At 45.6% G+C, this 71252-nt stretch overlaps 2 protein-coding genes across 3 annotated transcripts; both read right to left on the bottom strand.

Moving 5' to 3' along the window:
• Positions 1 to 30719: 30719 nt before the first annotated feature.
• On the bottom strand, positions 30720 to 35018 carry NKX3-1 (NK3 homeobox 1). Its single transcript, XM_045774100.2, has 2 exons — positions 34711 to 35018; positions 30720 to 33578 (listed from the first exon to the last, which is right to left on the bottom strand). The coding sequence occupies exons 1-2, from the start codon at positions 34985 to 34987 to the stop codon at positions 33160 to 33162; spliced, it is 696 nt and encodes a 231-aa protein (XP_045630056.2). The 5' UTR covers positions 34988 to 35018; the 3' UTR covers positions 30720 to 33159.
• A 27623-nt stretch (positions 35019 to 62641) lies between these two features.
• On the bottom strand, positions 62642 to 66479 carry NKX2-6 (NK2 homeobox 6). 2 transcript variants are annotated; one of them, XM_045774044.2, is made up of 2 exons: positions 66197 to 66479; positions 62642 to 63267 (listed from the first exon to the last, which is right to left on the bottom strand). In XM_045774044.2, the coding sequence occupies exons 1-2, from the start codon at positions 66477 to 66479 to the stop codon at positions 62642 to 62644; spliced, it is 909 nt and encodes a 302-aa protein (XP_045630000.1). The 2 variants fall into 2 exon arrangements, with proteins under 2 accessions (XP_045630000.1, XP_087722493.1); XM_087866367.1 differs by having other exon boundaries at positions 62642 to 63249.
• Between the last annotated feature and the right edge of the window lie 4773 nt (positions 66480 to 71252).

Below are 71252 nucleotides of genomic sequence, written 5' to 3'. Positions count from 1 at the left end.
CTCCACGGGGACAGGAGCTCCTTTGTTCAGAACTTCACCCTGCCCATCTCTTCATCTGGCTGTTGATTTGTGTCCTTTAATAATATCCTTTATAATAAATAGGTAATCTGGTGAGTAACCTGGTTTCCTGAGTCCTATGAGCTGCTCCAGCAACTGAAGCAAACCTAAGGAGGGGCAGTGGAGAGCTTCATGTCTGATGTACAGCCCATTGATCAGAAGCACAGGTAACAATCTAGACTTGTGATTGGCATCTGAAGCGGAGGGCCATCTTGTGGGACTGAGCCCTCCACCTGTGGAATCTGATGCTATCTCCGGAAAGATAGTAGTGTCAGAATTGAGTTGATTGCGAAACACCCAGCTGGTATTGGAGAATTGCTTGTGGAGAATCATACTGAGAAATACCCCCATACACTGGAACTCATGGCTAGAATCTTGGTAGCCTTTTCGGATGGGCTTCTTTCATTTAGAAATATGCATTTAGGTTTCTCTATGTTTTTTCATGGCTTGATAACTCATTTCTTTTAAGCACTGAATAATATTCCATTGTCTGGATATACCAGTTTATCCATTTACCTATTGAAGGACAACTTGGTTGCTTCCAAGTTTTGGCAATTATGAATAAAGCTGCTATAATCACCATTTTTAAAGATGGTTCTGGAAAGGAGTCTTTGCGATATGCAGACAGGAAACTGGAACGGAGAACGCGCTGACGAGCCTGGATCTGTCCATCGGTATGAATCACAGTCGATCATGTGTCCTTGTTTCTGCCCCAGGAGTGTAATGAGAAAGGTGAGTAGAAACCTCGTGCCGATGCAGCAGAGTGAAAAAAGCAGTTCAAACCCCATGTGACCCTTCACTGAACATGTACAGCATAAATACACGCCACACCAATTAATGTGTGCACTTCCCACTTCCAGAAAAGCCCTCCAATGTTGGATGAATTGTTTCATGTTCGGAAACCACTTTTGAGAATCCCCACACTGTGGTCAACAGGCATGGGCTTTTGACGAACAGGGATGTTTGATAAGACTCATCATCTAGTCAACTTACCAGTGCTTTTGAAGGGGATAGCAGTAGAACTGGTCTTCAGAAAGAAACAGTAGAGTCTTGCTCAGACTTGTCTTGGCACGGAACGCCAGGATGGGAGAGGGGTAGCCTTAGCACGGAAGAAAGGGCCCCTCTTGTGCCTGGAGCCCAGCTTCCACTCAGCTCTGCCATGGCCAGAGGGGTAACTCGGGGAGTCCCCCAGTCACTGAGGCCCCAGCCATGCCACCTGTCAAAAGAAGTAGGGGGTGGTTCTGTATTTTCCAAAGGCTTTCCCCTCAGTTGGGATGACTAGAGCGAGTCATAAAAGCTGAACTGATTTTGACCCCAATAGGACATCAGCCAAGTCTGCTGTAGAAAGCCTCTTAAAAGAGAGCAAATTCATCGTGCGATACGGGCATGGCTTCTTGAACACCTGTACTTCAGCATGTTAGAAAAAAGTCAAGAAGATGACGATGATTTACACACGTCTATCTTTCATTGGCATATTTCCTGCCCCCTATGTAACCTGGCTTGCAGTTATAGGAGAGAGGTGGGGCTTCCTTCAGATGATTGGCCTGTTTGGTAGGACTTCCAGGGGCCACAGACAGTCCCATTCTCATTCTGTCTTATTGGAGATGAAACACTCAGAGGGAGGTGCATCCCTAAAGAAATAATAAGAGTATTTTCTGTGCAGTTTATGGGATCAAATTCACAGTTTGGCCAATATTCAATGTAATCTCTCTGCTTGGGCTTGGCTTCATTCTACTTAAAGTCCTCCTTTCCTGTGTTCCTCTGAAATGGGGCTTCTATGTACAATGGCTTCTGTTTTCAATGCCCCAGGGCTGACGTACGAATAAGATACTCCATCTCAGTGTGTTCACCTGGAGAGAGGTTTTATTAGGTAAACACAACAGTAAGTCACCTTTTCATCAGAATACATACAAGGACGTTTGACCTTTTGTCATTTCTCCTCTTTTGCCAATGGAAACGATCCACTCACCTCCCTGAATTCTTCCTCATGTGGGTTCATAGGAGGCAAGATGTTCTGAGCCGGAGGCGAGGAGGCGGGGTGGAGATGGGTCATTTGCTTACAAGGAAAACTCGTGAGTAGAGGCTTCTGGTTTTAACTTCGCTGGCTGGAGCAGGTAGCACTTCTCAGACTGTAAAACTGGGTAAATTTACAGACATGCTCCTCAGGGGATGAAAAACCAAATCAGTGCCTCAGGCCTGATTCGGAGAGGTGGCCACTGAAGTGAGAAAGTCATCATCAGGGGGAAAAAAAAAAAGAAAAGATCTCAGACTCCGATGTAAGTAATGAACTTGTAAGCACCTGAATACGTCAGAGGTAATGTTGATCGTCCTCTCAGGCTGTGTGTTTTGATTATTTATCCCTTTTCAGCTTCTCTGGAAGCTCATTTGACATGTTACCCTTAAGTAAACATATTGTGGAGGTGAAGAATCAGATAGCAACATGACGTAATTGCTTCTGACCCTTGAAACCTCTGGGGCAGCTTGGGCCCTGGGGACATGGGACTAGGTGGAATGGGGAAAAGGGGAAAGAAGGTATCCCTGCTCTTCCTCCCTGCCCATGGAGATAGGAGAGCGACGGGAAAAATGGAGTCTCTTCCGAAGGTAGTTTCTGACACAGACGTCTTGTATTAAGACGTCTTGTGGCTGATTATGTTTCGGAAGTGCTCTGAGAGTCAAAAGAACAGTGGTCTGAGAGAAAAAGTGGCAGGGAACAATGGGCATGAGAGGAACTATATTCACTTCCAGGGTCCTTGTCCCCTCCAGACCCAGCCAGCTGGCTGCCCATCAGGCTGACTTTGCAGTCTGGGGTACGAAGAATGTTTTGTGTATGGAACTGAACTCAGAGCCTGAACACAATTTCTTACGAAGGTGAAAGAACTCCAAAGAACACCCATAATTTCTAATAGCCGAGCCCTCCGGCAGATAAATTTTGTTACCAGTTTACCTTGTTTGTTTTCTCACTAAATGTCGCCTCTCCTTTGTTGCAAAAGTGTATACACGTGCAATCCTTGCTTCCTTGTAGCCTGCAAAGGAATGGTGTTATTGGGAGGAGATTATTGTTTCGACGTGGGGGTCAGCAGACTTTCTCTGGAAAGGTCCGGACAGTAAATATTTCAGGCTTTGTGGGCCATGTGGTGTCCTGCAACTACTTAACTCATTCAACTTGTAGTGAAAAAGCAATGAGGCTGGCTGTGTTCCAATAAAACGTGATTATTTGAACTTTACACCAGGTTTGTATGTAATGAAGTTATATTCTTTTGCTATTTTTAGCCATTTAAAATTTAAAAAACCTGGGTGGTGCAGTTGGTTGAGCGTCCAGCTCTTGGTTTCAGCTCAGGTCATGATCTTGGGGTCAAGGGATTGAGCCCCAGGTAGGGTTCTGTGCTTAGCATGGTGTCTGATTGAGATTCTTTTTCTCCCTCTCCCTCTGCCCCTCGCCCCTCAAATAAATAAATCAATCTTAAAAAGGTAGAAGAACCATTCTTAGCCAAAAGACCTTACACATACAGCTGGTGGTCTGGATTTGCCATGGTCCGTAGCTTGTTGACTCCTGCTCTAGGGTAATGGAAATATATATATATATATATATACACACACATTTTTTTGGTTTCAAGTTTTTATTGAAATTCCAGTTACTTAACATACAGTGTAGTTTCAGGTATAGAATATAGTGATTCGTCACTTATACACAACACCCAGTGCTCATCACGGTCAGTACCCTCCTCAATCCCCATCACCCATTTAGCCCATCCCCACCTCACCTCTAACAACACTGTTTGTTCTCTATAATTAAGAGTTAATAGTTGAGTCTGTTTTATTGTTTGTCTCTTTCGTTTCCTCCTCTATGTTCATTTGCTTTGTTTCTTAAATTCCACATATGAGTGGAATCATATGGTATTTGTCTTTCTCTGACTGACTTATTTCACTTAGCATAATACACTCTAGCTCCATCCACATTATTGCAAATGGCAAGATTTCATTCTTTTTTATGACAGAGTAATATTCCTATATGTATATATAAATACTACAACTTCTTTATTCATCAGTTGATGGATATGGACATTCAGTCTTTCTTCATAATTTGGCTATTGTTGATAATGCTGGTATAAACATAAGGGTTCATATACCCATCTGGGTGCAAAAATCCTAGTACTTGTCAGTTTTTGCCATTCAAACTGGTGTAAAGTGATATCTCAATGTGGTTTTGATTTGAATTTTCCTGATGGCTAATGACGTGTGTCTGTTAGCTATTCATATAGCAGAGAACGACAATTATCATATGGTTTCACCTATTTGTGGAACATAAGGAATAGCAGGGAGATCATTAGGAGAAGGAAGGGAAAAATGAAGGGGGGAAACTGAGGGGGAGGTGAACTATGAGAGAATATGGACTCTGGGAAACAAACTGAGGGTTTTAGAGGGGAGGGGGGCAAGGACATGGGCTAGCCCGGTGATGGGTATTAAAGAGGGCACTTATTGCATGGAGCACTGGGTGTTATATGCAAAAAATGAATCATGGAACAATACATCAAAAACTGATGATGTACTGTATGGTGACTAACAACATAATAAAAAAAATTAAGAGTACACTTGCAATAAGGAAAAAAATCCTAGTACTTTTGTATTCTTTGGGTAAATACCTAGTAGTGCAATTACTGGGTCATAGAGCAGTTCTATTTTTAACTTTTTGGGCAACCTCTGTATTGTTTTCCAGAGTGGCTGCATTCCCACCAACAGTGTAAGAGGGTTCCCCTTTCTCTGCATCCCCACCAACATCTGTTGTTTCCTGTGTTGTTGATTTTAGCCATTCTGACAGGTATGAGGTGGTATCTCATTGTGGTTTTGATTTGTATTTCCCTGACGCTAAGGGATGTTGAGCATCTTTTCATGTGTCTGTTAGCCATCTGTATAGCTTCTTTGGAAAAATGTGTATTCATGTCTTCTGACCATTTTTTAAACTGGGTTATTTGTTTTTTGGGTTTTGATAAGTTCTTTGTAGATTTTGGATTTTGACCCTTTATCAGATATGTCATTGGCAAATGTCTCCTCCCATTCTGTAGGTTGTCTTTTAGTCTTGTTGATTGTTTCCTTCACTGTGCAGAAGCTTTTTATCTTGATGAAGTCCTAATAGTTCAGTTTTGCTTTCATTTCCCTTGCCTCTGGAGACGTGTCTAGTAAGAAGTTGCTGCGGCCAGTGTCAGAGGTTGCTGCCTGTGTTCTCCTCTAGGATTTTGATGGATTCTTGTCTCACATTTAGGTCTTTTATCCGTTTTGAATTTATTTTTGCGTATGGTGTGAGAAAGTGATCCAGTTTCATTCTTCTGTATGTTGATGTCCAGTTTTTCTGTCACCATTTGTTGAAGGGATTGTCTTTTTTCCATTGGATATTCTTTCCTGCTTTGTTGAGGATTCATTGACCATATAATTGTGGGTCTACTTCTGTGTTTTCAATTCTGTTCCATTGATCTACGTGTCTGTTTTTGTACCAGTACTGTACTATCTCGATTACTACAGCTTTGTAATATAACTTGAGGTCTGGAATTGTGATGCCTCCCACTTTGCTTTGCTTTTTTCGGGATTGCTTTGGCTATTTGGGGTCTTTTGTGGTTTCATACAAATTTTAAGATTGTTTGTTCTAGCTCTGTGGAAAATGCTGGTGATATTTTTATAGGGATTACATTAAATGTGTAGAATGCTTTGGGTAGTATAGACATTTTAACAATACTTTTCTTCCAATCCATGGAAAGTAATTATTTTTGAGTAGGAAAAACACTTTAAAAGTCAACTGCATTGAAGTATACTTTATATATAATAAAATATACCCAGGAAACATTTTTATAGACTAATTTTCAGAGCAGTTTTAAGTTCACAACAAAACTGTGTAGAAAGTACAGACATTTCTCAAATATCTTTGTCCTCACACTGCACAGCCCCTGCCACTCTCAGCATCCCCCACCAGAGGGGCACATTTGTTACAGTTGACAAACCTACACTGACACATCATAATCCCCCAAAGTCCATTGTTCATGTTCGAGTTTCTCTTAGTGTTATATTCTGTGGGTTTGGGCAAATATATAATGCCATGTATCCATCATGATAGTATCATACAGAGTTGTTTCACTTCCCAAAAACCCTCTGTGCTCTGCCTGTTCTTCACGCCCTCCCCTTAAATGTACCCATTTTAAAGGTACAGTTCAATAAGTATTGACAATTAATAAGCTCATATAACCATGGCCACAAAGAAGATATTCCATCATCCTGTAAAATTACCTTGTGTCTCCTCAGTCAGCCCCACCCCCACCCCTAACCTCAGACAAGATATGGTCTAACTTTTGGCACTTAATAGATTAGACATCTCTTTTCTAGAACTCGATATAAACAGAAATATGTAGCATGTACTCTTGTGTCTCACTTCTTTTGCTCAGCTTGATGTTTTCAAGGCTCATCCATGTTGTCTTCTGAATCAACAGTAGTTGTTTCCTTTTTAATGCTGAATACACTTCCACTGGACGTATATACTGCATTTCTTTACCCATTGACCTAGTGATGGACTTCTGGGTTCTTCCTCTTTTTTCCCCCTATTATGAATAAAGCTGCTATGAACTTTTATATACCTTGAGATAATACCTGAGATGGAAATTGCTACATCATATACTAAGTGTACATTTGACTTGATAAGAAACTGCTGAATTTTCCAAAGTGCTTGTACCATTTGATATTTCCACCAGCGCTGTGTGAGTTGTGGTTGCTCTGCGTCCTCACAAGCACTACGGGGGATGTGGTCATATCTTATTGCGGTTTGACTCCACATTTCTCTATGACTAGTAACGTTGTGTATCTTTCCTTGAGTTTCTTTCTTTCTTTTTTTTTTTTTAAAGATTTTATTTATTTATTTGACAGAAAGAGAGAGAGAGAGCACAAGCAGGGGGAGCAGGAAGCAGAGGGAGAGGGAGAAGCAGATTTCCTGCCGAGCAAGAAGCCCAATGTGGGGCTTGATCCAGGACCCTGGGATCATGACCTGAGCCAAAGGCAGGTGCTTAACTGACTGAGCCACCCAGGCTCCCCTTGTTTATTAGTTCTAATAGTTTTTAGTGGATTCTTTAGAGTTTAATACATAAGATAATAACATCACAAGTATAGATAGTTGTACTTCTTCTTTTCCAATCTGGATGGCTTTTATTTCTTTTTCTTATCTAATTGCCCTGTATGGAACCCACAGTGCACTGTTGAATAGCAGTGGTGAGAACAGATATCCTCGTCTTTTTCCTGATCTTAGGGGGAAAGGTCCAGTCTTTCATGATTAAGTATGGTCCTAGCCATGTGTTTTTTTAATGCCCTTTTTTAGGTTGAGGAAGTTTCCTGCTATTCCTAGCTGTTCTGTGTTCTTATCATAAAAAGATGTTGAGGGGTGCCTGGGTGGCTCAGTCGGTTAGGCATCCAACTCTTGGTTTTGGCTGGGGTCATGGTCTCATGGGTGATGAGATCCGTGTGGGCTCTGTTCTCAGTGGGGAGTCTGCTTGAGGATTCTCTCCCTCTGCTCCTCCCCCCAACTCTCTCTCTCTCTCTCAAAATAAATAAATCTTAAAAAAAAGTGTTGAGTGGCACCTGGGTGGCTCAGTTGGTTAAGTGTTTGGCTCTTGATTTCAGCTCAGGTCATGATCTCAGGGTTGTGAGATCAAACCCCATGTGGAGTCTGCCCTGGGCATGGAGCCTGCTTGGGATCCTGTCTCTCCCCCCCCCACCCCTTCCCCCACTCTTTCTCAAAAATAAATAAATAAATAAATAAATAAATAAATAAATAAATATAAAAACAAGGTGTTGAATTTTTTCAAATGCCTTTCCTGCGTCTATTAAGACCATCATGTGATTTTTGTTTTTCACTCTGAAATTTTTAGTAAATTTCTGTTATTAATTGCAAGGGCATCTACATGCTCAGGAAACATTATTTCTTCAGTGTGCAGACTGGCTCATTCGCAATGGGATTCTTGGTTAATTTAAAATCATGATATAAGCCCCAAGTTTTTGTAACTCGAAGTTCAGAACCATTGGTCTAACAACTGGCTGTCTACCTGGTAATGTAGAGTACTCACTGTTTCACTTTGTGAAATGGGTTCTATGGCCGTTTACATAGCATCACAGAATCCTAGAGTTGGAAGTGACTTAATTGTTGAAGTTAGTCTGGTCTTCTGTCCCATGCAGGAACCTCCTCCATGGTATCCCAACAGGTGGTCATCAGCTTGGAACCCATTCTTGGGAATTAAAACAGACCTTCTGTAAAAGGTGCTGGGCCACTCTATTATAAACTTTCAGTACTATTTTTCACAAAGACACAGTCTTGGTTCTCTATATTTAGTTACTGGCTAGACTGAGTCAGGACCCAGAGTTTCAGTCCTGGCCTCAAACTTGACTTACTGTGTAATCCTAGCCAAATTCCAGCTCCACTGAGCCTCAGTTTCCCCCCTCTGTTAAATGGCAATAATAATAATAATGATAGTAATAACATCTTATTTTAATATGTTAATTCTATCTGTCCTAGCTTCTTCACAGATATTGGGGTGCTCAAAAACAATTTATATGAAGACAATTAAAAAACATAAAATTATCTTATACCATTCCAATTATTAATAGCAGACTGCCTTGGTGTTATTTGGAGTTCAAGGAACAGGAGTTAATGCCAAACAGAGTAGGCACTCACTATTTATATTAGTTCCAGAAAAGCAGAGCTTAGGGATTTAGTTTCTGTTGGCATGCATGAAAAGTTCAGGAGATACTAGGGTTGAAGTTGAAACCTGACTGAGCCAAATGAGCAGGTGTTAGCTGCAGCATTGAAGGAAAAGAGAAGAGTGGTATGGAACAGAGCCCCCACCTCTGTTCCAGGGCAGAGCTCATCTCTGAAATTCATATTATGCAGCCCCCACTCTCAGTATGTGTTAATATCCTTACAAAGAAACCAGCTCCCTAAAACACTCACATTGGCAACATTACTTTGGTTGCCACATATAAAGTCTTGAAGGAAGATTATAAATAACAATCTGACACTAACAGAGAGTGGTTTTGAAGACTAGCTTTGTAGTTCCTTACCTTAGAGATTATTTGGGTGCTGACCTTCCCAAGAAGCCTCCCAGAGCGAGAGGTTTGGGTTTCTCCTGTTCTTGTAGATTTGAGAGCTTCAGTGTTGACATTTGCTCTGAAGGAAAAGTGAGAGTTTTTGAAATACTTCTATTTCCGCAAACAAGGCTATAAACCTCTGGGACCTTTGTTTCTCCAATTGTCTTTTCCCTTCTATTCAAAAGAATCCCAAATCTAAGGACCCATATACTCCCATCCCATTCAGACCTTAGGCATTTCTCTGAGGAGCCATGGAAATATGTAAGCTCAAATCTTCCAGGAAGATCAAAATCATTGTTAGAATTCACTTGGTTTCCTCTTCCAGGTACCAGGTTTTGTGGCAATAGCAGTGGAAGGCAGATTTGAACAGCTGAGAACCACTCTTGCTTTCCAGAGCTCCAGACAGTTTTATGGCAGCTGCTTCTTGTCTGGCAAATTACTCTCTTGGGGAGAAGAGGGCAGCAGAGAGCCCTTCTTCTTGAGAGGCCCTGGTTTGAAAATAGCAAGACAGTAACAGTTGCTGGACTGGTCCTATCAGCTGGAACCCTTGCTCCCCTGAGGGGCTGAGGTTAGCAGTTTTGTTTGTTACTCTGTTGCTGTCCAGCTAGCTGGAGAACAGTCCAGTATTATAAGGACCCTGGCACGTGGGAGCTGAGAGCTCTTCATGGGCACTGTAATTAAAAGGGAGCACAAGTGTGTTGAAAGCCGAACACATCCCTACCAGGGTCCTTTGCCAGGGATGAGAGATTGCATTGTCTGCACTTTGCTACTTTGCTCTGATGGGAGAATTGGCAGTCTCTGGGTCAATAGTGGGTGTGGAACCTTGCAAATGTAACATTTCTGGGAGCCCAAGGCTCCTAGGTTCTATTTCTGGGTTGTCTTGATTTAGAGACCAGATTGGAGATGATTGCTTGGTTTTCTTTTCCAAACATTCAGGGTCCCATAAAGATTCTTCGAAGAGTGCATATATTCAAAATGGTTCCAGAATCTCCTGGCACTGCCTGGATAGCTCGGCTGGTTGGAAGCATTCATTTAGAAAGGGAAAGTGTGGATCCTTTACCTTGTGAGCCAGTTAGCTTTGCTCTGTTTCATGGCCTTGGGCTGCACATCTAGCTCCGACCTGGTAAAATGTGGTGGCTAAATGAATGCAAATTAAATGCCTAACATAGCACGCAACTTACAGTAGGTATTTAATGCATGTTTGGTCAATGAATGAACATAGATCCATCAGAGAATCATAGAATGCTAATGATAAGAAATGACTGTAGAGACCACCTGTTGCATCCCTTTAAAATATTATTTGTCAAAGACAAACACAATGCAGAGTCTCGTTTGATGATTTACATGTTGGACTTGTCAGTCGGAGGGCAGGGATTGCTCCTTCTTGGTCTTGTCCTCCTCCGCTCCCGGTGCCTGGCCCGGCAGCTAACTGGAGTTATAGGGGTGGTGCGCAACGACCTTCCTCCCTGAATGGCCCTTCCCAACGGTTCCCCTGCGCAGCCGCTGCACTGGGTACAAAGGCTATCAAGATTACAGGGTACTGAGTAGAGAAACCTATAATCTAAGAAAGAATTCACCCACAACGGTCCCTCCTCCCCGGGGAATAGAGCTCCCAGCCAGCAATGTGGCCGTTTTGGAGCTCAGAGGAGGCCTGGCCCATGGGGCTAGGGCTTGAGAAGGTCCCTGCCCGTGAGCGTCCTGGGGCCACCAGGGTGACATGAGAGCATTGATCTTTCCAAGGTGTTAGTTACCAGAGGGCAGAACTGAAGATCAACTTTTCTGATTTTGTTTAGGCCCCAGACTGAGGCACGGTAAGTGATGCGTAGCCGAATGGCTCTCCTTTGGGTGAGTTGTGGAGGAAAGGCCATCTGATTTCATCGTCGACTTTATAGGACCATACAAACTAAGCAAAGAATGTTTCCAGGTAAAGCTCCTCTGCACTGCTCTCACGAGTAGGTAAAAACACTTGGCTATCTAGACTCCGGGACACAGAGAGCAAACTGTCTCTTTGGAAAGGGGACAGAATCTCAGTGGCACAGTCTGGGGTCGGAGTGGAAAACTTGGTGGCTCTAATACAGTAGAAAAAGAGGCAAGTTCTAGAAGGCTGGGGACTGAGGACACTGTCTTATGGAAGGGCCGGACCGACTCTAATCCGACCGGCTGAGGTGAGAGTCTACCCGCTTAGCAGGTGGGCTCAGGAAGCCCCCAGCCAGGGCAGCGCGTCCTCGCTGTGCTCCTGCCTTTACGGCAGCCCTTTTAGGAATTCCAGTCACTGCGTGTGCGTGTGCGTGTGCGTGTGCGCGCACGTGATCTTGATTTCTTGGAAGTATTTGTGGGTTTGCAGGTATGATGCATATCTTTCCACATTGGTATGATAGAAAAAATGTGAGCCTCACTCCTGGAGCAGCTGGATATCGTTGTGGCAGAGGCCACCCCGCTCTGGATTCGAGACCTAGCGGAGTTGAGGAGAGGCGCGTTATCCAGGAGGCCACAGAAGAGGCCAGCCTCTGCACTCTGCACTCTGGACCTGGGCTCTATCAGCTTTTGCTCACAGATTTCTCTCTGCTTTAATGACCTCCTTCTGCCTCCTGCCTTATTTCGGTTCCCATCCCTACGCTGCTGTGAAGACTGCGGAAGAGAGCCTCTAACCTCTACTGCTCCTTGCGGCACAAAGCAAGTAAGTACCCAGCTTTGTCATTAGAGTGCGTGAGTTCACGTCCTGGCTCTGTTGTTATCTGTATGACTTGAGAAATTGCTTAAGCTCTCGAGTCTCAGCTTCCTTCTGTGCAAAACAGAAATAATTATCATGGCAATAATAGCACCTCGTCAGGAGGGTATCGTGAGCATTAAATAGGACCATACATGTGAACTATTATTAAGCACATAATGAGCATTTTATAAAGGTTACTTTTTATTACCAATTATGTGAAACCCAGGCCAGACAGACTGATATTTCATGTGTGATGTCTTGTCCTTCAAAGAGTATAATTTCCTTGATGCTGAGGATTCTGGCATTCATTCATTCAATAAATGTTTGGTGTGTTTCATACTGTGTATTTTTAAATAGACTTTAATTTTTGAAACAGTGTTATATTTTGGAAAAATGGAGAAGACAGTCGAGCTCCTATATACCCCACTTTCCTATTATCAACAATCAGTGAACCAACATTGATGCATCATTACCTGAAGTCTATATATTTTTTCAGATTGCCATAGTACTTACCTAATGTCTTTTTTCTGTTTCAGATCCATCCAGGATAATACATTACATTTAGTCCTCATGTCTCCTTAGACTCCTCTTCACCGTGAGTTTCTCAGACTTTCCCTGTTTTTGTTGACCTTGCCAGTTTGGAGGGTAACTGATCAGGTATACTGTAGGATGCCCTTCTAGGGAAATTTGTCTGATGTTTTTCTCATGAGATAGGGATGATGGGTTTTAGGGAAGTGGCAAAAGTACCATTTTCTTCATGTCACCTCCAGGGTACCTACTGTCAACATGACTTAGGGCTGTTGATGTTGACCTAGATCGTGTGCACCGAGTAGTATCCGTCACATTTCTCCAGTGCAGAGTAACCCCCTGCCCCCTTTCCAGACTGCACTTTTTTTGGGAAAGAAGTCATTATTCACAGCTCATACTTAAGGAGTAGGAGTATCTGCATGGAATTCTTCTGCACTGGAAATTTCTTTCTTTCTTTCTTTCTTTCTTTCTTTCTTTCTTTCTTTCTTTCTTTCTTCTTTCTTTCTCTTTCTTTCTTTCTCTTTCTTCCTTCCTTCCTTCCTTCCTTCCTTCCTTCCTTCCTTCCTTCCTTCCTTCCTTCCTTCCTTCCTTCCTTTCTTCCTCTTTCAGATTTTATTTATTTGTCAGAGAGAAAGGGAGAGAGAGAAAGGCAGGCAGAGGGAGAAGCAGGCTTCCCCAATGAGCAAGGAGCCTGATGCGGGACTCGATCCCAGGATCCTGGGCTCATGACCTGAGCCGAAGGCAGACACTTAACCGACTAAGCCACCCAGGTGTCCCCCCAGTTTATTTATTTATTCAGTCATTTACTGTTATTGGTATGAACTCCTGTATATTTATTTCATACTTGGGTCACTAATATGCTAACATTATTGGTCCAGCTTTGGCCATTGGGAGCTCTTTCAGTTGGATCCCGTGTCCTTTTGAGGTACCCCCATCATCGTGGGGGGTTTTCCTTTTGTTTTAGTGCCTCTTTACTTTCTGGCACTACGGAATGCTCCAGGCTCATCTCGTATCTTTCCTGCTCCTGTCCTAGAATTAGCCATTTCTCCAAGGGGCCCTGGTTTCTTTTGATTGGAAGATGGCATTAGAGACCAAGATCTGGATGCTGGGTGTGCTTGTTGCTACTGCAGTGTCAATTTTTTCAGGCCCTCTCAGCTGACATAGCGGGGAAAAAAAAAAGGAAGTGTGTATACTAACCCATGCATACCTAGAAATATCTCCATGTATACCCTTGTGTATGTACAGGAAGCTAAACATGGATCTTACTGATGTTTCCAACTCCAGTGAATTAGCACATGAAACACTTCAGCCTCTTCCTTGTGCTTCTCTCTGTCTGTGGGGAATTCTTAACTTCAGCAGTGAGAAACCTGGCTCCCACCGCCTGCCTCTCACTTACTTAACTGTTCGGTTCTAGCACACGTGTGTGGCGGCACCAGAAGTTTTGAACTGTGACCCCATGGAAGCAACTTTATCAATAAGAATGTAGTGTCTATGTGCAGTTCATTTACCTTTAGTATTTTTAAATGTAGTTTTTCAACATCTTTTTTGTGGTAAAATACACATAAAATATTTACCACTGTCATAATTTTTAAGCATTCAGTTCAGTGGTATTAAGTATATTCATACTGTTGGGCAACTGTCACTACTATCCGTCTCCATAACGCTTGTCATCTTGTAAAACTGAAACTCTATACCCTTAAACAATAACTCCCCATTCCTCCCTCCTGCAGACCCCGGAAACCACCATTCTACTTTCTGTTTTTACGATTTTAACTATGCTGGTACCTCATAGAAGCAGAATCATACAGCATTTGTCTTTTTGTGACTGGCTTATTTCACTCTGCATCATGTCCTCAAGGTTCATCTATCCTGTAGCATGTGCCAGAACTTCCTGCCTTTTAAAGGAATATTCCATTGTAGGTATACACTACATTTTGCTTATTCATTCATCAGTTGCTGGACACTTGTGTTGCTTCCACATTTTAGCTACTGTGAATAGTGCTGTTATGAAGATGGGTGTACAAATATCTCTCCAAGACCCCATTTTTAATTCTTTTTGACATATACCCATATACTTGCTGGATCATATGGTAATTCTATTTTTAATTTTTTGAAGAAATCCCATACTATTTTCCACAAAGGCTGTATACTTTACATCGACACTGCACAGAGGTTCTAATTTCTCCATATCCTCACCAACACTTGTTAATCTCTGTTTTGTTTTTGTTTTTGATAGTAGCCATTCTAATGCACAGTACTCATTGTGGTTTTGATTTATATTTCCATAATAATTAGTGATGTTGAACATCTTTTCATGTGCTTGCTGGCCATTTGCATATCTTATTGGAAAAAATGTCTATTCAAGTCCTTTGCCCATTTTTTAACCGGGTTGTTCGATTTTTTTTGTTGTTGAGTTTTAAGAGATTTTTAAAGATTTTTTTTTAAAGATTTTATTTATTTATTCGACAGAGATAGAAACAGCCAGCGAGAGAGGGAACACAAGCAGGGGGAGTGGGACAGAAAGAAGCAGGCTCATAGCGGAGGAGCCTGATGTGGGGCTCGATCCCACAACGCCGGGATCACGCCCTGAGCCGAAGGCAGACGCCTAACCGCTGTGCCACCCAGGCGCCCCCAAGAGATTTTTTTTTTTTTTTAATTTATGTGACAGAGAGACAGCCAGAGAGAGGGAACACAGCAGGGGGAGTGGGAGAGGAAGAAGCAGGCTCACAGCGGAGGAGCCCGATGTGGGACTCGATCCCGGTACGCCAGGATCACGCCCTGAGCCAAAGGCAGACGCTTTAACGACTGCGCTACCCAGGCGCCCCCCCCAAGAGATTTTTAAAAACTTATTCTAGATAGGTCATTTACAAATATTTTCTTCCATTCTGTGGATTTCCTTTTTACTCTGTTCGTAGTATTCTTTGATGCACTGATTTTCATGAAGTTGAATTTGTCTATTTTTTTCTTTTGTTGCCCAATCTTAAAGTGTTAATTTGCAAGAAACCATTGCAAAATCCAATGTCATGAAGATTTTGACTTATGTTTTCTTCTTAGAGTTTTATAGTTTTAGCTCTTCTTTAGGTCTTCGATCCATATTGAGTTGATTTTTGTACTTGGTTTTAGGTAAGGGCCAGCTTCATTATTTTGCATATGGATATTTCATTCTCCCAGCACCATTTGTTGCAAAGACTGCCCTTTCCCTGTTGAATAGTATTAGAACCCCTGTCAAAAATAATATGACCTTATATGTAAGGGTTCATTTCTGAGCTCTCTATTGTATTCCATTGCTTTGTGTGTCTGTCTTTATGACAGTACCACATTGCTTTGCTTACTGTAATTTTGTAGTAAATTTTGAAATCAGGAAGTGTGTGTCCTCCAACTTTGTTATTCTTCTTCAAGATTGCTTCGGTTATAGGTCCCTTGAGATTCCATAGGAATTTTGGGATTAATATTTTTATTTTTGAAGAAATCTTTGTTTGGATTTTGATTGGCATTGTGCTGAATATCTGGGTCATTTTGGGTAGTAGCAAATACATTTTAACAATATGAAGTCTTCTAGTCCATGAACATGAGTTGTCTTTCCATTTATTTATGTCTGCTTTAATTTCTTTCAACGTTTTGTCATTTTCATTGTAGAAGAATTTCCTTCCTTGATTAAGTTAATTCCTAAGTATTTTATTCTCTTTGATACTATTGTAAATTGATCATTTTCTTGATTCCTTTTTCAGGTTGTTTATTGTTAGTGTATAGAAATGTAATTCTTTTTTGTGTGTTGGTTTTATATCCTGCTACTTTGCTGAATTCATTTATTAGTTCTAACAAGTTGTGTGTGTGTGTGTGTGTGTGTGTGTGTGTGTGTGTAATCTTTAGGGTTTTCTACATATAAGAGTTTTCTACACATCTGTGAAAAGAGATAATTTTACTTCTTCCTTTTCAGTTTAGAGGCTTTCCCCCCCTTTTTCTTGCTTAATTGCTCTAGCTCAGATTTCCACTACTGTGTTGAATACAATTGGCAAAAGCAGGCATCCTTGTCTTGTTCCTGATATTAGAGGAAAAGCTTTCAGTCTTTTTCCACTGAATATAATGTTCACTGTGAATTTTTCATATATGGCTTTTATTACGTTGAGATTGCTCTTCTATTCCTAGCTTTTTGAGTGTTTGAATCATGAAAGGGTATTGAATTTTGTCAAATGCTTTTTCTGCGTTAATTGAGATGGTCATGTGTGTTTTTTTTCCCCTTCACTCTGTAACAATTGGTTGATTTTTGTATGTTGTATGGTTCTTGGATTCTAGGAGTAAATCCTACTTGGTCATGATATATAATCCTTTTAATATGCTGCTGAATTCAGGTGGCTGATATTTTGTGAGGGTTTTTGCATCAGGGTTCATGAGGGATATTAGTCTGTAATTTTCTTTCCTTATGGTGTCTTTGGCTTTGATGTCAATACAATAATAGCCCCATAGAATGATGTTAGGAAGTGTCTCTCCTCTTTAGTTTTTGGGGAAATTTTGAGAAGGGTTAGTATTAATCCATACTGAAATGTTTGGTAAAATTCACCAGTGAAGCCATCAGGTCCACAGCTTTCTTTGTCAGGAGATTTTTGTTTACTGATTCAATCTCCTTGCTAGTTATAGGTCTGTTCAGATTTTCTGTTTCTTCATGATTTATCTTGGTAAGTTTTGTGTTTCTATGTATTAGTTCATCTAGGTTATCTGATTTGTTAGTGTACAATTGCTTATAGTACTTGTGATCCTTTTCCTTTCTTTTTTTTTTTAAGATTTTATTTATTTGAGACAGAGAGAGTGAGTGAGAGAGAGAGTGAGCAGTAGAGGGGCAGAGGGAGAGGGAGAAGCAGGCTCCTGGCTGAGCAGGGAGCCTGATGGGGGCTCGATCCCAGGACCCTGGGATCATGACCTGAGCCGAAGGCAGACGCTTAACTGACTGAGCCACTCAGGTGCCCCTCCTTTTTATTTCTGTAGAATCAGTAGTGGTGTTCCTATTTTCATTTGTGACTTTAATAATTTAAGTTTCCTCTCTTTCTGGTCAATTCAGGTACAGGTTTGTCAATTTTCTTGATCTTTTTGAGGAACCAACTTTTGATTTCATTGATTTTTTTCAATTGTTTTTCTGTTCTTTTCTTATTTATTTCTGTTCTGATCTTTACTATTTCCTTTCTTCTGCTAACTTTGAGTTTAGTTTGTCTTCTTTCTCTAGTTCTTTAAGGTTGTTGATTTGAGATCTTTACATTAAAAATGTAGGCATTTATAGCTACAGTTTCCCACTTAGCACCACTTTCACTGCATCCTATGAGTTTTGTTATGTTCTGTCTTGTTTTCGTTTGTCTCTAAAGACTTGCTCATTTCTCTTGTGATCCACTGGTTGTTCAAGAGTGTGTTATTTAATTTCCAAAAATTTGTAAATTTTTCATGTTTTTTGTTTTTATTTCCAATTTCATCCAGTTGTGGTCGGAGAATATACTTTGTGTCCTATCTATCTTTTAAGATCTGTTGGGAGGCACCTGGATGGGTCTGTTGGTTGAGCCTCTGACTTTTGTTTTCTGCTCAGGGCATGATCTCAGGTGCATGGGACTGAGCCCTGCATTTGGCTCTGTACTCAGCATGGAGCCTGCTTCTCTCCCTCTCTCTCTGCCCCTCCCCCTGCTTGCAGTCTCTGTCTCTCTGTCTCTAAAATAAAGAAATCTTAAAAAAAAATGTGTTGAGACTTAATTTGTGATCTACACATGGCCTATTCTGGAGAATGTCTCATGTGCATTTGAGAAGACTGTGTATTCTGTTGTTCTTGGATGGATTGTTCTGTATATGTCTGTTAAATCTAGTTGGTTTATTGTATTGAGTCTTCTATTTCCTTACTTATCTTCTGAGTTGTTCCATCCATTATTGAGTAGGGAGTATCAAAATCTCTTACTGTAGTACTGCATATTTCTCCCTTCAATACTGTCCATTTTTGTTTCATATATATGTCATTAGTGTGTAAATGTTTATAATTGTTATACCTTCTCTTCTTGCTCTATTGAAACTTTTATTAATATATAATGTCCTTTGTCTCTTGTTTGCTTTTTGGATTTATTGTGTATTTTGTCTGATACCAGTTTAGCCACCCTCCTATCTTTTGGTTACTATTTGCATGGAATATCTTCACTTTCAATCCATTTGTGCCTTTGGATATAAAGTGAATTTCTTATAGAGAGCATATATTTGGATCGTGTCTTTTAATCCATTCTGCCAATCTCTGCTTTTGATTGGAGAATTTAATCATTTGATTTAAAATAATTACTGATGGAGAGGGACTTACTATTGTCATTTTCCTATTTCTTTTCTATATACCTTGTAGCTATATGCCTTACTTCTTTTGAGTTTAGTTGATTTTTTTGTGTGTGTGGGTAGTGAAATAATGATTCCCTTATTTCCTTTTGTGTATATTCTACAAATATTTTTTTGCGGTTTACCAAGGGAATTACATTTAATAACCTGAAGTTATAACATTCTAATTTGAATTTGTACCAGCTTAACTTCAATAACATACAAAAACTCTGGTCCTTTACCACTTTGTCCGCACCCTGTCTTTAACATCATGGTCTCCGCTCATTTCCAAGCTACTTAGGTCAGCACCCTCTCCACGCCTCCTCCTTTGGTGAGTTGTTTCATACATCTGTAATACAGTTAGAGTCTCTCACCACTGTCTGCATTCCTTCCTGGGCTCCCCTGACCTCCTGAGTAATTTTTTTAACCTACACACATTAAGGATCTCTCTTTGTAATGTGAAGTTCTATGGGTTTTGATAAATCCCTGTCATAATCCACCAGTATAGTATCATGTGGAACTCTGCCTGCCCTAAAAATTCCCTATACTCCACCTATTCATTCTTCTTTCTTTCCTTTGATTCCCTGGAAACTACTGAACTTTTTACTATTTCTATAATTTTGTCTTTTCCAGAATGTCATATATTTGGCATCATACAATGTGTAGTCTTTTCCTACTGGTCTCTTTCACTTAGCAATGTGTATTTAAATTTCTCTCGTATCTTTTTTTGTGGCTTGAGAGCTTATTTCTTTTTATCATTAAATAATATTCCATTGTATAGTATGAGTATTCTACAGTTTACTTATTCACCTGCTGAAGGACAACTTGGTTACTTCCACTTCATGACAATTATGAATCAAGCTGCTATAAACATTCATGTGCAGGTTTTTTGTGAGCATACATTTTCAAATCAAGTGGGTAAATACCAAGGAATGCAGTTGCTGGATCATATAGTAAGACTATGTTTACCTTTATAAGAAATTACCATACTGTTTCCCAAAGTAACTGTACCATTCTGCATTGCCACAAAGAGTGAATGAGAGTTCCTACCTACTGTTTCAAATCTTTGTCAGCGTGTGGTATTGTCTGTTTTTTTTTATTTTAGCAATTCCAGTAGGTATGTAGTGGTATCTCATTTTAATTTGCAATTCCTTAATGACAAATTATGTTTACATCTTTTTATATGTTTATTTGCCATCTGTATATCTTTGGTGAGGTGCCTGTTCAAATAATTTGTCTGTATTTAAATTGTGTCGTTATTGTTAAGTTTTAAGGATTCGTTGTGTATTTTGGGTGCAAGTCCATTATCAAATATATGATTGCAAATATTTTCTCCAAGTCTATAGCTTGTCTTTTCATTCTCTTAACCATATTTTTCACAGAGCACACATTTTTAAATAAAATCTAACTAATACATTTTTTCTGTTATGGGTCATTCTTTTGGTCTTGTATCTAAAATCTTATCTCAAATCCAAGGTCAAATGGATTTTCTCCTATGCTTTCTTTCAGAAGTTTTACAGTATTGCAATTTATATTTAGATCTATGATCAATTTTGAGTTAAGTTTTTTGCAAAGTGTAAGGTCTGTGACTAGATTCCTTTCTTTTATTTTATTTTATCTTATCTGCATATGAACATCTAATCGTTGCAGTATCACTTGTTGAAAAGACTGTTCTCTCTCCACTGACTTTCCTTCGCTGCTCCTTCATCACAGATCAGCTGACTATGTTTGTGTATGTCTAGTTCTATGATGTCTGTACTGTCCCACTGATCTAGGTCTCTATTCTTTTGCCAGTGCCACACTGTTTTGATTATTTGCAGATTTACGGTAAGTCTTGCGGTCAGATAGTGTCAGTTCTTCCACTTTGTTTTTGTTCAGTATTGTGTTGGCTACTCTGGGTCTTTGGCCTTCATATTATATTTCAAATTTTTTGACTAATAAGGTCTAGCTCAGAGCCTTATATATTCAGAGGTTCTAAATTAATTGTTCATGGTTTGTCTACCACTGGGTACAGCTAAAGCCATTTTAAGACTGCTTGAAAAGATTCTACTTTTAAGTTGTCTTAAGTTTTCTATGTGAAACTTTTCTAACATTGTGAATTGTGTATGTAATGTAAATGGATAGTTATCATTATTAGGCACCGCAATTCTTCTTAGGGAAAAACACGCCATTAAAATAAAAACACATGAAGGCATGAGACAAGGCAACACAACCTGTGGCAATATGCCCTGGCTGAAACAAGGAGAAGACTCTCTCTGTTTCCAAGAGGGAGGATCCAGAGAGAGGGAAGGAAAGAGAAAGAGAGGAGGAATTAACAGATGAAATGAGGTTGCTGTCCACATTTGATAATGCAACCAGTAGAAATTCCACAATTTAAGATTAAGGATTTCTGATGTTTAATTGGAAAATCTTCATGTTGCTGTGGAATAACACTCACTTCTGGTCCCTCAGCACTTCAACTAATTCTCAGTGCCGCCTACCAAACTACCATGCTTCGTGTGAAAGTTGTGTTTTGTTTTAGGAATTCAAAAAAGAACTTAAATTTCATTTCTGTAGTGAATAGACATAGCACCTGTGGAAACTGAGAATGAAATGAACCCACTAGGAATTAGCAGCCATCTTGCTGAAGGTTTGGATTTTGACAGGGCATGAATGGGAGTTTGAGCTCAGCTTATCTGGCTCTCAAGGGGCCAGGAGATCCCAGCTATGCTAACATCTGCATTACACATATTCCAGGAAGGATTCCTTTATAGTTCTCAAATGACCCTAGCAGCATTGTTTTCTTTGATTCTATCAACAGTCATGTGAAACAAATCCTTTTTCTTTTCTTTTCTTTCTTCTTTCTTTCTTTCTTTCTTTCTTTCTTTCTTTCTTTCTTTCTTTTTTTGGTTTGTGTGAATTTAACACAACCTACATTGGGCTGGACGTTGTGACATATTACTGGGAATCTGCTTGAATGACATCTTATATGCAGAGTTAATTTTGATAGTTTAATTTATTCATGGGAAGGTTCTGATAGCTTCAAAAATGGAAGAGAAATCATTAAATATAGACTGATCTTAAAGACCACTGTACAGATGAGGACATTGAAGTAAAGGGAAGTGAATAACTTTCCTAAGGGCACACAGCCTTTGAGCAGTAGATTCATTCATTGGGTCATTTCAAAGAAGTCTTGTGTTCCTTACTAGCAGAGTTACTACCATGGGCCACCTCCCCTTCAGTACTCAGAGATCTACCTTGGCCATGCAAGAGAACTTGCCCAGCTCTTTTCTCTCTTTTTCAAAAGAAATGAAAAGAAGTGAGAGGGGAAGTCTACATGGCCATAAAACACTGAACTTCAGCTTTCTCAGAGGTTCTCTCTCTTGTCCAGATTTTGGGAGACTTTTGTGAATGAGGCACTGGCAAGGAGCAAGGTGGCTAGGTAGGCTTTTTCCCACCCCCTTCTTCTCCCAGGACTAGGGATAGTCAACTGGAAACCAATCAATATAAGTTTCCTTTTTGTTTTCTGTATAAATAGTTGGCTTATCTGAAATGACCTTTTCCAAGAGCTAATAGCCATAAATTTTTGCAGCTGGACATGTTTAGAAATGCCTCTTAGCTATTTTTGTTGATTTATTTTCTTTGTCTGTATTTGTGCAGTCCAGCTTTGGGCATGGAAGAAAGCAGCCCTGGTCACTAGTCCTCCACCTCTAATGATATAAGCCCAGGGACCATAATTCCTATCCTGTGGGAAAGACCCCATATGGAATGGAATCCCGTGGAGTTATAGCTCAGTCCAGGAGAAATTACTACATCTTGGAGAATCATCTTCAGTTCTTTTCGTGGTAACCTTGAAATTTTGTGCATTTTCTCCAGCCTGTTTTGAAATCTGTGTAAATCTATCTATCTATATCTATCATCTATCTATCTATCTATCTATCTATCTATCTATCTATCTATCATCTATCTATCTGTCATCTATCATCATTCCAATGTCCAGTAATATGGTGGTTATATACTATGGAGTAGTAACTCACTGGTGTATTAAAAGGCCACAAAAATGCAAATGCAAATACTATTTGCTATGTAGCTTCATGGAAAAGCATATTTGAAATATATAGGGGCACCTGAGTGGCTTAGTTGGTTGAGCATCTGCCTTCAGTTCAAGTCATGTTCCTGGGGACCTGGGATGGAGCCCCAAGGCCAGCTCCCTGCTCAGCAGGGAGTCTGCTTCTTCCTCTCCCTCTGCCCCTCCCCCCACACATGTGCACACGCTTGCTCTCTCTCAAATAAATAAAAATCTTTAAAAAATAAAAAAAGAAATATGTTAAGTGAACATTGCATATATTTAATTACAGTATGCAAATTTTATGCATACATTTGATCAGTGTTTAGATGTAGTCTCACAAAAAGGAAAGTCAACTGACAATTCTTGATGACCTAATGTCTGCTGAATTTATCTCACTTAATCCCAGAACAACCTTGTAAATGAGGCGTTATCACCCCCATTTAAAGATGAAGAATCTGAGTCTCACCAATATCAAATAACTTGCCTAAGGTCATAGAGCTAATATAAGAATACAACCAGGGTTAGAGGTCAGTCCTAAGGCTAAAATACGTGCTATGTTTATTATACCATGCTGCCTATAGAGAAATCTAAGCAATTATTGATTTAAGTAAAGGGCTTAGGGTTATGACATTTTGGGTTAAAAATTAAAATTAAAATAAATATGGAGATGTTTTTGCTTCTCTCCGTATTCACTGGATTACTGATGTCTGAGTTTCAGGGAAGGAAACATGAAAGGTATAATAGAAAGAACTCATCACTCCTCTGTCCTTTGGCTTCTAGTACTAGTTACCTAGTTACCTTTCTCTGAACATCCACTTCCCAGGCAACAATATACATGTTCTGAGGTCTAAAATCAGAAGCTTTCCATGAAAAGAATGCAATGGTTTAAGTCCTGGGTGTAGGACAGAGCAATAAAGCAATCAGTATGGGCAGGGCTAAACTTAGATGAAATTTAGAAATAGAAACTTATTTTTTTCTCTTCAAGCTTCCAACATTCTTTCTTATGCTTCCCCCTCTCTTTTTCAGTGTCACAAGTTCTTTTCATTGAAATTAATAAACTTATTCAGCTGTGGGGATAAAGAGTTCATTAAGTTTAATTCATTAGTTTTCTCACGAAGATTCATATTTTATTTTGGGGGGGTGAAGGGCAGAGGGAGGGGGAGAGAGGAACTTAAGCAGACTCCACTCCCAGCATGGAGCCTGATGTGGGGCTCGATCTCATGACCCTGAGATTGTAACCTGACCCGAAATCAAGAGTCAGACGCTTAACCAACTGAGCTCCCCAGATGTCCCAGAAAGATTCATATTTTAGCTGGAGATGGGTTCTTGAGATTCAAGAATGAATCTCGGAGGGTGGAATTTCAGATATCAATTGCTAGCATCAGTCAATAGATTTCCATTGCCTCTGAAATCGCACAGTTGTTTGTTTCCCTTGAGATGGGACCTGTAGAACTGATTTGAAGAGGACTCATTTTCTCCATCTAATAAAGGAGTAGCTGAAACTCAGAAGAGCTGGGAGATTGGCCCTCTCCTCACAATTAGTAGGTGGTAGACCGTCTAGAACCCCATACTTCCTCCTAGAATTGCAGAAGCAGAGGCCTGGCAAGGATCTTAGGGTTGCATCACTCACTCCCATCTTCCTTATGACCTCCTTGCCGAACAGTTGTCATCTCCCCAGTGACAGACAATCCACGTCAGCCCAGCAATTTTTCAGAAATTGCTGATCTGAGCTCTATGTCACTTTGACGGTTCCACCTAGGACAATACAGAAGTCTAATCGTTCTCTCCTCTTCTCTGACCATCCTAGCCCTGACTTCCCTCTTCTGGTTTAAATACTCTCAGATTCCTCAACTCCTCTTCATGTGACATTTGAAATCCTTCCAGCATCTCAGTTTTGCTTTTCTGAACTGGCTACAGTTTACCTCAAAGTAGCAGGCTCAGAAGCAAACCCAGTACTCTGGGTGAAGTCTGGACTTATTCATTCGTTCACCCACTTGGCAGACATATCCTTGATCAGTGTCAAACTTCTCTCAGCTCAGTGCAGAGTAGGGAGGTATGCTTAGCTCCATTGCCCTGGACACAGAATATTTTTGGTTGCCACCCAAGATCAAATTCGTTCTGGCTTTTAGGGGCTTATGGTCAGCTAGGTTTCTCAAGTCCTTGCCCATGGCCTCCTGTTGTAGCATGTGCCTCATTCTCCACCAAGCTGCTCCTCTGTGTGGGAAGCTGGCCATATTTGTGTGGAAACCCATCCTGCTACTCCGGGGTGTGTGCCTACACAAGCTTTTATAAAACCTACTTGGGTTATAATGAGAACACCCTTTCTCAGATCTGGGTCCAGGTTTGCTCCTTCGTGATGCCAAAGTTGACATGCTCCCAGTCTGTCTCTGCAGTAAAACCTCATCTCTAGGACATGGAGCCATCTCTCCACTCTGGGGTCAATCAGGAGCCAATGAGAGGGGTGGGGAGCTCACACGTGCAGGATGATGCTTCTACAGGCCGTGGAAAACTACCCGTCCAATGCCTCCCTGCTGCTTCCCACTCTTTGCCATTCCCTCCCCCTGCGCCTTTGTTCCTCACATGCCGTTAAACTGGCTCAGAAGGAAAAAAGGCAACAGCTCAGCAACAGAGCACACACTTTAAGTCAAGGTCTACAAGGCGTTTCTAGAGTTGGGATTCTGGAAATATGAGGCTGCAGCACTTTGACAGCTGTACCACTGGCTCACGCATGCCATCACCCTTGCCCGCTCCCGTTCCCTTCTCTATCTGAAGGGCTCCTCCCAGTGGGATTTCTTGATGCATTTTAAACATTGACAATAGGTCTCACTTACCTATTAATAAGGTAAGGAAAATTTAAACCCGGAGAAATCACTTTCGTGGGTCACACTGAGGAGCCTGGGACCCTCGCCATAAGCCTCCATCACCCGTTTACCCTGTCGACTTGCACATTTAATGTAGGAGCGACAAAAGGAAAGTCTGCCGCCTCCGTGTGTCACCTCGTTCATTCCACTCAGAAGTCTCTCCTGCTGCCATCTGCATTATGTTGGGTCTTGTTGCAGGAAGCTGTGGTCCTTGCAACTACTCTCTGCTATAGCCAAGTAAGTGCCTCTCCTTTGCCCATGGCAATCCTCAGTACCCACTCCACACCTCACTGTGCAAGGCACAGAACCTGCCCGTATGAGCCTTTGGTGAGTCAGATCTTCCTTGAAGGGGGAAAAATGTCATCAAGGATCTAAGTATAAACAAGCTTTTGGCGTGGAGTGAGGGACCGATGCCAAACTTTTCCATGAGACAGTGACATCTCTTTCCCATCCCCCCAAGTTCATGTTCTGAATATTCCTTGCATTCTTCTCCATAAAAGAACTTAGCAGAGTGAAGGCATTTCCAAACTCCCATTTTCAGATGTTGTTTAGGTCAAGTTTAAGCTTTCCTGGCTGGGAGCTGGAGTTCTGACGTCAGCTCTGCATTTATGGCATGCAAAGTCAAAAGCCGTGTTGTCACAAGTCATTTTCCCTCCCTCACCCTTGAACCATCCTCCACCTTATCTATCTCTGCACACACACTTAAAAAAAAAAAAAAGCTTAATATTACCAATCTGGCAGAAGGAAGTGTAAATGTTATGTCAGTGTTAAGACACTACTTAATCCTGATGGATGGGTTGTCAGGGAAGCGTGACGCTAATTGACAGATGTTACATGACACCCACTGTTCCCGCGGTGCACAAATAAGGCTCTGTGCTTCCAGGACAGGTGAAGTCTCCTCGGCAAGAGGCAAGGCTGGAATCTTCTTTCCTGTCTTCCATGTGCAGTCGGAGCGTGCTGTCAGTCTGGGTGGACCTGGGCTGGAGATGGATAAGTGCTTGTGGATTACCAGGTGAGCCAAACACCCAGGCAGTTTGGGTCCCTTCAGCTTCGAGTGAAGGATTAACTGGAATGAGCTGGGCTTTCCCGGATTATGGAGGGCCTTTTGATGATGTCAGAAATTCCAAGAGGAGGAGGTTTCAGAAGAAAGTAAGAAATGGCTGAACATCTGTTCTCTGTAAAAAGAAAGATCCAGGGAAAAAAAACCCAAAAACCAAAACCCAAACCACTCTTCCCTTCTGGCTGGCTCCTGCAGGTAGCTCTATCTCGCCCTGGCACCTGTGAGGCCGAGGGGGCGAACCAGTTGAAAAGAAGTTAAGCAAGTGGTTTGTAACCTCGGACACTGGTTTGAACATTTGGCCCTACTTCCAGAGATTACAGTGCAACTGGTGTGAAGTAGGGCTGGACCACTGGTGTTTTCATAAAGACTCCCAGGATGCTCTAGTATGTCAGCCAATGGCCAAGGAGCAGGTGCAACTGAGCCCGTGAGGATGTGGGTACTTGAGACTCAGTGCTGCCAGACGGCAGCCTTAATGAGAGCAAAACCAGTGTTTACTCCCTATGCGCCACCACGGATTTCTAGGCCTTTAAAAAACTTCTAGAAGTATCTTCACTCATTCCAAGGAGAAAATGGGACTTTCCTGTGTTTCACCCTACCTCTGTACCCCATTACCTCCCCAATAAAGGCTATGCCCGTTCCTGGATTGCTAGCAACAGGTGGCACCTGCCCAGTTAGAAGAGGCCACACAGAGATCTATCCTAAATCTCTCCTAAACCCCATCTCAGGCACAGAGCAAGCTCAGGAAGTAAGTCAAGGCAGCATCTGGAGCCTTTGTAGAGGTGAGAGGAGGACGCAGTATGGAAACTGAGATTCCTCTGCTTTTCCTTGCGGACTTTTTCTGGGGTCGTCTGTCTGGGAAAGTTTGCATGAAGGCCAAGTCTGTGACTAAACTAGGAGCTCTTCATGTCCCGGGACTGTCGGTCCTGCCCTTTCCTTGGGCAGTAAATAACTCTTGGCTTTGAAAAACAAGCCCTGGTGACACATTCATGGTGGCTGTGGGGAGAAGCAGAGTCTGGATGTCTCCACGGAGAACTTGGTGCTTCTCAGCCTTGTCTGACCCTTTCGACTGGGGTTTCCTCACTGCAAAGAGTGGGGGTGACTCTGGCCCTGAGAGCGACCGAGGAAGGGATCCCATGTTTCACAGTGGATTCCAGAGTGCTCTACCGAGCCCCCAATTTCAGAGAGATGCACCCACAGAACTGCTGGGAATATTGATGCTAATGACTCGCACTGTGTGTCTTAGTGGCCAGCACGTTACCCAGAAAGGAAGTGCATTGTCCAGGGTTACTCCATTTTCAGAAAGTGGCTGATGCTGGGATACAAGTGCCCGCCCTCTTGCCTCAATCTGGGACACCTTGGCTTTGGAGCTTCTTAAGGGTGAGGGGCACCTGGGTGTCTCAGTCAGTTGAGCCTCCGACTCTTGGTGTGGCCCAAGTCGTGATCTCAGGGTCATGAGATCTAGCCCGGCATGGGGCTCTGAGCTCAGCAAGGAGTCTGTCTGGGATCTCTCCCTCCCCCACTGCCCCTCCCCCATCTCACACGTGCGCAAGTGCGTGCTCTCACGCGCTCTCTCTCTGTCTCTCTCTCTCTCTCAAATAAATAAATAAAATCTTTAAAATAAAAAAAAGTATTGGCTGAGGCCTCTGTTACACCCGCATTATGGATCAGCTTCCTCACTCTGCCGTCCTCACTTCCTCTTGGGTGTATTCCCGAGTGCATTCTCAATAAACCTTCTGCCTGCAACTCTCCGTCACCGGGCACCCCAGCTAAGTGACTTTCTCTTCACTGGTCCCTCGGAGGCCAGCTTTAAGATGTGTGATCTAAACAGCACCCTAGAAAGACGACTTGCTCTGTTGTTAAAAGAAACACATTTTTGTCAGGTGTAGATCTCTGACGTTCATTTCCCCTCCTGGCAGCTCTGGCCTTCCTACGGAGGCCTGAGGAGGACCAATGGGACCACCAGTGACAAAGCCTGTGACGCTAGCAATTTGCACCTGAAGTAACTTGAGAGATAGATCGCCAAGGAATTCCAGATACCACAAACATGTGGCATGCTCAGGAGAGTTGCTGGAAGCAGACGGGTGTGAGATTAGTAGAGATACTGAGGGAAAGTTGGAAAAGCGACAAAGAGGAGGAGGCAGAGAACTTTCTCTAGAGATGAGACATTTTTGTTTAATTTCCTGGATTAGTTACTCTTAATGGTTAAAAAAAAATCCACATCTGTTAATTTACTGCAAGAGCCTTTGTAATTTGAGAGCTAATGGCCTTCCAGGGGAGGGGAGGATGGCTATGGATTTGTGCAAAGAGTTAAATCTCATGATGTGAACATGCTAGGGGAGGCCCCACCTGTGTGTACAATGTACTTAAAGGATTAGAGCAAACTTTGAAATTATGATATGTTTTACCTAGAGTAAGCACCTTACTCTTTAAGCTTCTATTTCCTTGAAGGATTGAAGGGGGGGAGGCATCGATTCTCTCAGGTAATCAGGTGCATGAGACACTCTGCTTGTGGGATTTAATGAAGGTTTAAGTACAGGCAGATGAAGGATGTGTTATTTATATATTTTATTTTATTTTTTAGAGATTTTATTTATTTGAGAGAACGAGTGTGTGTGAGCATGAGCCAGGGGAGAGGCAGAAGGAGAGAGAAAGGGAGAAGCAGACTCTCTGCTGAGCAGGGAGCCCCATGAGGGGCCCGATACCAGGCCCCCGGGGTTAATGACCTGAGCTGAAGGCAGACGCTTAACCGACTGTGCCACTCGGGAGCTCCTATTTATTTTATTTATTTTATTTTATTTTATTTTATTTTATTTTATTTTATTTTATTCTATTCTATTCTATTCTATTTTAGAGAGAGAGAATGAGAGAGAGCATGAGGGGGGGGAGGGTCAGAGGGAGAAGCAGACTCCCTGCCGAGCAGGGAGCCCAATGCAGGACTCGATCCCGGGACTCCAGGATCATGACCTGAGCTGAAGGCAGTCGCTCAACCACCTGCCCTATATATTTTATTTTAAACCTATTTTCAATACTTGGTGAATCCAATTCAAAGGTGTTGCTTCCAAGAGGTCTGTCTGCCCTGAATGAAGGTGACATTTCCAGGGAGATACCTGCACCAGAGAGCCAAGGGAGGGTTGCAGTGGGAGGGACCGGTGGGAGATGAAATGGAAATTTTATTTTCAAAAAATTTTTTAAAGATTTGAAAGAGAAAGAGCATGCACACTAATAAGGGGGGGGCAGGGCAGAGGGAGAGAATCTCCAAGCAGACTCCCCTCTGAGCATGGAATCAGGCTGACTTGATCCTAGGATCCTGACATCGTGACCTGAGCCAAAACCGAGTCAGACACTTAACTGACTGAGCCACCCAGGTGCCCCTGAAAGGGGATTTTTAGAAGAAGTATTGCTGTGCTCTCCATATTCCCTTCAGGGTCTTCCAGAAATGCATGGAAATACCCAATGTTCTCTATTTAAACAAAAGGGCTGGAGCTGAAGCAGATGATTTTTAAACTGAAGGCAGAAATTTCTTTCCCCTCCACAGATTTACCAGGAAGAAGCGGGGGGGGGGGGGGCAGTGCACTTACAAAAGAATGAACACCATTTGCCACTGGCTAAGCTACTGCTTTTGACTATTTGGTCTCCTTAGATTTGTCAGACAGGCTGAGTGAGGGAGAACAGGGTCACCAGAAATAAGTAAGCTCGAGGGCGCCTGGGTGGCACAGCGGTTAAGCGTCTGCCTTCGGCTCAGGGCGTGATCCCGGCGTTCTGGGATCGAGCCCCACATCAGGCTCCTCCGCTATGAGCCTGCTTCTTCCTCTCCCACTCCCCCTGCTTGTGTTCCCTCTCTCGCTGGCTGTCTCTGTCAAATAAATAAATAAAATCTTTTAAAAAAAATAAGTAAGCTCGAAAGCATGCAGCCTTTAGGAAACAAAAACCCATACGCAAATATGTCTAATAAAGTCACAGTACTTTATTTTAAAAACACTCCTATATTGCCAAAAATACTTAGAAAAATAAAGTTTGGTTGGGGTACTTTACTCAACTTCAAGTCACAGGCTTTCATGTTACAGACCGGAGCAGTTTGTTATGCCGATGGAGAATCCAAACTAACGTATGGAATGGAAACAGGCTGTCTGGGGTGAGGTGGTCAGGGGTACCCCGTAGTTCACCTATCAGATACCCAGACACCAGTTCTCCCAGGGCTGTTGTACCAGTTCGGAGATGGGCGTGTGACTAGCTCCAATGAAGGAAGAGCAAGATGGATTCAAAGACCCAATAATTTTAAACAAAGACTTTTTTTTTTTTGCAACACAATACACATCACAGTAAAATGTTTAATACTTGCAGGACTGCAGGTGGAAAGACTTAAACTGAGAGGGTGGGTGAGAAAGGGTACCAAGCAGGGAGTGGGCACTGAATGCTTCTCTTCAAAGCCTTGTGAACAGGAGCAAGCAATCTAGGCCAGCCTGCCGTCTGCGCCCCGGTGCTTGTCAGCAGCCGGGGGAGTTAACAGTATTTCAATGTGGGGCCCAAACGGGAGAAAATGGGGTGAAACGGGCCAACTTTCTATCAACTCTGGCGGTTTTGCCACCAACAGTAAATCGCCCCTTTTAATAGGAGGAAATTGAATGGTTTCTCACTAAACAGAATTAAGTAGTGGGATCAAGAGATTTCCAGGCCTCGGGGTACCTCATTAGTAACTGGCTTCTCCTACTCTGACGTCTCCCCTTTGCCAGGTCACCTGAGACAATTGGGTAGAAACAGAAGCATGGCCAGATTTCTCCTTTGCCCTCTTCCATTCTCAGTGAAGTCACTAGGTGACTCATTTGGGGGACCCATTTTTTATGGGCATTAAATGCAGTTCCCGAAGTATCTGGACAGTTTCATTGTTTGGTGATGGACGCCACAGTAATGAGTCTTGAAAACGGTTTCCTTTTCCTTAGCTCCTGCTGGCAAAGTGCTATCAGCCCCCCCTCAGCTTGCAGCCAGGAACCCAGCTCCCCGAGGCCCCGGCTGCCTTTTCTCCACGCCCTGCCCACGAACCCTGCATTTCCACTGGACAGCTCAACCGTGCCCGACTCTTCGTTTTGCCCTGTGTTCTCCTTGTGTGTGAAAGCCCGATACCTCTTAACTCTGTGCCTGCAGGGATCCCAGAGGGTTGTCAGACTTTGAACTGTAACAACAGAGCCACCAGAAAGTCTTATAAAAGCAGCAGTGACCTTTTCGAGCTGTCAAATCTTTAAATAGGATTTGGGATTTAATGTATGTTTTTAAAGAAAAAAATATAAGAATTGCTAGTTTTAAAAAAATGCATGTCTTTTAGCCAATTCAGAATCTTCCCCCTACCCTACTTTTTTTTTTTTTTCTTTAAACCCAGGAGAGATAAAGCTTTGGGGGAAAAAAAAAAAGACCAGATCTCAGGCTAAATAAGGAAGGTGTATGTTAGGTGCAGCCAGACTAAAAGTCTGGGCTGAAAAGAAGCCCTCTGGTGGGTGATTGTTGTGGAAAAGGAACAAAAACCAAAGGGAGGGAAGGCAGGAGCTTACAGGAGAGAAGTATGTGATCTGTCATGGTGTAGTATGAATTACAGTCTGAAAACTCCAGGAAACTACTCATTCCAATTCTCAGGCCCAGGGCAAAAAGGTCCAGAGGAGGCTTTTTTACCTTTATTAACCAAAAATGTAATGACCCCACCACCACCCAGCCGCAGTGCAGGGGCTCTTCCTCAGGCCGTTGTCGGTCATGGGGAGAGTCTTCTGTCCCGGGCCCACCCCTTGCAGCACACATCTGTTTATACAGCATGTCCCAAAACCACAGTGAGTGCTTCTTGTTCTACTTGGGCCACCCGGTAAATACTCAGGTTGGCGTATTATTTAAAAAGGAAAGAGAAGCAGCTTGTATTTTCATCTCCTCCTACCCATCTCCATATTCCACGCCAGTCGGTGCTGAGCAGGACAGGCTTCTCTGTGAGAGCCTCTGTCTTCCTCTCTCTTACAGGGACAGAGAGGAGCCTTGATTGCATTCGAAGGTCAACGAGAGGTTTTTGAACTTAAGTATAATTCAGGAGGTGACACCCTGGTCTTGGCCATCCTTTTTCCCTTCAGGTTTGCACTTTCAGGGCTGATGCGCAGTTAGGTACACAAGAGGATGGAGTGGAAACGACATCCTCAGAAGTAATGGGGACAGCTCATACGAAATCATAGGAAGTCCTAGAAAGAGCACTTGACTTTAATCCCTCCCCACTTTGCGGAGGTCTCCAAGAGCAAAAAACGTCCCACATCATGTGTTGGGGGCACTGTTTGGATATTATTCACTGTCCCAGATCACCAGGGAAGAATCTGGGATGTCCATGCAGACCTCCAATGGCATCAGTATGCACGCCTCCTCCCCGAGCCTGGCCTCTTTTGCCTTCCAGAGGCGCAACCTGGGGAAGGCAATGTTTGATCGCTCATGACTGTCATCTGCGCTGGCATTACCAGAAAGGTGGGTTCCAGCCTCCCAAGCAGTACAGGTAGGGGTAGTAAGGGTAGCTGTTATGCATGGAGATGTGGGAGGCCTGGGATAAGCCCTCCTCTTTCAGAGCTGGCAGGGAGGAGTGCTTCTCCAGGTCTCCCAGGTCCGAGGTGAGCTGCTTTCGCTTGGTCTTATAGCGTCTGTTCTGGAACCATATTTTCACCTGGGTCTCAGTGAGCTTGAGGTTCTTGGCCAGGTGAGCCCTTTCAGGGGCTGACAGATACTTCTGGTGGCTGAATTTCCTCTCTAACTCAATGACCTGAGTGTGGGAGAAGGCGGCACGGGAGCGCTTCTGCGGCTGTTTCGAGGTTTGTGGAAGGCTTGGTAAGGAGCCTGCACTGTTTTCACAGTCCAACAGATAAGTCTCAAAGTGTCTATCTGGAAAGGAGAAGGGAGAAGAAGGAGGGATGGGAAGGAAAAGGTTACATGTTAGAGGGAAGAGAGCAGAATTCAATCCATCCTTATCTCTTCAGTGAGTGAACAAACAGCCCACTGTCATCTTGGATACATTTCACTTTTTTCACATGACTAAGGAACTCTCCTGAGTGGGGAGTGAGTGAATATGTATATTATGTATTAGTTCCCTAACAGTCATCAAGAACCCAAAGTTAGAAGCGGTTAGTGGTAGAGCTTCCTGCCATATCGTCCAGGGAAATTAACTAGGGTCCTAGATGTGTGCCTTGAAAAGAGGTGGGAGAAGCGAGGCAGGGAAGACACAGAAATCAGACAGCTGGGAAAGCAGCACCCAAAGGCCTCAGGGTTAACTTCTGGGTGGCGGGAGAGGGTTTGTGTTACAGGCGAAGCGGCCGGGGCTAAAGGCAAGTTCATCCTCTGGCTTTAATCCCCTTTTTTCTAAAGAAGCCTTAGAGTACCTCATCCGAAGTGACAGGAAAGGAAAGAAGTCTACTCTCTATGTACTAACGGTGTTACATATCCTGAAGGCCCGAGGGACCTTCCAAATGTAGTTTTACTGCCGGTGGAGTTGGGAAGCCAAGGGAGTCTTCTCTTGTCAAACCCTGATCAGTAACTCGTTCTATGTAATCGTGACTGCCAGGAGGTAGCGCGGGGCGGGCGCGGATCGAGGGTCCCGCGGTGGCTGGGAGCGGGTGGCAGGCGTGGATCGAGGGTCCCGCGGTGGCTGGGAGCGGGTGGCAGGGTTTTCACCGGGGACGCTGGGGCCGGGGGCGCCGCGTGCGCGCTCGCTCTGGAGCCCGAGGCGCCAGAGCCCGCGCGGTGCAGAGAGCACCGTGCACGACGGCGAGTCCAGCCCAGGTACAAATCCTGCGCCACCCTGACGGTGGGGCTCACGGTTAATTTCCAAGGCGCGTCCGCGGCGGGAGGCGGTGAGGTCCCTTGGCCTGTCGCCGCGGGGCCCCGCATCCCCGCAGCCGGAGCTCCGCGAGGCCTGCGTTGGACCCGCCCTCGCGCCCGTGCAGCCCGCAGGCCGGCCCGCCCCTCCTTCGGGACCGCACCCTGGCCCAGCCCCGCCGCCCCAGCCTCGCCGGCTCACCTGGCTCGCTCCCCGCCGGCGCGTCGGCCTCCTGCGCGGCGCGGGGCCGGGCGCTCCACTCGTCCTCGGGCGCCCCGGCGCCGCCTCTTCCTCGCTCGGGCTCCGGCTCCTGGTCTCGCCGCGGGTCCGGCTGGAGCGGGGGCTGCGGACTGCTCGTGTGGCCGCCGCGCCTCTCCGCGCCGTCCCGCAGGATGTCCTGGATGAGGAAGGAGGTGAGCGGCTTGGACTGGTTGGCCGCCCCCGCCTCCCTGGGCCGCGGCTCGGGAGCCCTGAGCATCCCGGCGGCTCGGCTGCAGCCCAGCGGCGTCAGCTGCGTCCTCGGCGTCCGCACCACTTTCACTTTCCGCCGCCCCGGCGCACTTATAGCCCTGGGGGAGCGCGCCGCGCCGCCTTCCCATTGGCCGCCGGGACCGGGGCCGCGCCGCGGATTGGCAGATTGGCCGCCCGGCACTCCAGGTGAGGGGGGCGGAAAAGGGGAGTCCCTCGCAAGGTCTCTGTCACCTCTTCCCCAGAGGATTCCTCCCTAAATTCCAGCTCCGACCCAGAACGGAAGTTTAGACCCTCTGGGGAATAATGATGCAGAAGAGAGATACTCCGTTTAGCTCTCATAGATTGTTAAAGCAACTTTACTCACAAAGGGTGGGGGAATAACTAGGATCCCAGTTTACAGTTGCAAATTCCGAGGGCCCCCTGACAAAGAGAGATTGGTAGCAGAGCTGGATCTACCAACGGTTTCAAAGACACAGGGTATTAAGGAGGGCACGCATTGCAGGGTGCACTGGGTGTTATACGCAAGTAATGAATCATGGAACTTTACATCAAAAACTAGGGATGTACTGTATGGTGACTAACATAATATAATAAAAATATTATTATTAAAAAAAACAAAGACACAGGACAACAGGCTCGATTCTGTGCTGGATGTCGTTGGGGCCATTGATAAAAGAGGAATGAGAACGATGGATTAAAGTATTGAATCTGTTAAATTTACTGAAGTTAACAGTACTGTGATTGTATAAGAGATTGTTCTTAGGAAATAAACATTAGCGTACTTAGGGGCAGAGGCTCACGATGGATGAAACTTAACCCTCACATGATTCCGAAACAACAATACAGATTGAGAGATAGATCCCATGTGATAAAATGAGCTGGTTAAATATTAACTGTTGGTGAATCTGATATGCTGGAGTTCTTTTGAACTATTTTTATATATGCAACTTTTCTATTCTTCCTGGTCTAAGGCAACTTGCATTCCACTGGAAACTTCAAAAGGATGTCATGTTGTGTGTCTGGGGAGGAGAGAGAGGGAGTAGGTTCTTCTGGACAAAGCAACCACCAAAGAGAACCGCCGTGTACAATGGGGACGTCTTTGGCAAAGGTGATTCCTTCTCTCATTTTTTTCATTTCAAAAAATATTTTAAACATTTTCTAGATTCACAGGAGTTTGTGGAATTAGCACCCCCAATTTCACCCAATGATGACATTATCTAACTGCAATGCATTATAAAAACCAGGAAATCCACCTAAGTACCTTACTGTTAACTATACTACAGACATTATTTTCATCATTTTAAAAACTGTCATTCATTGTGTGTATAGCTCTATGCAACTTTATTACATGTATAGATTCTTGTAATGCCACAGTCAAGACACAAAATTGTTCTATTACCACAAAAGAACTTCCTGTGCTATCTCTTTGTATTTGTGTATCCAAGCCCCTTGTCTCCATCTCTGACCCCTGGCAACCACTAGTCTGTTCTTCATCTCTATAGGTTTACCATTCGGAGAATGTTACATATGTGGAATCAAACATCATATGGTATGTAACCTTTTGGAATTGGCTTTTATTATTGAGCATGATATCCCTGAGTTCCACTTAGATTGTTGCATATATTAATAGTGAATACGTTTTTATTGCCAAATAGTATTCCACTGTAGGGATTTACCAGAGTTTGCTCAACCATCTACCTACTGAGGGATGGTTGATCTGTTTCCAATCTTTTGCTATAATGAATGAAAGTACTGGGGCATCTGGGTGGCTCAGTCCGTTAAGCATCTGCCTCCGGCTCACGTCATGATCTCAAGGTCCTGGGATAGAGCCCTACGTTGGGCTCCCTGATCAGCGGGGAGCCAGCTTCTTGAGACTTCTTCCTCTGCAACTCCCCCTGCTTGTGCTCGCTCTCTCTCAAATAAATAAATAAAATAAAATAAAAGAAAGGAAGAAAGAAAGAGCTGTGAACATTCACATACAGGTTTTTATGTGAACATGAGTTTTCATTTCTCTGTGATAAACATCCAGGAGTGCAATTGCTGGGTCGTATGGTAATTGCATGTTTTGTTTTATTAGTAACTGCTAACCTATTTTCCAGAGTGGTTGTGCCATTTTAGATTTCCACCAGCAATATTTGAGAGTTTCAGTTTCTCCATACCCTCATCAGCATCTGGCATTATCGTTGTCTTTTATTTTAGCCATTCTAGGAGGTGTGCAGTGATATATCACTGTGGTCTTAAATTTTCAGTTTGCACTTCCCAAAAGCCTGATGATATTGAACATCTTTTCATGTGCTTCTTTGCCATCCATATGTCCTCTTTGGTGAAACATCTGCTCAATTCTTTGGGGTTTTAATGATTCTTTGTATATTCTCTATATGGACGTTTGTTTAATGTGAGGTTTGCAAAGATTTTCTCCCAGCTTGTAGCTTGTCTTTTCATCTTTTAAACAGAATATTTCACAGCACAAAAGTTTTTAATTTGGGTAGAGTCCAATTTATTATTTTTTTTATTTTACATATTTTACTCTTGGTGTCATGCCTGAGAACTCTTTGCTTATCCCTACTACTGAAGATGCTCTCCTGTGTTATCTTCTAAAAGTTTTCTATGTTACTTATAAATGCAGGAGCCATTCTGAATTTATTTTTGCATATGGTGTGAAGTGTAGGTGGAGGTGGCCTCCTTTCATTTTTAAATTCTAGAGCTGGGTGGCATTTCAAATCAGTGGAGGAAATGTGAATTATTTAATAACTAGTACTGCCATTTGGAAAAAATAAAGTTCTATTCTTATAACAAAATAAATCCCAGACGGCTCAAAGATTTAAAACATAAACAGGCTATTAAAAAAAAGGTTTACCCACACTTATCATTGGAGAAATGCAAATTAAAACCACATTGAGATACCCCTTTTCCACCTATTGGATAGGCAGAAGTTAAGAAGATGGATGATGTCCAGCGCTGGTGGAAGGTGTGGAGGAACAGTGGTTTCCATACCAAGTTGGAGGGAGAGTAAATCAGCTTCGTATATTTGGATGACAACTTGTGAAAATTAAAGCTGGGCATATCTTTTGACACAGCTATTCCATGCTTAGAGACTTACCCTAGAAATATACAAATTTATGTTGTTATTACTTGGGGAAAATATGCTCAATTTGGTCAGAGACTGATTCAAGTTGCAAAATAATGTTATAGAATAAACTCATTGTGTAAAAAATAGTTACAAGTCATCTATATTTTACATCTGAACATTTTCACGTATAGAACATATCTGAAAGGATATAAATATCTAAGTAGAGCAGTTACGTGTGATCAGTGAAGTGGAGACAAGCAGATGGGGAGGAGGACAGGGGAGGGGAACAGGGGGCATTTTCTTGCGCTAATTTGTAATTTCAAAAAAATTAAAAATGTAGAGTGGAAGTTGAGCCTGGGCTCACTTCTTCTACCAGCAGCACCTCAGATCTCAGATGTCCCTTCAGAATGGGGACACAGTTCACAGCACTTCTCCTCACCTCGCTTCTCATGGCCTTCCTTTCATGCTTTGTATTTGGGATGTTTGTGTGGATGGGTACTCTCCTTTATTAGACTATGAGCTCCCTGTGCAGGGACTATGTCGTCCTCATATTTATACTGTCCCTAACGGCTGGCTTAGATCTTGACATACAGAAGGTGCTGTGATCCTGACACACAGTAAATGTTTGCTGACTGGAAGTCCAGTTTTAGGCGCTGGGAGGCATCTCCCAGGCTGGTACCATTATCCATAGGGGACCACAAGGTCCCAAGGCAAATCACAGTGTAAGGTCTGCCTTTCTTCACCGTGTCTGTGCAGCTTAAACTGGGTGACAACGAGCAAGGGCAATCAGGAAGGCACAAAGGAGGTGCAGTAGGCCTCTACTGATGAAATAGAATTCCAGAGAAAAATACTGCCCCCTCCCTAGATGTCCCCCTCTAAATCCCTGGAACTTATGAACACGCTATATGGCTAACAAAAGGGAGCAAAGGTGCAGACAGAATTAAAGTTGCTAATCAGCTGACCTTGAGATGGCAAGGTTACTCTGTATCATCCAGGTGGACCCAGTGTAATCGCAGAGTTCTTACAAGTTAAAGAAGGAGGGAAGAGTCAGACCCATAGAAGCGATGGGAAGTGAGAAAGACTCACCTGACTTTTGCTGACTTTGAAGATAGAAGTGGGCGGGCCTGAGCCAAGGAACACAGGCAGCCTCTAGACCCTGGAAAAAGGTGAGAAGCAGATTCTCCCCTAAGCATCTAGAAGAGAAACAGCTCTGCTGACACCTTGACTTTAGCCCACTTAGACCCATTCTGGACTGCCAGCCTCTAGAAATGAATACAGAGGCATTTATAAAAGGTTGCAGAAATGGAGAGAGGATTACCAGCTCTGCTTTGATATGAATTTCGAGACATTTTTTTAATTAAAACATACATTTAGACCCATAATTCCATCCCTTTATTAAAACTTTCTTTTTCGGGGCGCCTGGGTGGCTCAGTTGTTAAGCATCTGCCTTCAGCTCAGGGCGTGATTCCAGAGTCCTGGGATCGAGCCCCACATCAGGCTCCTCCGATGGGAGCCTGCTTCTTCCTCTCCCACTCCCCCTGCCTGTGTTCCCTCTCTCGCTGGCTGTCTCTCGCTCTGCCAAATAAATAAATAAAATCTTTTAAAAAAAAACTTTCTTTTTCTAGTCTTCAGCCATATTCTATTGTAGGATAAGTATAATTTTGGATCCTGTTTTTTCCTTCCAACCTCTTATTACAGCATAAGCATTCAGATACTGCTCCTTTAACATATTTTAGGAGCCTTCTAGATCCAAAGACGCTGAGAGTTTAGAATCATCTAATATATTTTTTTGCTGATCTCGGCAAGAAGCTGAGGTTTCCAGTGACTATGGAACTATAACTGGGAGTCCAGGCTCATGAACTCCTGGTGCAAACACTTCCATTGGGTCACCTCCTATCCCTCTGCCCACCCCCACCTGCCTCCCCAACTACCTGCCCGAGTGCAAAGTGGGAGCAGAGTTTATAGAATTGTCCTATGTAAAATGTGTTTTAAAATGTACCCGGGATTTGTTTCAAGCAAGTATGGGTGGTAACACATGCAGACGCAGAAATGACTGTCGTGAAGGGAGAAGTTGATACTCACAGATCCCTAGAAGCAGAGGCAAGATACACTATGCAGGGCCACCTGGGGAAGCACCAGGGTCCGGGGGTAGAAAGGGCAAGGGCAAAGAATGGACTCCAGCCTTTATTGTGGTTTTTGTGGGAAGGAATGGAAAAGGCTTAGGGTTGGATAGTTTCAATAATTTCAGCAGGCTCTGGGCTGTGGGGGTGGTGTCGAATTGCCTGGTGCTTGGCCCTGGGGTGATATTGGGGGGGGAGAATATTGGCTTGGTGGGTGACAGCAGGACAACAGAGGTGGTTGGGGATATGGGCTCAGGAATTGTTGGTTTGCATTCATGCTTGTGGGCAAGTTGTTTGCTGTTCCTAGGAATTAGCTAACCCCAAGAGAGGCTGTCCCTCCCAGGTCTGCAAAGCCCTAAGTTATCCAACTATCATAAAATATAGAAAATAAAAAACACAATGAATACAAAACACTTTGTTAGCATCCATCATTTTCACAGCACACATTTTTCTTTTAAAATATGTTTCAGGGGTGCCTGGGTGGCTCAGTTGGTTAAGCGTCTGCCTTCAGCTCAGGTCACTATCACAGGGTCCTAGGATAGAGCCCCATGTCGGGCTCCCTGCTCAGCGAGGAGTCTGCTTCTCCCTGTCCTTCTGCCCTTCACCCCTGCTTGTGCACTCTCTCTCTCCTCTCAAATAAATATATAAAATCGTACATATATATATATATATATATATATATATATATATATATATATATACATACATATATACTTCAAGGCCTTCTGGGAGTAGCCACACCAAGTTTATGCTCTATCTCAATACATCATGACCTGTGTCTTCCATGAAGGCACTTCATGTTGGCTTTGCTAATTCTGAAAGACAAGAAGATAAAGAAAGAGAAAAGAGGAATCGACCATAACCACCACCACAACAAAAAGGACTATGCACCTTGCATCAGCCAACAAGGTTCATCAGACTTCCAAGAAGGTAGCAGTTCAGATGGAGGTGGGAGAGGTTGAGGAGTAATCCTCAACTGGAAACAAAGATTTGTTTCTAGATCCTAATGGATCTAGATGTGCCTCAGTGAGGGAAGACTGCGTGAGTTTCTCATGGTGGAGACTCCTACCATCCTCAATATAAAACAGGCCTCCTTGGTACAGTGCTGGCCATTCTTAAATCTGCTTTAAGTGGGGGTGGAGGGGTGGGAGAATACTTTCCTCCATGTTCTTGGAAGTTCAGTGAAATTGGGACTCAGACTTTTCCCTTCAGTATCCTTCTGGACTGGATAGGAATATGAAAATGCTGGGTCCTATCTCACCAGAAAAGGTCCTGTTTGTTTCCCCAACCTCATGCCCTCCCTGCAGTAGAACTAAAGATTTTTTTGCCCTTGTGGAGAAAAGAATTGTTTAGAAGCAGCTTCCAGTGTCTTAGAACTCTAGCTTGGGGAGGGAGGCTGCCTTTTTGGAAGGAGGTCAGTGGCTAATGGAGTAAAGCTCTAGCTGTGGGAACTTAGGCAAGTCACCTAACCTTTTGGAGCATGCCTTAGTTTCCTCTTGCACGCTGGGTGCAAAAACAGCATCCCCTTAAGGATTGTCGAGAGGAATAAGATGGCCTCTCATAATGAAGAACCTCAGAGCCTGGCACGCACAGAGTGCCCACGAACGGCTCAGTTCTACTAGTCGTGTTCAGTTCTAGACCCACCTCTGCAACATATCAAATTTGCTTTTTCCAGGCTCACTGTAAAGAGGCTGCATAAATAGGCATTCTGGATCTAGGAGTGGCCAATAAAACTGGGGAAGAGTGGTGCAGGAGAGTGTGTTGAATCAATGACCACGCTTCAGGTCCAGCCCTGTAGTACTTCTCCTCCAGCACACCGTCTGCATCACACAAACTCAATCTCCCAGCTCTTTATCCTGGCTTTCCAGTGTCTTCCACGGGGGCCTCAGCTTCCTTGCCTCTTGCTCCGACTCCTCCCCAACAGTCTCTTCTGCTTCTACTGACTCTTTCCAGCAGGGTTTCACTCACGTCTCGCCCAGCCCCGTCTCCAAGCCTCTATGCACGCTCTATGTACATTTTTTGTCTCTTGTTTATCTTCACTGGCTCAGTTTCCACCCAAAAGATAGCGTAGGACTCCAATCTTCGCAGTGGCTCTGCTGTTCAGTTGAGCATTTAACCCCCTATTGCCTTGGAGTATTTAATCATTGTATGCGTACCGGTTTTGTCCTTAGCCTTATTGAAGATCGGGGCTGTATCTCAGCTCCTCCTTTTCCTGCACATACCAGGAAAGTGGGGAGAAAACTGACACACTCACTCTGGGCTGGCTCACTATAGACATTTAATTTGCACTACAACCCACTGGGGGTCATTTTTTACAGATAAGGAGACTGAAGCTCAGAGACTGAAGGTAACATGCCCAGGTTCTCAGAGCTAACCCAGGTTATGACTATTCCAAAGCCAGTGCCTTCCCCAGCAGGCCATGCACTAGGCACGTAGCAGGTGTTAACAGCCATGTAGCCTCCGGTTGCAGCATCTTTTCTGGCTGCTTCCAGAATCCTTGCTCCTCCTACCCTATGACCCTTCTTCACTCTCTCTGCTCTCATGGGAGCATTATAGGCAGAGGCATTGAAAAGAGGGGGAGAGGGATGAATTAAACCAACTTCTACAAGGTGAGCCTGGACAGAGGCACCTGCCCCCGGAGTGGTTCGAAGGCATTGACATCCCACTGATACCACTCGGCACCCTCCATTTTTCTATGAAGTGTTTGCATTAAGATTATTTTCATGTGTTAATGTGAGAATGCTATGTGAGTTTGGTGGCATGAATGGGTCAGACTTTAGTTTTCTGACTGGTGACTGTCACCACAGAGCTGCAGGGTGTGAGAGATGTGTCGTAAGAGAAGAGGTAAGGAGAACAGCCCAGAGCCCAGGGAAACTAGCCCCGGGGAATGGATGGGGGGAGGAGAGAGTAGTCAGAGTGGCCAGACCAGTGCTCCTCAGACTGGGAGGAGCACACAAATTACCCACGGCTCTTGCTAAAATGCACACTCTGTGCTAGTAGGTCTGGGTGCACCATAACAATGGATTTCTAGCAAGTCCCAAGTGATGCCACTGCCAGTCCAAACCCCATCCTCATCCCTTGAGTAGCAAAGAGCTGGGGGCTCTGAGCAGCTCCATGTGGGAGAGTGGCAGATACTCTGAGGAGGGGTGGGGGCCACTAAGGACCCAGGTGATCTGCTCAAGGGAGGGACTGCTGAGGGACTCCAAACCCTGTATTTGCCTGTGCTCTTTATCCCACTCTGAAACCCACTCAGGTTGCAAATCCCAGACCTACAAAAAGCCTCTCTCCATCCATCCTCAGACTTTTTAAGGTCTGTTCCTCCAACTCTGTGGCTGGGTATGCCAGTTTTCCCCACAGGCTTTTCTTTATGGCAAAAGGGATTAGGGTTCGGGGGAAACGTGGCTAGCAGGTAATAAGTCAACCTCGTTAGGCCCCTCATCAGTACTTATCGCCCAAGAAAGCTATCGGGGAAGATTTATTGGGCAATGGGAAGCCAGGAGTATTTTGCTAACGGTGACCCTGGTCACCTCCCCTGTGCGCCCTGCGCAGCTGCCTAATTCTGGAGAGCCAGGGGCTGAGGGGATCCGTCTGCAGAAGTTTCCCTGCGCACTAACTGGGTGGCCATGATCCCCCTGCGCCTGGTCTGCTCAACAGCTTAACAGAGGCCCTCATGGGGAGACACGCTGGGGGCTGTTTGTCTAGGGAAGGAGGCTCTGACCTTCCCACACCCCTCGCTGCCGGAAGCAATTTGAGACTTCTTCTCTCCCACTCCCTCAGCTCTTGGTGGCCCCCATAAAACCGAGCAGGCTGTCAGATGGTGCACCAAAGTGACGGTATCCAGGGAAAATGATCGAAGCAGAAGGGGGCAGAGGCGATTTCTGGGGATGGGAGGGGTGCACAGGCCTGGGGGGTGAGGGGTAGGGGCTAAGACTCTGCTCAGCTCTCTAGAGGGGTCTCCTGACCCCCCTGACTGGACAAGGCCTGCGGACCCACAAAGACAACTGCTTTCTTCCAGACCTGCTGACTAGAGCTTTTCTGTTAGACACTTTATTGAAAGTTATTTGGGACAATAAGGCACCGAGTCACTCAGCCAGGGGTTCCTATTTGGTCTGAGGCAAGTCCTGCCCCCAGGGGAGGCAAGGCCATCCAGGTGTTTTCACAGTTCATAAGGGAAATGGCCACCTGGGTCACGTGGGAAAGGAAGGGCAGGTCCTTCCAGACCACCCCACAGTGCCCCCATGGGCATCCACAAAGCCATTCATCCCATTTATGTATTTATCCTGGTTTTCATCCCCTCTGAAGGGGCGCAGGGAGAGGAAAGAGACAAAATGAGAGTAATCTGGGAGACAAGGAAACAGGTATGCTAGATAGAAATGTCCAGAACCAGGAGGCACTGTGGCATTCCTATTTAAAAATTCACATAATTGGATGTTAAGAGACCTTAACCAGCACTTTATAAGTGGGGAAACTGAGGTTCGGGGAATCTAAATGGCTCATCAAATTCTACATTAGTGACTGAGTCAGAACTTGGTCATGTCTCTCAATGTGTAGGTCAGCTTTATTTCTGTCTCCTAACACATGTGATTTTTTTTATTTTAAAATGTTTTAAACAGTCAAAAATGCAGAGATAATTGCTATAATTTAATTTATTTCGTGTGTTTTGTAAAAAGAAATAAAATGTCACAGGCTTCAGCTACCAAAGTCCCTTTGCCACTGTTTTAATTCTATGATGTGTTAAAGGACATGTTAAGGCCTTTAAAGAAAACCTGTTCGTGTATCCTCTTGGCATACATGGGATACTGGGTCTGTCTGTCTGTCAAGACCAGGACATGTTAAGTCCTTTAAAGAAAACCTGTTCATGTATCCTCTTGTTGGAGCCAGCAGGTAGCTGATTGTAAGTAGAAAAACTGATGGGTCAAATCAAGCATGCTGCTGCTTCTTCCTCAGAGAACTCTGGACAGGACTGACCCCAGCTAGAGGAGGAATGGGGAGGGCAGGGGGCAGAGTGGAGTGGCAGAGGGGTCTGTCCAACCAGGAGTTCTATGAGATGAGGTTGGTTCTGGGGGACTGTCTTCTCCTTGCAGAGTCTGGCCGAAGGTCCCTGAAAACTCGGCTCGTTGGCACAGTGGGTCCAGCACATTCCTGGTGGCTATCTCCTCATACAGGGATGGAAGCTGTTTGGTGCCATCTGAGTTCTGAGCAGGAGAAAAAGTGTGGAAAAAGAACAAGAGAGGAAATGAGGCCAAGTGAGATACCTGGTCTTGACAGACAGACAGACCCAGTCCTTCCAGTGAGGGCTCAGTGCTAGTGTGGGATGTTGGCCAACCTAATGTCCAGCCATTTTAGGGTGACTTTGCACTGCATAGGGACTGAGTGAAGTAGATCTTCCTAAACAAGTGAAATCCAGCAATACAGAAATCCTTGGCTTGACACCAAAACAATAGTAGCTAACACTTATCTGATGCTGAAAATGTGCTGTTTGAACTACTTTCCTTGTATTAACTCACTTAGTCCTCATAAGAGCCCTATGAATAGATACCATTATACCCCCCCTTTTCAGAAGAAGAAATCAAGGCACAGTGAAGTTGACTAACTTTGCTGCAGACACTCGGCTAAAAAGTGATAAAGCCAAGATACATCCCAAGCAGGCTGGCCTGGGGTCTTGGGTGTTTAACCAACAGGTGATACTACCTTTTGCTGGCAGCACTCCCACCAGGGTCCTCGCAGAAGAGACAATGCCACTTCCTCAAGGATGAGTAGAAATTATCCTTGGAGTCAGCGTGTGACATGAATGGGAAAGAGAAGAGTGTGTGTTGGAGGGGGAATTACAGAACATGCTGCCTGCCCTCCAGGAGCTTCGAATCCAACTGGGAAACAGGATGTGCATGGGAAAGCAGTCTTCATCTCACATGTGTCTCTGAGAAAACCCTTGAAACTCAGGAAATGATAGATCACATAACATGAGAGTGCCTTTATATGTGATTTTAAAAACTCAGAGAAATGATTCACGCTAACTTAGGGAGTGGTTACCTCTGGGGAGGGAGTAAGAGGGAGGTATTAGGTGGGGCTTTAGTTTTATGTCTTTAGGGAAATATCTTAAGCAGAAAACAGTCATAACAAATAAACATTTATTTTCTTTTTTTTATAATATTTTTTTATTATATTATGTTAGTCACCATACAGTACATCTCTAGTTTCTGATGTAAAGTTCCATGATTCACTACTTGCGTATAACACCCAGTGCACCATGCAATATGTGCCCTTCTTAATACCCATCACCAGCCTATCCCATTCCCCCACCCCCCCCTGAAGCCCTCAGTTTGTTTCCCAGAGTCCATAGTCTCTCATGGTTCATTCCCCCTTCTGTTTACTACCCCCTTCTTCTTCCCTTTCTTCCTACTTCTTATGTTCCATAAATGAGTAAAACCATATGATAATTGTCTTTCTCTGCTTGACGTATTTCGCTTAGCATTATCTCCTCCAGTCCTGTCCATGTTGCAGCAAATGTTGAGAAATCATTCTTTTTGATGGCTGAGCAATATTCCATTGCATATATGGACCACATCTTCTTAATCCAGTCATCTGTAAGATAAAAACCTTCTGCACAGCTGAGGAAACAGTAAAAAAAAACTAAGAGGCAGCCCATGGAATGGGAGAAGATATTTGCAAACGACACTACAGATAAAAAGACTGGTATCCAAGATCTACAAAGAACTTCTCAAACTCAACACATGAGAAACAAATAAACAAATCAAAAAATGGGCAGAAGATATGAACAGACACTTTTCCAATGAAGACATACAAATGGCTAACAGACACATGAAAAAATGTTCAAAATCATTAGCCATCAAGGAAATTCAAATCAAAATCACACTGAGATACCACCTTACGCCAGTCAGAATGGCAAAAATTAACAAGGCAGGAAACAACAAATGTTGGAGAGGATGTGGAGAAAGGGGATCCCTTCTACATTGTTGGTGGGAATGCAAGTTGGTACAGCCACTTTGGAAAACAGTGTGGAGGTCCCTTAAAAAGTTAAAAATTGAGCTACCCTATGATCCAGCAACTGCACTACTGGGTATTTACCCCAAAGATACAGACGTAGTGAAGAGAAGGGCCATATGCACCCCAATGTTCATAGCAGCATTGTCCACAATAGCTAAATCGTGGAAGGAGCCGAGATGCCCTTCAACAGATGACTGGATCAAATAAACATTTCTTAAACCATGTTGGTCCCTGGAAATAACCAAGTATAAGATCTGGTCCAGCCCATGAAGAGTTTCTACCGTAGTTGAGGAGACAGACATCTACAGGAAAAGGCAATTAAACTTGCAGGGGATAGTACACACTAAGTGTCAAATCACTAGTGAACAGCAGGTGCAGTAGTAATTCCATATCTGGAAAATTTAGAAAGTTGGGTTGGGTACTGTTTTTTATGCTATTATTACTGTATTATTATAACATATATGTTAGTATATTAGCAGCAAGACCCTTTTCAAATGACATTTTACGTGGACCCCAGATACATGACAGATAAAGGTGAATCTCCCACTGCTGAGCAGAGGCAGGGAGCTGATGACCCCTCCCCAGCCCATGACCAGTATCCATTTGTCTCAGTGCTGTCCTGAGAACCCCTGTGGTGTTTCAGAACCTGGCTCCAAGACCACTAGACAAAGGGCCTCTTCAACTCACTTTCAAAGACTGGCAGCTTCAGGATGGAAGGCTTCATGGAGAAGGTAAGCCTTAAAGGGGCCTGGACACATCCAGAGGTTTGGAGTAGGTGGACTGGAGGAGAAAGAGTCTGCCTGGTAAGGGAGGCAGCCTTGACCACCACACAGAAGGGTCTATACACAATAAGCTACTTGGCAGCTACAGAGGGTGTTAAAGTAGAAAGAAGTCATATTATCAAATTCGTGTTTCAGAAAGACAGTGCTATGAACAAAACTAAAAGGCAACCTACAGAATGGGAGAAGATAGCTGCAAGTGACATATCTGATGGAGGGTTAGAATGCAAAATATATAAAGAACTTATCAAACTCAACATCCAAAAAAAATCTAATTAAAAATGGGCGGAAGACCTGAGTAGTCATTTCTTCAAAGAAGACATCCAGATGGCCAACAGACACATGAAAAGATGCTCAACATCACTGATCATCAAGGAAATGCAAATCAAAACTACCATGAGATATCACCTCACACCTGTCAGAATGGATAAAATTAACAACACAAGAAACAACAGATGTTGGCAAGGATGCAGAGAAAGGGGAAACTTTGTGCGCTGTTGGTGGGAATGCAAACCAGCGCAGCCACTCTGGAAAACAGTACAGAGGTTCCTCAAAAAGTTAAAAATAGAGGTACCCTATGACCCAGCAATTGCACTACTAGGTATTTACCTAAAGTACCTAAAATACTAATTCAAAGGGATACATGCACCCGATGTTTATAGCAGCATTTTCTACAATAGTCAAATTATGAAAAGAGCCCAAGAGTAGTCCTACAGTAGTCCTACAACTGATTAATGGGAAAAGAAAATGTGGGGATATTATATTATAATATAACATTATATTAGCCATCAACGTTGCCATTTGCAACGACATGGATAGAGCTAGAGACAATAATGCTAAGGGAAGTAAGTCCATCAGAGAAAGACAAATATCATGTGATTTCACTCACGTGGAATTTAAGAAACAAAACAAATGAGTAAAGAGGGAAAAAAAGAGAGAGGGAGGCAACCAAGAAATAGACTCTAACTCTAGAGAACAAACTGATGGTTATCAGAGAGGAGGTGGGTGGGGGATGGGGGAAATAGGTGATGGGATGAAGGAGGGGATTTGCTGTGATGAGCACCGGGTGCTGTATGCAAGGGCTGAATCACTGTATTATACGCCTGAAATTAATATTACACTGTATGTTAACTAACAGGAATTTAAATAAAAACTAAAAAAAAAAAAGCGCTGGTGGAAATGATGAGAGACGCAGAGTCAGGAGGCCAGTTCCAAGGCTGACCCAGTGAGAGGGAGGCAAGAGAAGGGGGTCCATGCAGGAGATATTGCAAAGGAATAGCAGGTACAGGGTTGCAGGGTGGGCTTTGGGCGCCAAGAAGCCGAGTTTAAATCCCAGTTCTGCCACTTTGAGGTGTCGGTTCTTAGCCTCTCCTGGCCTAAGTTCCTTCTTCCGGCAAATAGGAGTGGTTAATAGCTGGCTGTCATGCACAAATATCCTGCAGACCCAACGGGGTCGTGTGCATGAGGCGCTCAGGTCAGCGTCCAGACCAAGGAGGGCCTGACGCTCTAGTGGGTCATGTCACAATCCCCATCAGGACAGGAAAGGACACATCAGGCTAGGCCTTCTACCAGCTCAGCCTGGAAAAAATTTTGTTAACACTTCTATTATCTGACCTCGAAGCAGAGAGTGCTAAGGAGCAAGAAGGCATCTGTGTGAAGAAGTCAGTTTCCGCCTGGATAGCATCCTTGCGTGAGCCCTGGATATACTGCCTCTGGATACGCAGTCATCCTGAAGGCGGGGGTTCTGTTCCTTAGCCTTTGGGGCTCAGAGAGGAGGGGAGCTGCTGGGGGAAAGAGAAGCAGGCGGCCTAGGAGCAGCCTTGTTGCAGGCGGTATGGACCAAAGCAAGTCCTGGCGTAAGTGCTCCCCCGCACCACTTGGACATGGAGGGGCGGTCAGGCCAAACAGAGCCTATGGCAGCCGGCAGGGGACCACTGCAGCCCCGGAGACTGCTGTGGTTGGTATCGGGGTGTCTGCAGCTGCCCCAGGGACAGTGGGTGTGTGCACTTGCCCAGGCCGGTGGTTACTTACTGGTGCTTATGCCCTTGAACCTCTGGCAGTTTTGATCTTCCTGGGTGGAGGTATGTCCTTTTCCTCTTAGGACCCTTCTGTGTCACCGCTCAGTTCCCAGTGCCTGCAGCCTGGGGACAAGCCTGCAGGTGCTTCACAGCCTGGCCCACCTGGGAGCCTTGGCCCTGCTCCACAGACAAGGCCATTTTCGGGTCAGGAGGCTCTTTCCCTATCAGGCAGGAAAGCACAAAGTGTAAGAGTTGCTTTGCCCCGTTTCTTTGCCCCTAAGGATAAAAGCTACTGCTTTAAAGGGCTGTGTTGAATAGGATTCTGTGAGAGGGTGGCGCTACCGAGACACATAGTCTGGAAGGATGCTGAGGAGAGGTGAGCCTGCTTCTCCAGGAGAGGTCACGCGACACCGAGGTGGCATTAGTGGTGGACCTGCTGCCTTGGGGGTGTCCCCACTGCCCCTGCTTTGAATGTGCTGCCTCAGAGGTGTCCTCAGAGTGACCCTGACGGACAGAACAAACTGATGCAAAATGATACCCTCCTTGGGGGGATCCGTCTGGGTCACTTTCTTTAGATTTCTGGAGTGTGTTTATGGGCCCATGGAGGCCCCCTCCTCACTCCGCAGGCTGAGGCCTAGGAAGAGAGGGACAAACACATGGTACGGCCAGTCTACCCCCTCCTGTGTAGACCCTACTTGCATAAGGAACTATGACATCTACACTTGAGGCTTACCAGCGAGGGAATTGCCCTGGGGCAGGACAGCCCTCAAGAAGAAGGTATTCGGCAGGTGAGCTTGACTTTTCTGAAGCACTCTCATCCTTGCTCTCTTGCCTGGTGCTCGCTAGCCTCTCTGATGCAGAGGCACTTAGTTCTTCAACTTGGAGAATTCCTCCCTGGTTATGGCAGGGTGAGGACAGGGTTCTGAGGTGCCTGTAGCTGGGTGGCTGGCCACGGTTTCAGCCAGCCCAAGATTACAAAGCCGACCACGCGGACAGAAACAGAGGTGAGAGGTGGATGGGGGTGCAGGGGGCAGGGGGAGTAGATGAGCTCAAGGGCCGGGGTTCAGCCAGCTTCATGTTAAGCCTTCCTGCCATTTGGCTCTGTGGGCCAAGAAATTTCCTTCATTTGGTTTGTTGTTGTTGTTCATGCTGGTGTGAGTTGAGTTCCTATCACTTACAACCTGGAGAGTCACAGAACTCCATTTTACACAAGATGAGGTTGAAGCCCAGAGAGATGAAAGCATCTCGCCCTCCATTGCTGAGCCGGTCAGTGGCAGAGCGAAGCCAGGATCTAATTGATTGATTATGTGCCTTCTTGAAGCTGTTCTCAACTTAGGAAGAGTTAAGGAACTCTGCTTGGGATCAAGAACAGTTGGCTGTGAAGGAACCGATCAGATCACTTTCCATCTGGGTGTTTGAGTGAGAGCCTGGGGAGGAGGAAGGGAAGGCAGGGTGACAGGGTCATCTCCCAGCAGGATTTGTGCTTCACCAGCCCTTCCGAGTTAGTATCCAAACCCATACAGTTATATTTTAGACACTCAAGTGCAAAGCCGGATCAAGGCTTTGTAAACAGGAGCAGTGGGGTTATATTCGGACCCTTACTTTCTGTAGTTTCTGCAGCTGTGTGAGAATAGCACTTTCACATGTGGTGATTAAATGAGAGGCAGTATTTATGAAGGACATTTGTGCCTGGAAAACACTACACATGCCTCACAACCACCAGCATCACTAGTATTAGCATTTGTCACACTGAAACCATGGCTAACAGCGGGCGTCTCCGGAGCCCTCCATCTACTGATTCAGTCTCCTTCTGTCCACTCCCAACCATCAATATCCAAACAGGAAGGCAAAGGGCTTGACCTGAAAAAGAAATCTGAAACATTGCTTTAAGCTAAAAGCAAATGCTTTGGGTGGAGGCCCAAGGAATTTGGGGAATTCACTTTCTCCCCCATGATGGGAAACTGGAGGCAATGGTGTCCCCTGGTGGACTGTTTAAGTACTGCAGACAGTGGATTCCTACCCTGGTGCCATTACCTTCAGATGGTCTTGGGTTGTATGTAATGCTTCTATGTAATGTGCTTACAGGACTGATTCTGAATGCAAACGTTCCTTGGTGGAGAGCAGGACCCCATGGGAACGAAACTCTGTGATCTCTTACATCTCCAACATCTGAGGGTGCTCGTTAGGCCAGACCTTTTCCCTCTGGTGACGCTCTGTGAGGTTGGGATGGAAATATCAGGCTTGGAAAGACACAGAGAGCGTGTGGACGCTCAATCATCAGCAAAGACTCTTCAGGGAATTCCATCGTAGTGCGGCACAGGGGCCAGTAATGCAGCTGAAATGGCAACAGAATAAAATAGAAGGTAAATGACCTTTGGAGGCCTTCAAGTTCTACCTCTGTCTTTAGTGGTGGTGTTTTGGATAAGTTTCTGAATCACTTTGAGCCTCAGCGTCCTAATTTGGGAGCTTACAGGACTCATGGGATGCCAGAATTCAGCGGGTGATCATGGGAGTTAAATGATGAATAATGCACACTAAGCATGAGTGTGGGCTTACGAGGCGTTCATTATGTTCCACTGACTCCACACCCCTTCAAAGCGCTTTCCACTTCTCCAGTGGCTCCACGCAGCTGTACCACCGTACAAATATTCACGGAACACACCTTACCGGCCTCTATGCTCATGTTCCGGACGAGGAAGTAGAAGAAAAGAGGAAAAAAGTAGAGTAAAAGGAAAACTGACAAGAGGTGTTGAGGAGATGGAGGAACCAGCATGTTCAAACACTCCTAGTGGAAACGTCAACTCACGTGACTACTCTGGATAAATGGGGGACTCTGCTAAACCTGACCACATGCATACTTCCCGACCCAGAATGCCCACGTCTAGAACATACCCGACAGAAATGTGCTCATATACGCACCAAAAGACATGTACAAGAATTTCATGGCAGGGGAGCCTGAGTGGCTCAGCCGTTAAGTGTCTGCCTTCAGCTCAGGTCATGATCCAGGGTGCTAGGATTGAGCCCTGCATCGGGCTCCCTGCTCAGCAGGAAGCCCGCTTCTCCCTCTCCCACTTGTGTTCCCTCTCTCGCTGTCTCTCTCTCTGTCAAATAAATGAATAAAATCTTTTTTTTTAAAGGAATTTCATGACAGCACTAATCATGGTACAGTTGACCCTTGAACAACATGGGTTTGAACTGTGCAGGTCCACTAATACACGGATTCTTTACAGTACAGAACTGTAAATGTGCTTTTCCTGCCTTATGACCTTCTGTTTTTAAATCTTTATTTTAAATCCAGTATAGCTAACACACAGCACTATGCTAGTTTCCGGTGTGCAATACAGTGATTCAACAGTTCTGTACATTACTCACTGCTCATCAAGATAGGTGAGCTCTTCATCTTTCACCTATTTCACCGCTCCCCCCACCCTGCCTTCTTTATAACATTTCCTTTTCTCTAGCTTACTTTATTGTAAAAATACAGTGTGTAATGCATATAATATACAAAGTATGTGTTAATCGACAGTTTTTGTTAGTGGTAAGGCTTCTGATTAGTAGTTAAGTTTGGGGGGGGAGTCAAAAGTTACACACAGGGGCTCCTGGGTGGCTCAGTCGGTTAGGGGTCTGACTCTTGGTCTCGGCTCAGGTCATGATGCTGGGGTTGTGGGATCAAGCCGCACCTCGGGCTCTGCGCTAGGCGTGGAGCCTGATTAGGATTCTCTCCCTCTGCCCAGCCCCTCATCTCTCCCTCTCTAAAATAAATAAATAAAGCTTTTTAAAAAAAGTTACACGCAGATCTTTGACTATGCAGAGGGGTCAGTGCCTCTAACGCCCACACTGTTCAAGGGTCAACTTAGTTCCATATTGGAAATAGCCCAAGTGCCCATGCACAGTAAAATAAACAAATCCATGTCATATGTTCAGACCATGGAAAACCAAACAGCAACATGAACAAGCAAACTGCCACTCCCACAACAACATGAATGCATCTCACAAACGTAATGTTGAGTGAAGAAAACAGGGCAAGACAATGTACGCCATATGATTCCATATAGAGTTCAAAAAACAGGCAAAATTAATCCATGAAGTTAGAAGTCAAGCTAGTAGTTTCCTTTGGGATCAGTGACACCAAGGGGATACAAGAGAGCCCCGGGCAAGGGATGGGAGATGTTAATGTTCTGTTTCATGATCTGGGTGCTGATTACATGGGAAATTCACCTTGTGAAATTTCATTAAAGTGTACGTATGGCATTCATACACTTTTCTCTATATGTGCTATACTTCAATAAAAATTTGTAAAAATAAAATAAACTGGGTACAATTTATCTCTTCAATCAAGAGGCTTATGCTCTCATTGGGGAGCAATTAGAGAAACAATCAACTGCAATTTGAGTGTTACAACAGCATAAACCATGAGTTGTGAAAGCCCAGAAAATCCTGACCCGAGAGCCTCACTTCCTCCAGGAGGTGGCTTTTGAGCTGGACCTCAGAGACCAAAAGGGGAGCCACGCATAGTGTGCTTAAGAACGCCAGACTAGTTGGCTGAGTACCACAGAAGGTGTGTGGAAGAACCTAGCAGGAAGTGGGGCTGGAAATGTAGGTAAGAGTTAAGCTCTGGAGGCTCTCATGTGTCGGGTTACAGAGTGTGGACTGTGTTTAGAAAGCTAATTCTTCATCAAGTAATACACAGTATGCTGGTTTTTAAAAAATTCTATAGCAGCATGAAAAATGGCCAGGAGAAAAGAGAGTAGAGGCAGAGAAAACAGTTAGGAGGCAATTGCACATGATCAAGAGACAGATCATCTGAACTTAGGGAGTAGCAGGGGGAACCTAGAATAGGGCTAGGAGGGGAGGGGGATAGTGAAATAGGACAATGGAGAGTCAGCCTGGGTCACAGGCATGATGGAGCAGCATGAACAGCAGAGTGAATACACAGAGTGGAGCAGGGGTAAGTTGGAGAGAGATTGGCTTGGTTTCAGATTAAGGTGTCTGGGAAATATTCAGATAGAGATGTCCAGGAAGGGACAGGCAATTGGGATCTGGAATTCTGGATAAAGGTAGCGCTGGAGACGTACATGTGGGATTTGCCAGTTCCCTGCACAGAAATGGCAGCTAAGCCTTCAGAGTGGATGCCAGCAGCTGGGGAGAGGGCAGGTGAGCTGAACACTGTGACCGTGCGCAATCCAGAGTGCTGCCTTCCAAGCTGCCTCACAGGGTCCTTGGTTCCCATGCACTTTGGGTTGTATGTTCCTTTCTATATTCCTCCACGTAGACTTCCCAGCCTCCCCCTACTCCTGCACCCCCTCCTCAAGCCCCCCCCCCCCGCCGCCCCATCCAAATATGTTACCCTTTCAAGGGGCTTATCTCAAGCTCCTTCTCTTTCCTCAAGTTTTCCCAGTTGGCTTGATTTATTTCTCCTCTGAACATCTTCTGTACTTGTGTCAGCCAGCTTTCTAATGACCTGCCGTGTCCTCTGCTAGATGAGAGACCCACCGAGCTGCTCCAGATAACAGTGGCCAAATAACAAGCCAACACAACTGGCTTAAACAAGACCAACACTTATTTTTCTTTTCTATAATATCTGGTGTGTAAGCAGAGCAAAGCAGATAAGGTGCTGGGGACTTAGGCTTCTTCCATCTTGTTGCTGTGTCATAATCGAAGATGAATGCCGTTGTCCTCACCATTCCATCTGCATTGCCACCAGGGGCTGGAAGAGAAGGGAAGTGGAGAGAAGGGCCTTCCAGGTAAGGCTGTGTCCTGGAAGTGGCTCAGGTCACTTCTGCTTACATCCCTTTGGCCAGTTACTTGGCCACTCCTAGCTGCAAAGGAGTCTGGGAAACAGAATCTTTATCTGGAAGGCTGTGTGATTAACTGAACTTCTGGGATTCTATTACTAAAGAAAAAAGGGGGAAATGGATATTGGAAGACAGCCAAAAGTCTCTGTCTTGTGTCTCCCCACTATAAGCATCTTTGGGGTAGGAATTTTAAGTGTAAATGTTCAATTAATTCAATGAATAATTTATATGTGTGTAATGCACCCACTCTAGGTTTTTCCTGTGGTATACTTGGCTTTATAGGTGCTCGTCTTACCCAGAGTTTAATGTCCTCTTGAAGCAAGGACTTATGCATCCTGGTGTGTTTCTGATCCTGTAAAAAAAAAAAAATAATAATAATAAATATATATATATATATATATTATATATATATATATTAGGTTTTATTTATTTGAGAGAGAGAGTGAGTAAGAGAGAGATCATGAACAGGGGGAAGGGTTGGAGTGAGAAGAAGACTATGCACTAAGCAGGGAGCCCGACGCAGGACTCGATGATGCATGTACTCCTCCAGATCATGACCTGAGTTGAAGACAGACACTTAACTGACTGAGCCACCCAGGTGCCCTAAATATTTTCTTTTAATGATACTGGCTTTATATGCCCCCCTACAATGTTCAATCTAATTATCCTTAATATTTGCCAGTTAAAGGTAAGCTGACCTACAGGAAAATGGCTAGAAGAATAAAACAGAGGCCTTCTCCTTCTCCTTCTCCTTCTCCTTCTCCTTCTCCTTCTCCTTCTTCTTCTTCTTCTTTTTTTTTACCATGGCCATTACTTCTGGCTGACAGAAATTTTGAGAGTCCCTGTTATCACGGCTCAAGACGACCCCTACCAGGAACCAGATCCCAATCCACACATTGGAGAATTTTCCTCTAGAGGATTCTGACTACCAAGGAGCCAGGTCTGAATCTGGGTCTTTAATGCAAACTTTGAGGGGTTGTGCAAGGAAGCCAGACAGTAACCATTCACTCATTTGGTCAATCAACAAATGGCATTGGTCCCCTCCTCCACGACAGGCACAGTGTGTGCTGGAAACACACTGGGGTCTGTCACAGACATGAGGCTCTTTGTTAGGAAGGGACAAAAGACACAGAGAGTACATGCATCATGATGGGGAAGTCCACGATGCTCCAGGAGCAGGTACCTAGGGACCTGACCCATGGGGAATGTTGGGGGAGACAGCAGGGGACCCAACATAGTACTGGAGATAGGAGCCATCAAAGAAGAGGTTCACCTTTGGCCCATTGAAGTCTTAACATCAGATTCCAATTTCCTGGGCCCTAGGGTTTCAAGAAATTAAGCTGGGCTGGTGACAGGAGGAAGCGGGAGTCACTGAGGCATGGATGGGAAGGAAGCAGGTCTGGCTGAGACCAACTTATAAGGAAAGCCGCAGAGGGACTAAGTTAGCAAGCGCTCTGAGATTTGCAGCCAAGGCTGCTGGGCATATCTGCTTTTCTTACAGTGGAATCTGGACTGTGTCACTAAGACCACATCCTTGTCTTGGGCTAAGGGTGAGGAGACTTGCTAGAGTCTAAACAGAGTCGGGGAGGAAGGCAGAGTGACTTCCCAGGAAGCTCTCCTGTCAGTGAGGGAGGTAGACCTAAGGAGAAATAGTTCAGAGCTGAATTATTTTCACTCTCCAGAGCTGGCCACCTGAAACTGTGAATCAACGTCTCTGGGGGTTCAAAGTGTAGAGGGGAAATGTAGAAAAAATGGGCAAAGGGGGTGTAACAGGCAGAGTCTTTAAATATCTGTTTGCCCATGAGTGACTGAGGGTTGTATCTCTCCCAGCCACTTCCCACTCTCTCCGGCATTTTGCTTCATATTTTTCCCCTCAGGAAGCTTTCCAAAGGGCTCCCACTCCTCTTACGCATTTTCCCCTCAGAGAATAAAGAAAACGGTGTCACTGGACAGTCACTTGATTTGTGTAAGGACCTGAACTCCCTGATGAGTGTTCAGTGGGAGTCACCCAGGGCCAGAGCGTAGGGGGTCCGGGGTATGGTCTGAGTTTCTGGCCCTTGGACTCTTTCTGTGGAATATGAACAGGAGCACACTCTGTCTCAAATGGTGGTGATGAGCAGGCAATGAAATACAAAAACTAAAGGGGTGGATCAGTGTAAGGCTGATAGACTTATGAAACATACATAGCCTCTGTCAGAGGCTAGATCCTTGCCCTGCAAGTCAGTTCAGAGAGGCCGGGACAAACCCCAGGTAGGGACAGCAGCTGTACTCATGGGAAAGGTGCCACTAGCAGCATTCTTCATTACAATCCCCAGCTGGAAACCATCTACTTTTTCAGTAAATACATGCATTGAGGTACGTGCATCAGATGGCTTATAATGTAGCAATGAAAATGAGCAAACTTGGGGCACCTGGCTGCCTTAGTCAGTAGAGCCTGGGACTATGGATCTAGGGGTCATGAGTTCAAGCCTCACGTTGGGCATAGAGGTTACTTAAAAGAATAATAAAATAAAATTTAAAACATTAAGAAGAAGAAGGAGAAGGAGAAGAAAAAGAGGAGGAGGGGGGGAGGAAGAAGGAGAAGGAGGTGAGGAAAATGGACAAACGACAGCTTCACACAATAGCTGGATAAATCTCCCAAGCATCAAGTTGAATACAAGTCCGAAAAGAATATATACGGTATGGTTCTACTTATGTGACATTCAAAGTCAGGCAAAATGAAACCATATTGTCGAGGGTCCTGGCCCTGTGGGTAAACCCACAAAGAGAAGCCTATAAATTATCATCACAAAAGTAGGAATAGCTGGTATCTCCTTTGGGGAAGGAGGGAGGAGAGGGGCTTGCATTCTGGAAGTGGCATGGGAATAAGGGCTGCTGGGGAGCTGGCACCCCCTGTTTCCTGCCTTGAGAGGGGGTTACCTCTGTGTTCGTTTTACGGTTATTCCTTAAATTGTACATAGATGTTTTATGTAGTCTTCTGTATATGACCTATCCCACAATTTTAAAGAAATATAAATGTATCTGAAAGGAAGCCACCCAAAATTAGAATAGTAGCCTCAGAGATCCACTACCTCAGTTTTGGAAGTAAAGAGACTGAAGCCCAGAGAAGTAACAGGCTTGGTCTAGGTCGCAGACTGTGTTACCAGTTGAAGGGGGACTAGAAGGAGGGCCAACAAACAACTTTTAACTCGTGTTCCTGTACTGCCTTCCATCGCTCGGAAGAGCCCTCTCTGTGGGAAGGTGGGAGGCACAGCTTTCTAAGCCTGGAAGTTCCCTTGTTTGGGGAAAAAGAAAAAAAGGTGAGTGAGTAGGCTGATACAATGAAGAGCTGGTATAAACTCTGCAGATTGTAAACACTTTTCAAATGGAATTTCAAAAGATTCAGATATGTCTCTGCAAAGTCACATCACTGTAGCGATAACATTACAAAAAAGCAAATGCCAGAAATCTCTGGCAACTCTGAAATGCAGAGCTGCACTCAGGCTCCATCTGATTTACAGATGGTATCGGGATGAAGGGCTGGAAGGGGCTGGGGAGGGGGGAAGGAAGGACAGGGAGCCAGGAAGTCTGCAATTTTATTGACTTATCCACCTGGCCTAGGTGAGACCCCTAGCCCTGGGACAGTCAGGAAGGGAACCTCTGCTATCTCTCTGAGAGCTTTTCTGTTTTGTTTAGAGGTCAATTACTTCCCATTTGGGAAATTTGTGAACATTAAGAGGTGACTGGAGTGACGGGCCTGAACGATGCAGATAAGAGCTGATTGCTTGCAGAGCCCCTCCCTGGTGAAAGCCCTGCCTCGGATAAGGGGATGCAAGACGCACACAAAGGGGTAGCTTTCAGTGCGGAGGAGAGATTACAGGACGGAAGATGGGCAGCTGGGGGCAGGGCGGGGACGGGGGGTGGGGGTGGGCCTTGATGAGCTGAGAGAGGGATCGTTTTAAAGTGATCTTGACAGGCAGAAAGTAGGGAGAGGGGAGAAGAGAGTTTCCCTCCCCTCCCCTTTCCTTTTGGAAAAAAATCCTTGGTGCCCTGAGAATCTCAAACTTCCAGGCTCTTGTCTGAAGAGAAAGCCACCTGGATTGCACATGGACAAAGTTTGTTAGTTTAGTTTTCGGGGTTTTTGGGGGATTTTTTGTTTGTTTGTTTAGACCAGCAAATATGGATGCTGCAAATATCTGGAGAGCAGAACAGAACATGCTGTAAATCAACAGAACCTCTAAAGGATCTTGGCATAAATGAGCATAACACCTCCCTTCAGCCAACCGCGTGCAGTTTACGAATTCCCAGAAGTTAGCCTTGAATTGTGTCTCAAACTACTGTAAAACATGATCATGGCTTTGGCATGTGCCCACTTAACTTTTCTCCGTTCCTAAGTCTTCGACCTTTCCTGGAACCTCTCCCAGTAAACAGTGTCATTCCCACACTAATCACCAGGCTTAATCACCTCCTGGAAGCACCCAGCTCCTCCCCCACCCCTTCTCCTTCTTTCTAGAGAGGGCATATGGTCTGTCCCACTGACAAGCAGCATCTACCACCGTGTATTTTTAGATACCTTTCTCATGTCAGTCCCGAGCATCCAATTAGATAATACCTTTCTCAAGGGCAGCAGCCAAATCTTACTTCCTTTTGTAACCCTTCCAGAAATGTTCGGCGATGACTGAGTTACTGATGAGTGAGCCAAGCGCCCTTCCCCTTCACTCACAGCCTTAATCAAGCCCTGGCTCTTCCTCCATGCTTTTCCGGGCGGTACAAAGTGTGGAGGGAGCATGGGAAGGAAGACCTACTCAGAACATCACATGTCTGCTGCCTCTTGGGTTACTTTTCTATGTTAGAAGGGGCAAAAGGGTGAAGAAACTAACATTAATTTTCTATTCCGTGCCCAGGACTTTGCTAGATCCACGCGATGATGAGAAACAAAGGATTTGTTTTTAATGACCATGTAGCACTTCGGAATCTGATCTTGGAAAAATGTGATACAACTCACTTAACAACTGAGGGCTAGACCGATGGTTACTCAGTATACACTGCACTTAAGGTCAACTGTCACGAAACCAAGTTCAGTGACCGTGGGTACTTCCCTCTTGTAAGGAATACCCCCCAAAACGAAAGAAGGTTGATAACACTGGATGGCCATTTCCTCTTGATGGAGATTTTAACTGTAACCTCTATTTTTTAAATCTTATCTTAATTGACTATGGAATATTTATTGATAGTTCTAAATTTACAGTACACATACTGCCCTTTTTAACCTCAGGAGCACAGCATTAACTGTAACTGCAAGACACTGTGGGGTATTTCTAAATGTATTGTTATTAACAGCAAAAATAGAGAAGTGAAAGAGAAAAGGCTGCAAATAAAAGGGAGGGAAAGTGTACGGAAGTGGTAGTAAGAAAAAAAGAACGGTGTTCTTGTCTTTAGCTTCATCACATAAACTTTAACGCTGTTAGCTGTCCATGGTCAGGCATGGTTTACAAAGGACCAAGAAGTCTGTTTCCCACCTTGGCGAAAACAACCAGGACATGTTTCTCAGAAACGAGCAAATGCAAGACGAGTACATTTTGATTAAATATTCAGATTTATTAAATAGAATTTAACTTTTGGCAAGTTAGTGGTGGAGGGGTGAAGAACCAGAGTTTTCATCATCTAAAAATGTTACCCAGCGGGGAAAAAAAGGAGCCTGGTCTCCCTACTAGTGCCTGCCAAAGATAAATGTATTTGATCCTTTGTTCCTCTTAACAAAATGAGCTTGTTTTCAGTATTCAATTTGCATAAATTCAAACATATTTGGGGAGGGAAGTCATAATTTCCTTTAAAGTTCAGCCTTCTTACCCATGGTGTTTGGACTTAGGGCCACATGGAGGCCTCCTTTCCTGATGCCCGATTTAGAAAAGGGTTATGTTTTGAAAGAAAACTTACAGAGGGAGAGGGGGCTGTGAGAGAAGTAATCAGGTAACCTATCTCCAGGGCTCCATCCATTTCGTCTTCCTATGGAATCCTGTAAGTCCCGAGGAGTCAGAACTTCTGGGCTTCATTTTTTATTTTAATTCGCAGTTGTTTAGGAGGTAAGGAGAGGTGGAGAGGTTCTAGCGGCCTACGCACATGCGCACACACAAATACATGCAGTGTATTTACTCAAGGTGCTGAGGTGTGTACACGGGATAAAATGCAGTAACCGTGAAGGGGAGAACCAGAATGTACGGGATATCTTCCCAGAGAGCAACCGCGTCCCCGGAGGGTGAAGGCAGAGTCCTCTGAGAGCAGCCTGGGGAGCGGGGTGGGGGCAGAGGAGGGGGGAAAAGTAGTTTAAACTCCCAGGAGGGCTTGGCTCCCACTATAGTACCTCTTCCTAACCTCCTGGATCCTCCCCTTCCCCCCGCTTGTCGCTCGGATTTCCACACTTCACTCCGCTGCTTTTCTCATTCATCCCCTACCTCTTGCCTTTAATGGAGGATCGAGGTCCGCTAGAGCACACCTCCTCCCCCGCCCCCGCCAGGCCCCCGGGCTGCTGCACACGAATTAGAGAGCCTATCAGCAAACCCTGGCTTTGATGCCCGACAAGTCACCTGCCTCAGTACTGCCCCAACACCCGAAACTGCCAGCCACCCTAGACTTTCCTCCCTCCCGGTGCTGCTTTTCGGGCAGCCAGCGAAGTCCCCGCACGCTTTATGTCCCTGGGAAGAAGAATGTCCCCAGTGCCTCAGCGGGATGGCCTGTTGGGGGCAATTCGCAGTTCCAGGGATTGCTCAGGGAGAAGGGCCATCGGGTCGCCTATTCCCTGCATCGCCGCCGCCGCCGCTCATCCCAGCCGAAGCCGATCTGCGGAGAGGCTGGAACGGAGCACCGGGACACGGGGGACGCACGGAGCGCAGGCGCCTCACCAGGCCCTGACACCCTGCAGCGGGGCGGGCAGATGGCTGTGCGGGCTGGCGCTGGGGCCACCCCCAGCGAAGCCTGCGCGGCCCAGAGGTGCGGGCTGCGCGGGACCCGGGGGCGCATCCGCGTAGCCACCGCCGTAGCCCGCGCCGAAAGGAGCGCCGGAGTAGCCGCCGTAACAGGAATAGGACGCCGCGGCCGTGCTGTAGGGCCCGGGAAAGGCCGGCGCGCCGGGGCCTAGGCAGGGCTTGCCATCCCGCACCAGCACTGGCACCGCCACCCGGCGCGGCGCTAGGGGGTGGCCCGCCAGTTCTAGGGACTTGTCCTGGCGCTGTCTCTTGCACTTGTAGCGACGGTTCTGGAACCAGATCTTGACCTGCGTAGGCGTGAGCTGCAGCGCGCTGGCCAGGTGCTCGCGCTCGGGTGCCGACAGATACCGCTGCTGCTTGAAGCGCCGCTCCAGCGCCAGCACCTGCGCCTGCGAAAAGAGCACGCGCGGCTTGCGTCGCTGCCGCGCCTTGGGCTGCTCGGTGCCGTCCCCGCGCGCGCCGATGCCAACGTCGCCAACGCCGCGCTCTGGCCCCCTGGTCCCGCCGTGGAGGGGCGGGGCTGCGCTGAGGCCAGGCTCTAAAAGCACAGGAAGGAACAGCGTCAACGCCCAGCCTCAGGCTTACCTGAGCAAGTCTCACGTTGTTTTTAAGGTTCTCCCCTCTCCCCTGAAGCCTCCACTTCACGGGCCCTTCTTGCCCCTCTACTGACCCCTCCCCCAGTCCCAGGAGGGTCTGAAGGTTCCTTTCCCCCAAGCTCTGTCACGATTGTACCTGCAAGCACGTATGTAAATGGTGACACTCTAGGGTCTCCGGTGTGCAGCCGTTTCCCAAAAGGTAGTTGAGCAGGAGTTTAAGACAATTTCATTTTCTTCTTAGAATGTCTGTGTGTGGGTGGGGTAGGGGGCGATTCGCTGTGATTCGATTCTAAAGTGTGGTCGAGTTTGGGGGAGTTTTTGCCGCAAGGACCAAGTGCGATTCTGGGGGACTGTTAGATGTAAATTGACTTTGAATTGCCCTTGGTGGAAAGGAGGGCGTGGAGAAAGAGGGAGAGAGAGAGAGAGAGAGCACGCGAGCAAATGAAAACTTGGTGACGTGATTGCCCGTGAGTTCCTGTCTGCCTGGTTATTTGCGGTGGTCCCGCGCTCATCACGGGGTATTCCGATCCAAGTGCAGGGCGGTGTCCAGAGTATCTCCCACCTTCATCCCACCTTTGCACACACCCTTGTCTTTTTGGTCATCAATTGCTCCACCGGCACCAGGGACCCTTCCCATCTTTCTTGGATGGGATGATGTTCTGTAATCCAAAGTAGCAAAATAAAATAAAGGCGAATGAAATATTTTTCTGACTCCTGATTCTTGGCTCGGAAACTGAAGGTCTCTTGGAGGTCCCTACAAAGTTTAGATCCACATTTGCTTTTGTTTTGTTTTTTTAAAGCAGCCTTTTCTTCTGTGGGGTCTCTGCTAAGGTGACATTGGTTTTGCTTTGACTTCCTCTCCTCCTGGGTGGTGCCCTAGCCGATCACCCCGAGGCAGCTGTGCCTGAAGTCCCCCAAAATACAGCCTTTCCTTCCCTTCTTCCCACCTCTCTTCTGTCTTGGCTAAGCTCTGTTTCAATCCAAGGATGGGTAGAGAGGAAAGGCTTAGTTTTCATGGGAAAGCACGCCAGGAGAAACCAGGAATGCGGAGTGGCTGCAAGTTCATGGTGGGGTGAAGCACCTAAGTAGAGAAGGTGCGTGTTGGTACCTGACTTCAAATCCCTAATGTCAGTGACACAATCTCCTGGGGGCTGGTGATGAAGCTGTTTGGTATTTGAAGTTTGAGGAAATAAAAACTTCTTCAGAGAAGCCTGTGCCCAGAGAAACTGAAGACATCTCTCAAAGGGGAAAAATATGGACTGGGGTTTTATTCTCAGCAAATTGAAAAGTAATAACTGACCTTCAGCAACTCTTTGGAACTAGTAGGACCCCACTTGAGAGTCGCGGACCAGACAGGCCATGGGGCTGTGTGACGCTCTGGGAAGTACCAGCGCCCTGCACCCTCCTCGTCAGGGTCTGGAGCCCCTCTCGCCCTGTGCCCCTGAAAGCAGGGTGGTTTGGCTGGGGGACAGATGAGGTGCACGCGATCTACCAGGAAGGTTCGATCATTGCAGCGGTCCTGGGCTTGGTTCCTGGAGCTGGGTGCCGGCCCCTTCTCGGCGTCCGGGTCAGTCAGCCACTTAGGATAGTCCTCGCCAGAGGAGGACTGTGCTGCTCGAGCCTTCGGCTGCTAAGTGACAGCTATGGGCCTAGGACTGTGACTCTTTCTCAGCAAGGCCAGAGTGAACGCGAATTGGCTGAGCAGCTCTGAGGGAATTAGTATTTGGAGTCCACTGCAGAAAACCCACAGACTTCTCTGTGAACACAAGCAAAGTTTTATGTTCTCCAGGTTCCTGGAGTTGATGAATAACCAGGCTACCACCAGTCAACGAACAACTGCGAGCTAGCCCCTTTACTTAAATTCATTTGCGTCTTGAAGGGACGGGCCATGGCACAGCCTGGCAGAGGAAGGCCGACTGGGAGGCCTTGCTGGGGCCCCCAGAGGCGCACCGGAAGGCTGCAAACCGAGGTGCAGAGGTTTGTCGAGAGGAACCCTCTGAATGTCACGTCGAGAGACTCCACTGAGGAAGCTTCCCGCGTCACAGGAGACAATGCAACACAACTCACTGCCCGCTCCTTCCTTCCTGCCGGTGGACGCAGGTGCTGGGGCCTCGCTGTCCACTCCCGAGGTTGTGCTTTCAGAGACCAGAAGCCCAGACTCCCGGAGTCGTCTCCCAGGGCAGGGAAACCAGAGCTGCTCTTACCATGCTCCCAGACGCCAAGGATCTGCCGCCAGCGCCCCAAGGGCCCATCAGGCCGAGGGACTCAGATATTACCGGATCTGGTCGCCACCTCTCATTGTCCGGACCAGGAATCCCGGTGGAGGATTGACTGGGTTGGCCAGGCGCCTTAGCAAGCCGCAAGAGAGGGCTGAGACTGACCCCAGAGCCGGGGGAGTTTCCACCCCCGAGCGCTCGGCTGCTTTGACGGCTACACTTCTGGCGGACACTTTAAGGTAGAGAGACTCGGACATGGCAGGGAAGTCTGGTGGCGATGGATCAACAGCTACGATACTGTAGAGGGTTTCGCTGTAAGAATGAGAAGCTGGAGTTTCTGGGAAGTGTGGCTGTGAGTGGGGGTGATGCGTTTTTGGGAATCAGAGGACAGGCTGTGGAAATTACGAACGCCTAAGATGCGGGACCTTATTTTGTTAGGGGCGCGGGAAGCACACTGGGTGTCTGGAGCGGATGGTAGAGGGGGCTGAGATCTGTCATCTGAAATTCTCAAATAAGAGAAAATGGGGCTAGGCCCTAGAGACAGGAAAGACCCGGAGATGCGCGTTACTCGCACGCGCCAACTGATAGTGACCCCCCACCCCCCACCAAGCCATGATCTCCGGGTAGGAGCCAAGACCTGAGCTCGCGCACTTACGTGGCTCCCCCACCGGTTCCGCGTCCATCTCCGTGACCATCTCACAGGGACCACCAGGAGACCCCGGTTCGTCCAGCCTTCTGCCGCTGTCGTCGCCGCTGGCCCTGCAGGTGCTGGGAACCTCTGCCTTTCGCGGTTCTGGGACCAGTCGCAGACACTGAAAGCTTTCGGGGCTCCTCCGTGCCCCCCGGAGTTGCAAGGATTCGGAACCAATCTGCTCTCGCTCCAGTCTCAGGATGTCATTGACCGAGAAGGGGGTGGAGGTGACAGGGTTCAGCAGCATCCTGAAGGCGGAGGAGGCGGGGCTGGGGTGGACCCTGACCCCCAGGAGCGCAGCGCCCTGAGCTTTCCTGTTTTGTCGCTGCAAGCACCGCAGACCCGAGGTCTGGGGCAGACGCCCAGTATCCAGCACTACGCCTTCCTCTGGGCCATCCCTGACGGCGGGGTGACCGAGGCCAAGTGACGAGATCGCCGAAGCTCATTGGTCCGGGCGGAAACCACGTGCTAATCCGCACCTTTCTCCCCCAAGCGCTTTCTTCCCGTGCCTTCTAATTCCTCTCCAACCCCCAGCCACCTTCCGGAAAGGTTTGGTGTGTTTAGACGGTTCTCAAAAGCGAGGGAAACGGGAGAGAGTGTTGTACGCGACTCGACTCTCGGTGAATACGGTACAAGCGGGAGATGTCAAAGTCAATCCCCGGCCCAAGGGGGCGCTCCTAGAGGACTTGTGAGCTTGGCGGGGGGGGGGGGCGTGGAACTCTTGCTCTGCAATTCAAGCGTGTCCATCCCGGCTTGCCTTAACTCAATTTTCCACTCTTCGGCCAAGGAAAACTGAGGTGGAGACAGCTGGGCACCCATGGGATTGGAGGAAAACGCTGGAGTCTTAGTGGGCGCAGGGCGGGGGGGCTCTGGCGAGGGGGCTGGATCCAGGGAACAGAGGCTGGGCGGCGGAGAAGCCAGTCTTGACCCGTCTATGATTTATTCTATAGATTAAACGGGAAACTTATCTCTTAGAGCAGAATTTGGATCTGGGGAACCCAGATCGGCCACTTCCTAGGAGGAGCCTCTCAGCTCTGGGCGGGAAGAAAGGGCTAGGAAGTTATATTGGGGGGCCCCCTGGCCTCTGCAGGCTCCGTGAGTGGGTGGGGAGGAGGAAAGGTAATAACCCCAAGCCCTCCCAAAGGTGCCAGACGGGGGCTCACCTTGCCCTTCCTCTCCCTCAGTTCCCTCCCTCACTCTCCTTTATTCTCCCTAAAGTTGATTGTTTTCAGCGTTCGTGTCCCCCTTCCCCTACCCCCAAAGGGTGGGAAGTTTTGACCATCATTGGATCTTCAGAAAAGCTCCTGGCACAAGGCTGGCACCGAGTGAAGAGAGACCGTGTGGGGGCGCCTAGGTGGCTCAGTTGGTTAAGGGTCTGTCTTCGGGCTCAGATCATGATCCTAGGGGCCTGGGATCAAGCCCGGCATCCAGCTCCCTGCTCAGTGGGGAGTCTGCTTCTCCTTCCCCCTCTGCAAACCCCCCACCTTATGCTCTCTGGCTCTATTTCTCTGTCAAATAAATAAATAAAATCTTTTTTAAAAGAAGGAGAGAGAGACACAGTGTGTACAGTGGCTCTGAACGTGGGGGTGGAGTCAACATGTCTAGCCCTTAATCTGGAACATGTCAACTGTGGGGTTTGGACGAAGTATTTACCTCTGTAAACTTAGGCTTAATTTTAAAATGGAGATAAGAATAGGCCCATCGTAGGATGATTGTGAGAGTTGAGATAATGTGTATGAAACCATCAATGAGCATCCACAGCTATTACTCATGCTACGTTGGTTCAGTTAAGAAAACATGATTTAGGATTGGCAGTCTCAGCACCGACTCTAAGGAGTTTAAAAATATCTTTTTAAAAAAAATTTTATTTATTTATTCGACAGAGATAGAGACAGCCAGCGACAGAGGGACAAGGAGGGGGAGTGGGAGAGGAAGAAGCAGGCTCATAGCAGAGGAGCCTGATGTGGGGCTCGATCCCATAACGCTGGGATCACGCCCTGAGCCGAAGGCAGACGCCCAACCGCTGTGCCACCCAGGCGCCCTTAAAAATATCTTTTAATCAAAATGAGATCTCAGTAGAGTTCTTTTTGGGATTTCAAATCAACTGTTTATTAAATAGATATTCTTAAGAGAATTCAATGTTACAAGAACTATTTGGGCTTTATTACTACCTGAAATCCAGATAAGTTGAACTCATCTCCCTAGGCTAGTGGGCGCAACATTTCTCGCAAAATTTCAGCACAACCAACTAATGATTTCTTATGCATCATATCATTTAATCTTTACATCAAAGCTATAACCCAAGTGTTTCCAGTTTCCCCTTCCTCCCTCCCCTCCTTCCTTCCTTCCTACCTTCCTTCCTTCCTTCCTTCTTTCCGTCTTGTCTTTTTCACTGAGGAGTTGCCATCAGAGAAGTTAAGCAGCTCAGAGGTGGCCCAGCTCTCCAACAGCAGGGCACACCAGGAATCTGGTTTTGCCAAAATGGTACACTCCCACCTTTTTGTCTGGAAGAGATATGGCTTTGCCCTCCCCCCCCCCAGAGACCTCAAAATCTTGTGATAACACATACATTTCCTTAAAAATTTTTTTTCTGATTATAAAAGTCATCATTCACCCTTTGGGGGAAAAAAGGAAAAGAAGAGAAAGTTGGAAAGAAAATAAGAGTCATCCAGAGATGACATTTAGCTCACTTCCTTCTTTATGTATCTTTGCATAGGCTACATGTGAATTTGTATATTTTAAATTTACATCATAAGCATGTCCAGGACTTCATTAAAGAGTTTTTACAAATGTATTCTAAAATTACAATATAATAGTCCGTGTGATGGATGATTCATAATAGACTGTGTTTATAGTTTTAGATTGTATCTATTTTTTTGTCACTAAATAAAGCTTCAGAAAACATCTTCGTGCCTTCCACTTTGTCAACACTTTGGATTATTTCCTCAGGATAAATATATAGAACAGATATTAATGGATCAAATATTTTAATGGTCATAAATCATATCCTATGACTTCCTAGAAAAAACAGTCTGATCCTATCCTCTGCGGAGGTGCAGGCGAATGTCTGGTACTACAACCACCCGGACACCCAAAAGTGGGCGAATTTAGAACATTTTCATTAAGAGCACGCCGGGTAGGCCCTCCGCCCCCTGGGCTCCAGTAGCTTTGCGCAGTCCTGGCCTCGCAAGCTGCGGCTTGGGGCGACCCGGGGTAAAGATACCAAGCGCAAACCGGCTGCCGGCGGTTATTCTACCGTGGAATTCTCCTGGTGGACTATCGCGTTCTAGGAAATCGGAGAAAAAAGAAGTACACCTTGAGAGGGTCTTGGTATCAAAAGCCCTGAGTTCAAATCCTGTTTTGTCGGGTTCCAGGTTTGTTTTTCTCTCTTGATTCGTTAGAGATTTGGGACATGGAAAGGCTTTCTGACCCCTCGCAATTGGTGCAAACTCGAGTCTGCGTTAGGGAAAGGGCGGCTTGGGCTCAGGCTCCTGCACACCCGGAGCAAACCTGGAGAGAGGTGTGCAGACCGCTCTTGCCCAACGGTTGCGGGGAAAGAGGCAGTCCTTCTGCCTCGCCCGTCCCCTCCGCGGAGCCCGGCCAGAGCAAACGCGGGACCGGTCTCCGCTCTTCTTGCTTTCCCCTCGCCCAGGTCTCGCTCTCCCCAAGTCACCTCCAGGAACCCCGGGACCCGGAGGCTGCGGTAAACAGGCCGGGCCTCGGGGTCACCCCTTTGTCCTCCTTAGAGGACGCTAGAGCGCACTGGGAGCGCCCCCTCGGGAGAGTGGGACCCATAACAAGGATCTTACCTGCTCGATCCATTGCAGCCACAATAACGAGTGCCCTGCGGCGAAAGGGGAACGCGAGCGACGTGGCCACAAAGCGGGGGCATCCGGGAGGGGCAAGGAGTAGCTAGGCTCCAGTCGAGAACAGAAAAGGTGGGGAGTCCCGAGCCTCTCAGGCAGGAGCCGGCACAGCCCAGACAGTGTGGTGCCTGCTGATGTGTATGTGTCCCTAGCTCATGAGAGGGGAGGTCGTCATCCCTATTCTTCTTCTTTTTTAAAATATTGACTATTTGTTTGTTTTAAGTAGGCTCCATGCACCGCAGGGAGCGGGAGTAGGAGCTTGTGCTCAAGATCCTGAGATTAAGACCCGAGCTGAAATTAAGAGTCTGATGCTTAACTGACTGAGCCACCCAGGTGCCTCACCTCATCTCTATTCTTTTTTTTTTTTTAAGATTTTATTTATTTATTTGACAGGGAGATTGACAGCCAGCGAGAGAGGGAACACAAGCAGGGGGAGTGGGAGAGGAAGAAGCAGGCTCCCGGCAGAGGAGCCTGATGTGGGGCTCAATCCCAGAACGCCAGGATCACTCCCTGAGCCTAAGGCAGAAGCTTAACGACTGCGCTACCCAGGCGCCCCACCTCATCTCTATTCTTAAAATGAGATGGAGGGGCCCCTGGGTGGCTCAGCCGGTTGAGCGTCTGCCTTTGGCTCAGGTTATGATCCCGGGGTCCTGGGACTGAGCCTGGGGTGGGGCTTTCTGCTCAGCAGGGAGCCTGCTTCTCCCCTCCCCGTCCTGCTCCCCTTGCTTGTACTCTCTCTCTAAGTAAAAACTAAACTAAACTAAAATAAAATAAAATAAAAAAGATGGAGCTGACCATACCAGGGGTGTGAGTGGATCCACTGTAGTCCACTTAGGTCGCACAATAAATAAAATGCTAGCAAACCAAACTAGGTCCATGAACATGTTTGAAGTGCCTACCCTGGGCCAGCTCGGTCCAAGCTCTGAATATATGAAGGAAATGAGAAGCCTCAGCCCTTTTCCCTTATCCCAGTCTTGCACAGGAGACAGACTTTTAAATAATTCCCGTGCAGTGCGATACTGAGCACAATCATATAGAATTTGTGCATGATGTATGTTGAACCTCTTTCCATCCACAGTTAACGTGTCTTTTCCCCCCCAATTTCTTTCAGATTTTCCTAAAATGATGGGATTCCCTCTTTGAAATTCTATACA

Source organism: Ursus americanus, chromosome 13 (assembly GCF_024610735.1).
Source record: "Ursus americanus isolate L20-20 chromosome 13, mUrsAme1.1.p, whole genome shotgun sequence".
Taxonomy (NCBI): Eukaryota; Metazoa; Chordata; class Mammalia; order Carnivora; family Ursidae; genus Ursus; species Ursus americanus.
Note: the sequence above shows the minus strand (reverse complement) of the source record. Positions and strands in the feature narration are given on the sequence as shown.

Coding starts and splice junctions, on each gene's coding strand:
- NKX3-1 (XM_045774100.2), bottom strand. CDS start 34,987: ATGCTCAGGGCTCCCGAGCCGCGGCCCAGGGAGGCGGGGGCGGCCAAC. Junction 33,579..34,710: donor GCCGGCGGGGAGCGAGCCAG/GTGAGCCGGCGA, acceptor TCTCCTTTCCAG/ATAGACACTTTGAGACTTAT.
- NKX2-6 (XM_045774044.2), bottom strand. CDS start 66,479: ATGCTGCTGAACCCTGTCACCTCCACCCCCTTCTCGGTCAATGACATC. Junction 63,268..66,196: donor GGAACCGGTGGGGGAGCCAC/GTAAGTGCGCGA, acceptor CTGTGCTTTTAG/AGCCTGGCCTCAGCGCAGCC.